Here is a 71,624-nt window from a genome sequence, read left to right on the forward strand (position 1 = left end):
GTAAACACTGCTGTCAAAAAGAAATAAAAAAAAGCTTTAGTGTGTAAGGTATTCAGGTTTTACTGACACCAATCACCCTTGTCCTCTAAACCAAACCTCCTTAAAATCATTCTGCCAGCAGAATGTCCTGGTTTAGTCTACTGAACTCTATCGGTATGTACCATGGAGGCAGGTGTAAGCAGCAGATACGCAGGAATCAAAAGTTTTGGAGATGAGATTCTAGAGTGGGAAATGAGAAAATATAGAATTAATTTTAGAATGGAAAATAAAAGTTTCTACAGTATAAGGATAAATAGAACTTTACATGGCAGAGGGATAGCTCATATATAATTGAATGATGTAGGATTTTTAATTAAAATGTGGTGACGCCTTTCATGCCCGTGATACACAGCACTATAAACAAACTTTGTGGGTGTCCAAAGGTGTTGGTGACATTGTGAATTGCCTTATTTCACACCTTCATGCTTCTATTCATGACCTGTGCAATACTCATATTGTATGTGCTACACAATCGCTTTGTTTGGGGAGCTGTGGAGTGGTTGGCTGAGCAAAAGAAGTGCTCAGGAAGGTTCAGTATCTGGTCCTGCTTTATTTTCTTCTGTGGGTGGTCCTTGTGCAAGATAGTATGCACTAAGGATTACTTTGCCTTTTCATTGGCAAGTTCATGACTTAATTTGGGAGTTACTAGTTGTAGCCCAGCATCTCTCCACTCAGCTTTGGTACCCCTAAGGGGATTGAGAGAGCTCTTGCAGAGTGCCTGTGGGCTAGGCAGAAATTTGCCATTCTTGGTGTTGTTGGTGTGTGATAGAGATTGTGATTGCTTAGGTTAGAAACCTTTTTTCCATGCTTACATATTGCATCCAGTATTATTTCCCATATCGTTATCCAGAATGAGTTCGTGACCTAAGCAGTCAGAGTCTCTACTATGCACCTTCATCAACATCATGCTTCCCACAAAAGTCATGGGGGAGCAAACAGCTGAAGTAAAATAGCGCCACTAAATACCTGCAGATAAAATCACTGTTCTTGGGGCTTGTTTCTCCTGGTGTTTTGTCTTCACATGGCAACATAATGCATTTGACTGATACTGCAAATGCTAGGTGTGAAAAACACTGATGTGCTTCAAGGAAACAAGCACAATGTCCACCAGAAAACCTGCGTTGCTGAGTAGCAGAAGAAGCCCTCCTGAGGAAGACAACTTACCGATGCTCTTGGAATAAAAACATTCACAACTCTGTGAACATTATGCTGCAAGTGAGGCTGTGGACTCGACTTTCTAAGGCACAACTCTCTCTAAGGTGGCTTTTCCTGATGCAAAAAGACAATCAGAAGGAGAAAAAAAGAGCTGCAATGACCAGCTTCAGCTACAGCCAGAAGATAGCCCTCTCAGCCCTCGACTTGCCAAAGTGGCAGCATTACATTTGATAAAAAGGCTCGATGTTCAGAGTCTACAAATACTTGATTCTGGCACAGGGCTGTGTGCACACATGTACATGTAAACAAGAGGGTGAAAAAAAAACAAGAAAATCAAAGGATTTTAGGGCTTTTACATGACAAAAATGTGTGAACGGTAGAACAATGCAGCCGTAATCTTTCCTAATGTATCTAAATTTCATAACATTGACATTGTGCAGCTGAACTAATCTTGCATCTCTTGCTGATTATTACAGCTGCTCTTAGCTTACCATGCCTGACTGATTCTTCAGAGAAGCCTTAAGGGATTAATAAGATTCAGAATTGTATCTTATTAATTATAACCACACTTTAATGTGAAGTGTGTATCTAAATCGAATAAAGTCCTTTGACAATCTGTATCTCACCGCATATGAATTTATCTGATCGCTTGGCTCTCGATAGAGTTCTCAGGGCGTAATTTTGGAGGACCCCACCTGTGCTTGGTGTTGTGTGCTGGGGGGCACACGCAGCAGAGCCCGAGCAGAACAGACGTGGGATACGTGACCCGCTCCTGCGTGTGTCCGGGTCGGCAGTTCGCAGCTCAAGCAGCATCAGGGCTGCGTGCAATCCCGGCGGGATTCGTGGCTGGACGGGGAGAACACTCAGCGTGGATTCTGGACGGGGTGAAGTGTGCTGAGTTCCAGCTGAGACGCGTGTAACTCCCGCGCCGTGACAGGCCGCTCTGCCGGGACGTGACAGGCGCTCGACCCAGCCTGCGACACGGCTCCTCCGGGCACGTCCCCCCATGCCCTGTCCCGCTGGGTTTCCAGCCCCGCTTGCCGGCGGACACCGTCTCTCCGTAACGTGGCATTGCTGTAGTTTTGGTCTCTGTGGAGACTTGGTTGGTTGGTTTGTCTGTTTGCTTAGCAAATCCCGGGCGTGTCGGGTGCTGTGAGCGGAGCTGGGCAGTTCTTTTAACTTTTCGGAAAGCATTTTGAGCTGAGTGCAAGCCGTTCAGTCCGGGGCGGACTGAACAGCGGCAGCGGGATCGTGCTCTGCGGTCGGCTGGTGCAGGGACGGCGTTACCGAAAGCCGGTAACGCCGGGCAAAGACGCGTTTTCGCTTGGAAGCGCGGAATGAAGTTTGTCACGGCACGAAGTCACCGACAGCCCGGGAGGTGCCAGCAATAGGGGAAATAACTCAGGGAACCGTGACTTTATTACACACACGTCTCATAGAACAGCGCACTGCTGGCCCAGGAGACCTGTACCTGCCGCCTAACGAAATGCTTCCGCCAGGTGCTCAAACCGCCACCGCGGAGCGAGACGCGGTGGGAGAGCTCCGGGGCGCGCCGACAGACCCCGCCTGGCCCGGCCCAGGACCCCGAGGCGGGTGCGGGTGCCCCGGCGGGCTGCAGGGCCGACATGCGATGGTACAACTCCTCAATGGCGCTGGCCCCGCCCACCCCGGGGAGGCGGGGCTCGCGGGACCGCAGGCCCCGCCCCCCGAGCGCACGTGTGTAAAACCCCGCCGCATGTTCCCTCCCGCGGGATAGCCACGCCCCCAGGAGCAGCCGATTGGCTGTCCTGGCCGGCTGCGGGCGGGGAGGGGGCGGTGCGTGCTGCGCGGCGCTGTGCCGCTCTGTGCCGCTCTGTGCCGCGCGGGCGGGCTCCACCCACGTGCGGCGGAGCGAGCACACATCCCGCACGTAGCTGGCGTATTAATCAGCGCGGGGCCATCTGCCGACCCGGCTGTGTCGTGGGCGGGGGTCGTCGGCTCAGCTTCCCGCACCTTGTTCGAGCTCCTGCAGCACCGCCGGGACGGGCGCAGCTCAGCCCGCCGCGGCGGAGAAACTTTCCTCTCGCCTTACTTCGCCTGGCCCCGCACCGCGGCGGAGCTCCCGTCTGGCTCGGGCTGGAGTCCGCGGCGGCCCGGAGGGCATCGCCTCCCGACGCGGGCGCCGTCAGGGCAGCGGCGCGCCCGTCCGTCCCCGCCGCGCCATGCCGCTGGGGCACATCATGAGGCTCGACCTGGAGAGAATCGCCCTGGAGTATGTCGTGCCCTGCTTGCACGACATCGGCTTCTGCTACCTGGACAACTTCCTGGGGGAGGTGGTCGGGGACTGTGTGCTGGAGCGGGTGAAGCGGATGCATCGCGACGGGGAGCTCGCTGACGGGCAGCTGGCCGGCCCCAGCCGCGGCGTGGCCAAGCGGCACCTCCGCGGCGACCAGATCAAGTGGATCGGCGGCACGGAGGAGGGTTGCGAGGCCATCAACTTCCTCCTCACGCTGATAGACCGGCTGGTGATGTACTGCGGGAGCCGGCTCGGCAAGTACTACGTGAAGGAGCGATCCAAGGTAAGGGGCCGCGGGGCGCTAGCCCGCAGGCACCGGCGACCGGCCGGATCGACCCGCCTCGCAGCTGCTGGTGAGACCTGACAAAGTTTCCGCGGGCGCCCGTCAGTACGGTGTCCTGGCTGTCCGCGGGTGTCGGCTCAGGCAGCCCGGCTGGGCTGTCCCCGCAGCCCCGCTCCGGATGGCGGAGGCGCTGGCGCTGACCAGCGCGGGACGCCCGCGATAGGTAGCCGCTCGCCAGCCGTTGCCGGTGCGTCCGGGTGAGGAGGTCGAGCCGGGACTGCCTGCGCCGCTCCGGTGTAGCTCGCCGCCCTGCTTGGGTCTGCGCCGGGCTGTTTGGCTGACGGATCCCGGTCGGGCCCTTGGCTGTGACACCGGGATCGCTTCGCACCGTCCCCGTGGCTGCAAGCGGAGCTCCATTTCCCGGCTATGGGACCGGAGACCTGCTGCACCCCTCGCTGTCTGTCGCTCTCCCCAGCTGCGGAGAGAGCGGACCGGCAACACGGGGAGTACCCCACCAAAAAGGTCTAGCCTTGATCATGCCTTCACTCTGGAGCATTGTTTCAGGTGGTGGGAAGAGCTTCGGAAGCACCTGCCTGCTCCTTGCGCCGGCGTTTGCCTCGGATCCCATTATTTGGGTGGTTGTGCTCATGAGATACCCAAAGCAGTTTCGATGGTCTAACTCATGCCAGCGTCTTATAGTTCAAGAGGTTATCGTTGCTGCATTGGGTTTATGGTATAAAACAGGGGATGCTTAGTCTGAGCAGAGCAAACTTTTTTTTTGTTTTGCTTTGGGTTTTTTTTTTCTTATCAGAAATTGAGAGGACACGTGTACTGCAGGTTTACTTCCAGTGAAGTTTATTTGCACTTACGTTGTCTTAACTTCAGTTTGGGATAACTTGGCTTTTCTGTGATTCTGTGAAAACAGACAAGGAAAGAATCATAGAATGATTTGGGTTGACAGTTATCTTGAATATCGTCTAGTTCCAACTCCTGCCTTGGACAGGGCCACCTTCCACTAGGTTGCTCGAAGCCCCATCCAGCTTGGCCTTGAACACTTCCTGGGATGGGTAGTCCACAGCTTCCGTGGGCAACCTGTTCTAGTGCCTCACCACCTGCACAGTAACGAACTTCTTCCTAATGTCTAACATAACTCTACCCTCTTTAAGTTTGAAGCCATTCCCTCTTGTCCTGTTATCACTTGCCCTTGTGAAAAGCCCCCCTTCAGGTTTCTTTTAAGGCCCCCTTTAGGGACTGAAAGGCTGCTCTGAAGTTTCCGTGGAGTCGTCTCCAGGCTGAACAAGCCCAGCTTTGTCAGCCTGTCTCCATAGGAGAGGTGCCCCAGCCCTCTGATCATCTTTGGGGCTCTCCTCTGGCCTCCAACAGCTCCACAGCCACCTTATATTGGGGGACCCAGAGCTGAATGCAGGACTCCAGGTGGGCTCTCACAAGAGGGGAGTAAATGGGGGAGAAGACACCCACTTGACCTGCTGGTCAAACTTCTTTGTATGCAGCCCAGGATAGTTGGCTTTCTGGATATTGCTGTGTCACGCTGAGCTTCTCATCAGCCAACACCCCCAACTGTTTCTCCTCAGCAGTCCTCTCAGTTCTGCTGAGGCAGAAGTGTACTGGCTTGTAACTAAGTTTGCTTCATTTTCCCAAATGCTGAAAATGTCCCTGTTTCTTTGTTTCTGACTTGAACTCTAGAATTTATTGTACATTTTCAGAACACCTGTTTCTTTTAGTGATATGCCAGAAAGAGAAATAATGAAACTTTTAAAATACAGAAGTGAAAAGTCATCATTTCTTTTGGTCCTCATTTGCACTGAATAGGGGGATGCGTGAGTGCTACTGAGATTCTTTTTTTATTTTTTATTTTTTTTTTACAGAAAACAAAGCAGTATGGTGATATCTAGAAGTGCTTGGGAACACCTTAAAACCTGTGTGCGTGCCCTTGCACACTTGCACACAGTGGCGGGAATAATAAAAGGTTGAAACATTGCTCCTGTGCTTAGCTCCACTGAACTACTAATCATCAGTTCAGTTAAACCTTGTGTAGATTTGGTTTAGAATGTGACTAGAGTGAATTTCATTTACTCCTGGTACGAGCCTGGTGTTATGAGGTATAAATAACCATTCTGCTCTGGCATGCCTTTAAGGTCATCCTAGTTCTTTTTCTCTGGGTGACTTTTATTTCTCTGATTACTGCTGGAAGTGCATTGCTGCATTACATTGCTGATTACATGGGTGTGGGGGAAGCAGGGGCTTACATTAAAGTTGGACTGGAATGAAAGGAGGTTGTCCAGCATTTTCACAAGGTATTTGGAAAAAAAAGTCAACTGGATGCATGCAGGCCGTTGGCACTGGGTGGGGGGAAAGGTCTTTTGGGGTTGTAGAGATTATTTTAAACCTGAGTTGCAGTGTTCTTGCAGTCATTTTTGTTCAAATAGCAGTAACAGACAGGACAGAGTGTTTTATAAATAGCTCCTTTCTATAGAGACTTTAGGCCCTTGTGCTTTAGTGTGAAAGATGTCTTCTCTTCCAGTATATGGAAGTGCTACACAACAGTTCAGCTTTGAAAGGGACTCAGTATAATTTGTAAAACTATGAGGAATTTCTGTCAGAAATTAATAGTAACCATTCCCCTTATTATAATAATAAGTGCCATGGATATGTGTGGCCCTGGAATAGCAGCTGCCATCTGTAACTGAGATGTGGGATGCCTTCAGACAGAAGATATTCCTGTGACTAACCAACTGACTACTACAGTGCATGCAGATTCCCACGTCACCTACAGACATTTCCCTTCTACCTTTCAGTCATTCTGCTTGTCTTCTGGTTTTGTGAAAGCATACACAAAAATCCTACATTCAGTGTATTTTTATCTACTAGCTTATACGCATAAATGGATGCCCACAAAACTTCCACAGCTTAACATTTGGAAGGTTGTGGGGTGTTTCTGAGCAACTGGACCAGAACTTCTTAGCTGGACAAGTGCTATTAGAAATTACTGTTTTGAGATATAGGTATTAGATGGAAATAAGAGTCCAGAGCAACTAAACTAAAATTTAAGCCTTTGGCTACGTTTTAACTCCTCTTGTCTTGAAAATGAATCTGTGTAATATCAGCCTCATTATTTAGAGGTTTATGCTTTTAAACCAATAGTATGACTTTAATCTTCAGCTTAAGTGCTAGAAGAGGGGGATAAGTTTGCTTAGTAAATGAACTTTCGTCAGCTTACTATCTGCTTAGTGTGAAGTGCTTTATATTATTTTTGTAGCTACACAAATGTAAGAAGACAAGAAGGACTTTTGTCCAATAAAGGAAACTTTCCTTGTAGCTACATGACAGAAATGAGTCTGAATGAATTTCAACCGCATTACAAGAAAGTTAAGATTGCATCAAAGAGAATGGACAGAAGTAAAACTATGAGGGTACTGGATACTCTTTAAGAGCTGCTGGTTGACATTTGAGGGCTGATAATGAAATGTAACCTTTCATCTTTTCAGACCAGTGATCCAAATCTGTCTTTGGAGTAAGTCATATTTTAAAATATTAGCTAACATGGTTAAATGATCAAAATAACCAGACAACATTCTTCTAAAGCACTCTTTTGTTGACAGACCCAATGTACTGCTTGTTAGCTTTTGCATTCTCCTTGGCTAGAGTTTCTCTTTTATAAAAAATAATGCAGTGGTTCCCTTTTTCTAGTAGGTAAATGATTAAGGATAGCTCAGGCTTTTCTTCAGAGTGAAAAGGTTCATGTGACAGAGGTTGCTCTAGTTTTGAGGACCTGTCTCCATTCTGCTCGAGCTTTGATGCTTGGTAGAGCTTTGGAGCTGGTGGGTAGTTGGGGCCTGGAAGCAAAGCTGCAGCCTGATCTGTGAGGCCAGTCACCTGGAGCACACCTGCGTTAGGTGATGTGCTGGAAACGGCAGCGGAAAGGGTGATGTGCTGCAGCTTCTTGCTCCTCAGGTGCCAGTGCCTGTTCTTGGGGTTAACTGGCATGTGTGGGGGCTTGATGTGCTGCCCTGTAGAAAAGTCCCTGTTATAAAAATATAAATTAAAAGCAACAACATAAAAAGAATTTAGTGAAATATTCCAGAAGAAGCCATCTGAGAAATGTCTCCTTTGAGCCCATAGTTTTGGTGGGGTTTTTTGTTTGTTTTTTTTTTTTTTCTAGGAACCGAGTCAGATGGCTGGTGTGTGGAAATGTTTGTGGCAGGATGGATGGGTAGCTCGTTGCTGCTGAGAGGCTGTGGCTATTCCCCCTTTCACACTCTGCCTCTGTGGGAGAAGGGCAGCTCTCCTTGTGGTCAGGCAGTGTCCCGCAGCGATGCTGGCAGCACCTGCTTTCGTGGCCACTGTGGCTGAGTTGGCGCTTGATGTGCCGCCAGTGGGCTGCCTTGGCCCTCGTGGGCGAGGGGTGGAAGGTACTTTGAACTGGTGTGGCTGTGCCTTGCCTGGACTCTGCACCCTAGTCCTGATGGCAGCGTGTCCTGCTGTGAGTCATTGGTATCCTCTCGGGTGCCATCGTGGGTTGAAATCTATGTCAGGGCTGCCTTTGGGGACCTTGAACTTGTGTTGTCACTTGCTTGATGCTAGTAAGTCCTGCTGGTTAGAAAATAAGGCAGAAAGTCATAATTCTGAGAGCTGACCTGTATTGAAGGAAGCCCATGACTGATTTTATCTCGGAACCCAACGGCTTGCATTCAGTGCAAGTATATGGCCTGAAGAGAAAAAAAACAATGTGTTTTCAATGTAAGATTAGTTTATTTAGTCCCTGTGGGATGTGAACCTTATTGAGAACTTGCTTCAGAGTCTCTGTGTGGGCCTTTCACTTTTTTGTGGGATGTTTTCTGCATCTTCCACCTATAGCTATGACACCTCCCTGCTCACCCTGGTGGCCTCTCTGACTGCCACAGGAGAAGCAGGTCTTTTGTGGTGGTACTTCATGGCCAGTGAGTGCTGGAAACCAAAGCATTGGGTAGGGTTTTCTGGTAGGGTCCTTCTGCCTACCACACACGATGGGGTATTCTTAAGTAGTTTGTGAAACGTGGTCTGTTAAGCAGGTTGTTACCAAGATGTCTAGTCCTGAGGGCTGAAGAAATGCATGACATGTCATGGGCTTGGATTGAGTGGTTTTACCAAGTCCCTTGTAACTAAAGTAATGAGGTGAGAGTTTTTGCATGTATGTATGAAGAAAGAAAATTTTTCTCTTCTATAGCATTCAAATTGTATCCTTTGCAACTAAAACGGAGTGAAATGCTGAATTTTCTCATTTGAAGTACAGGAAAACAAAACTGGTGATAGAGCTGAAGAGCAATACTGCCTATAGAAAATATACTGGTTTATTATATGTTACGAAGTATTTTTGATACGTGTGTAAGCAGCGTGCCTTGCAATTAGTTTACAATGGGAGGTCTGATGAATACCATTATCCAGAAGAAATATGCATAATTTCTCTTTCTTCTAATCAAATGCACATGTTCTGGCGTAAAGGGTAAGTTCAAATCTGTTCTTCTGGCTGGCTGCCGGCAGAGTCCAGAGCCACTGGAACTGCAAATACAACAGACAAGTCATTTTATGATATCAGACTGAGGAATTCAGCACTGGCACAGATCCTAGAGTGGTTGCTTTGGCTCACTGTCAAAGCTGATGTTTATATCTGTGTTTGTCAAGCAAGATTAGTTAGCCTGGTTAATTATACACGGGAATGTATAATTTTTACTTGACAATCGAAACGTTAGATGAGTATAAACCTGGGCATATTAGCTCTTGTTTTTGTTCCTCATCAAATTATTCTTGATGATTTTTTGAAACTTTCAGAAGATACTTCTCTGAAAGTGGCACCCAGAGAATCTTTCAGATTGGTTCTTCACTCAGCAGGGACAGGGCATTGGAGAAACGGGTCAATATTTTACAGACACCGGTGCATATACCTGTAACTTGGTTCAGAATCACGGGCAGCCTCTATGGAATAGTGTTTGAGCTCACAATTGGGTGTTGAAGTTACAATCAACTTGAGTTTGGTACTTGCTATATATTATTACTCTTAAGAAGCTGACTGCAGTGCACTGGTAGACTTACCCCGTGGCAGGCAGGGGGGAAAAAGTGCTGTCTTCAGCGTGTGTGCACTGGAGCCATTGGGAGCAGATGGCTGCTGTTGGGCCTCCTTTCCCTCTGTTGTGGAGAAGTCTGTAACCACTCAGCTACTTTTCTTGCTTTGCATTAGGAGCCTGTCCATGTGCTTTACAGATGTAGTAGTCATGGAGAAAGGCAGAAGGTGGCTAATCCTGCAAGAGAAACAAAATAAATTTGAGCTCTCAGGTGTCATTAATAGCAAAGTGGTTTGTTTATCCCGAGTTTGTCTATCTGTTTGTTGCATCAGGGCAGGTTACCTGACTTTTCTTATATATTGTGTGTAATTTTGCAGTCAAGCAGTGCTTAATGAGTTAGACGATGATGGAAAAGCAGTGAAATTTGTCTATTTTGGTAGTATATTTTCCTCAGTACCTTCTTATCCATTGTTGTGACTGTTCTTTCTCAGCACCACATGGGCTCTTAAAGCCAGAGACTTGCAGTGGTAGCCCTGTTGTTGTGTCTGCCAGTATGCCTGAAGTAAATACGTGCCTCTCAGTTTGTCTTTGTATGAGGGCTCATTGCTTATTAAATGTCAGTGTAAACCTTCCACAGCCGTGTGGGGAGGGACACGGTAATACGGGTGGCATAATGCCTCTGGGTACGGGGAGTGTTTGTCCTTTGGACTAGCAGGGGTGTGCACACCATTGCAAGGCACAGTATCCTTGGGAGAGCCACCAGGGAAAAGGCAAGATTCAGAGGTCAGTGCCCTCCTGCTGAGCTTGCATTTTGGAAGGGAGGGGGGCTGGTCCTGGTTATTAATATTTGTATGCAGCCTTTTCCCAAGGTAATTATTAATGAATAATTCAGTTCATTACAGCTCACTACAGCTCACTACCGCTAACAACAGCATATGTTTAAATGGAGGAGGATTTGTGCTCATAACACTGATGCAGGGCAGCCTGTACACAGTAAAAGTGAACTTCTTTCTTTGCATTAAGGATTCCAGCTGCCTATGTTAATACCAGTGTCTTTATTTGATTTCAGAGTAAACTCTTCTTTCTTTGAGTGTGTTGCAAACTTATTTGGATGGTGTCTCTGTAATACAGCCTTACCTTGCATGTTGCTTCCTGAGCAAGGTCTTTGATTTAATGTGTGGAAGTGTCTCCCCCTTTTTCTTATGTGCTAGACAGATTTTTTTTTTGTATTTTATTATTTTTATTTTTTTTCCCTGAGGTGGTGGGGGTTTTCAAGCATGTCTGTATTCCTTCAGCAATTCCATTCCATATGTGGAAAGGGTTGGATAGAGGGAGAAGATAAAACCACAATGACCCCAAAATGAATGCATTTTTAATCAGATGAAATCTTGATGCTTGCTGGACAGATTTGCCACACTTGGGAGAGATCAATACTTTTATCAAATTTTTCAAGATGATGCTTACAAAGTCAAAGTACTTTTGTGTTGGTTTTTTTTTTATTTATTCACTTTTTAAGAAGTTTTTTCCTGTTTCTGTTTCAATTGGATTGTCTTTTTCCATTGTGTCAGGGGCAAGTGGTCCTTTGGTACCAGCAGGCCACACAGTGCTCATCCATCTTGTGAGGCCTGGCTTGTGAGAATGAGAAGGTCAGCAAGGGAAGCCTGTGAGTAAGTGGTGCTGGTTTTAGATTTATGGAGACGCGGGATGTGTGCGTACCAGCTCGAGGGAATTTGAAGCCCTCTTTGGATTTATCATTACTGTAATCCTTCTGTCACAAAGCTGAAGACTGAAATAACATTGTTAGAAAGCTGCCAGCAACACAAGACTCCATAAGCTTCTGTGAAAAGGTTTTATTGGATTAGTAGAGGAGCTCTAAGGTAGAGGTGTTTTGGAAATTGCTGCTGGTACCTGTGCCTAGGGCAGCAGATGATCTCTGTGGTGGGGTCTGGGGTGAATAACATGCATTGGCACAGAATGTGGCAAAGGGGGGGGGGGTGTGTGTGTGTGTGTGGTAACATTACATAATAATTTGTTTCAGACATTTCATTGCTTTGAAAAGAGATGACGGGGAATTGGTCAGAAAAGCAAAAAAGTCTCTCTAGCTGTTTGGGTAGTGAGGTGGAGGAAGGAAACGGATGAAGGAGGCTCATGCCAAGTAGACTATCTATCTCCTACTGTTTAAACTATTCACAGGCATGTCATCCCGTCAGCGCACCACTCCTGACCGTTCCTGTGAATGATTTGGAGAGAGCTGTAAGCCCTATTTCCCTTCCATCACTCACTCTCACATATGCATCTACTATCTCTCAGTGACAGAAGGAGCTTTTCCCTACAGTCATTTTTCTCTTGTCATTGTGGTTTGATAATATTAGTAGACAAAGAAACTTACACCATACAAAGCACTTAGTAGAAAGCAGCTGATTAAACAAGCTACTTGTTGCTCTGATTTTTTGCAAATAAAAAAATCATGTGACCGTAGTAGTTCCATGGAGGCTTACTACACCATCATACCAAAAGCCACCCTGTTTAAAATGAATAGTGTAAATTGCAGGAGTACAGCATAACACAGTATCTACACAGGCTGGAAACAGTTTGTCCAAAGCCTTGTCAGCTGAAAATGTCAGGGTAGCCACAACTTTTGCCAAACATGAAGTCATTCCATCCTACTTCGAAGCAAAAAGGTAATCATTTTGAGTCTCGTATATATCTAGTTCATATGAATTCTTCGGTCACAGTAGACTCTTTCCTGTGCTTTCTTTTTAGACCTGAAAATCCAGACAAGAAATATGTTTGCATTTTTCTTGTCTGCAAGTCATAATAATAATTAATCATTGCTTATGTCTTCTTGCACTCTAATTTTTTTTAAACAGATTGATGAGGCAAATGTTTTTAAAGTATTGGCCTCAGTTCAGCAATTCACTTAATTAGTTTTTTCTAAAGGGTCTTTTAAATCAGTGGGCCTGAAGCACATACTTTGGTGCTCGGCTTAGGCTATGCTAGAATGTTTAGAAAACTTGAGGAAATACTGTAGTGATTTCTTGTGCTGTGCCCAGTCTTTGTCTACATTTTGTCTGAGATGTGAAATACAGGCCATCTTTTACATGGTGTCTTGTGAGGGAGCAAGGAGCCTTATATGATGGAAGTTATGGATGGCAGGTATGGTTTTTATCTGGCCATTCCAGTTGACTGTCTTGTGGCAAACCTGTTTTATACCATTAACAGTAGTAGTTATTGCTGTAATTCATACAGGGAGATAGGTGCTAGTCAGTGCAGGCTGGGGAACACCATCTTTAGTGGGAAAAGTCTAGGGGACAAGGTACGGTTTGCTGGACAGCAGGCTTCAAGGTGGTAGATGCCAGCATGGAGCTTCCTGACTGCTCTGAGGCTCCAGGGAGTGCTGAAAGTCTCCTACAGTCCCTCACTCACTGGACCATGTGAGTAGTACAAGAAGAAGGAAGGAAAAAAACCCACCCCAAAAGAGGCAGAACAAGAGGGATTTGTGAGAGGAGATATTGGGGGGGGGGGGGGGGGGGAGAGAGGGGGAGGAGGGTAGGCAGAAGTGTCAATCCTCAACTTGCCTGTTCCTAGGCTGTTAACAGTCTTAGGGTGTTGTGCTTCCTGATGAAGACTATGTGTGCACTGCACCTTCCCCTTCTGATTCCCTGTAGGGAATCTGGTAGAAGTGGTTTGAGAAGTGCAAAAAGGAGAAGATTTACTGTAAATGCTGTAATATGTCCTGCTGTTAAGATATATAAACCATGGCACGTGACTAGATGTGCACAAAGAGAACAGTGTCCCCAGGGTGCATTGATAACTCTTTACACTGTTCACCAATGTTTCTGTTAAATTAACTTGTCTTCTCTCTTCCATTGTCTGTGGAGTATGTGTATGGTGCCTCTGAAGCAGGCCAACAGGAAGGGTCACTGCCTGGTTAACTGTTTTACAGACTTCCTCTTCACAGAGAAGCAATGAGAGGGTTTGCAAATGCCAGTCCTTATTGCCAAATTTACTGTAATTCAGCATTAGATGGTGGTCAAAGAATGAAGTGTCAAAGTTATGCATTTTACCATTCTAGGTACATAACCTGATGCCTCACTGGTGACCTGAAGGCTCAGTGCCAGTGTGACACTCACTGCGATAATTTCTTGGCAAGTATAAAAATGTAATTGACTTGTTTGGTCTTTGTTTCTTTACAGTTATCTAAGATGTCTGCAACTGAGATAAATACATATGGTTTATTTTTTTTCTTTTAGTTTACTCTGTCTTTTGCTGGCACATGGTAGAAGGCCTGTTTCCAGCTATAGAAGCTACTGCTACTAATTATGAGCTGTATTAGTACAGCGTCTTGGTTGCAGTTGGAAAAGGCACCAGTTGTGCCAACGATGACCATAGTTAAGGGCATAGATAGTACATACTTCACCCCCACTCCTAAATATGCATATACAGCCTATAGCTCTGATCTGCCACTACGTATCTGTCCTGCCTCCCCCTCTGTGTTTCCCACTGCAGAGCAGCACTTGCACCCCACACCTCTAGCAAAGCCAGCTGCAGGCCCTCACCAGGTTGTTTCTTGCCACAACTGTTACCACAGCCAGTCGTGCCTGTGCAGCTACCATCTCTCATCTCAATCCCAAGGAATAGAAGAGACAGGGATGAAGGTTGCTTTCTTTGGCTGCCCAACCAGCTGGCATCCCGGAAGAGCAGCTCCCATCCAACTGCCAGCTTGGCTCACCTGCAGCTGCCCCTGCGGTGGCTCCGAATACATGCTGCTCTCATCACACGGGCTGCCAGAGAGGAAAGGTTTTGGAGGGGAAAAGGAAAAAGGAGGGAACAGAGCCAGAAAGACTACTCTAGGCTTTCTGCATCCTCAGGAAACATCCTGAACCCATACCAGAGAGAACACTTCCCCTGTTCAACAGTTGCTGTGCTGCTTCCTGCAGAAACTACCTTGAATGCCCAAGAACATTGTTATTTTAAGACCCAATCCTGAAGTGTGTTTTGAGAAACCTCCCAAGGGCCCTTTCTTCAGTGAATTGCAGTGGGAGCGCCTGGGTGAGGTTCTAGAGGCGGAGCGGAGCAGCCGGCAGGAATGGGCTGGGGGGCAGCTGGGCAGGGAGCCCTTGAGGCATGGCTGTGTCCCATGGCTGTGCAGGGCCACTGTCTCGGCCAGCGGGTTGAAGCCTGTGGCAGTAGCCACAGCACAGTCAGCCTGGAGGGTTGGTCTCTTCTGTCAGGTGGTGGCAGCATAAATCCGTGGGAGAGGCTTGACCAGTGGAAAACTGGGAATTCGGCAGCCCGTGTTCAGATCTGGAGTCTGATGTTGCCTGCAGCTGAGTTTGAGACCAGGCTTCTTTGTCTATGAGTTGAGAGCTTTTGTGAATAACTTTAATATGTGCAAATGTAAGGCTGGAACTCTGTTGTGTGCATGCATGTCTGTGTTTATGCATGCTTTCTTTGCTCAGAGTTGCCTAGTTTCTGTCTACAGACATCTAACTGGGGCAAGTACCAACTGTGTAGATGGTGTGGAGGGAGCCATTACAACCCTTGGGATTTTTTTTTTTTCCTCACTAACCAACCTTAAAACAGGTGTATAATTATTACATTATATTATATTATTCGAAATTCCTTGAATCTGGAAAGCCTATTCCCCTTGTGTGGGGAAAAGTGCTGTCACTGTATGCACATTCGCTCCTTTTAATTGCACACACACTAGAGAGATTGTGCTGTTGAAATGTACAGTGTAGTCAAAGCAGTACAACTTAATCTGCAGGCGAAGCCTTAGAGGTAGAGACTACACATGTTGTTCAAACATAGCAGAAATTATCTGATGGTAATCTATTATATCTAATATAGATTGTAGACAAAATTCATTAAAATAATGTAAATATTCATTCACACAAAATCTTGTGCAGGAACAAATGTGCTTGTGCAGGCAAGGTCCTCTGACAACGTGGTGGGGAGGCAAAAATGGGTTGGGGGATGTGAGTGAGTCTGCCTCCTTCCAAAGTTAACATAGGAGATAACTGGTCTCATCAATTAGCCTTAATTTGGTGCAACTGCTGTGATAACAAACACTTGAGAACCATTCATCCCTCTGTGTTTATGTAATGCAATAATGTCATAGCAGCCTCAGAAGCCCAGACAGCTCTGACAGTTTTGGGAGGACCCTTGAGGCGTGATTGGGGTACCCGGCAAGTGTGACCGTGTTAGTCTGAACCTTGTCCTCCTCTGGCTGTGGAGAGAGACTTAACACTGAGCCAAAGGGGACAAAGAAAAAACCTCCCTGGTGTGGTGCTGCCTCCACTGCGGCAGGGGCATGTGAGGCCACGAGAGGTGTCCCGGGAAGTGGCCCGAAGGAGGGACTGTGCTGTGCAGCTGGGGCCTCCCTGTCCCCATGCACATCTGCTTCGAGGTGGTGGCTCGTCACCTCCTCTGCCTGCACCTTGGGTTGCCCTTGTGAGCCTCCAAAGCAAAACCTTCAGGGGAAGGTTTAGGGGTGCTGTGTCAGCTGGTAAGTCTCATGGGTAGCATTGCTCACTTGCCCTGGGCCCACAGGCTAAGAATAAATGAGTAAGAGCTAAAAAAGGGATGTTGTCCAGCTTGGGCAACTCTGACACCAACAAAACAGTTTGCCTGCGTTGTGGCCGTCTTTCCTGACCTTCATTAACTCGCAAGAGCTTCAAAATATATGCAGTTCTTTAAATGCTGGGGGGGCGGGAAGAAATGTGGTGTAATCCTGTGGGTGATTAGTAGCAGAACTGAAAAAGGATATAAGGGCTGACAAAGAATGAAAGGATGGAATATTTAAGGCACTATGAAAATATCTTTCTACCACACAGATGAGGGTATTCTGCAGAGGATGTCTGTGCTGGTTACCATGCCTTTACTCTCCACTGAGAACCTGAATGTACAGCGACGGTCCTTACAGATTTCCTTAATAAGCCTGCACTTACTTACAAATTTGCTTTTCTGCCGGGGTGGTGCTTGTCACCCGTCCCCTGGGACTCATTACAGGAGATGCTGTCTCTGTCTGCATTGATTGCTTGAGATGCGTTTTCCTTAGTGCAGCTCATCCCGGTTTGGCTCCTGGGGGAGAGGAGGGGACTGAAGGGGTTTCCTGGGTGATGAAAGAGGGCTGCAAGAACAGGCAAAAATAATCTTAAAATTTGATTAAAGAGTATTATTTTTTTCTTTTCCCAAGTGTGGGAAATGAGCGTGGGTGCAGCAGGAGGGGGAGGGACACCAGTAAGAACCAGAGCAGAGGAGTCTGCGCTGCAAGCGTGGGTTTCCCCTCTTCCCTCCGCAGCGTGTCTGTGAAGTGTACTCTGGAGTAAAGTTTGTGTTTGATCGCGGATGGCCTCACGCTCTGCACGTAGCACTGTCGTTAAGCCATCATCCCGCTGGCCTCGAGCCAGAGCTCAGCGGCACGGGGGCAGGCGGGCTTTCTGCACTGAAACAGCCTTTATTGATACATTGATGCACTGCGCATGTTTACAGCTGCTAATTGGAGACTTAATCTGAATATCCCTGACTGAACTAATTCACTGGCAATAGCCTTTTAAATTTCAGGTCCCGCGGTGATGGTATGCCTGCTCTTCACAGCACGCTAATCTCTTCTGAGACTGTATTGTCTCTGTGTGCGTGCAAGGCACAACGACCACAACGAGCAGCGGTGCAGCCTGAAGTGTAGTTTTAGGTCAGAGGAGGATGTTAAGTAAAAATGTTACCTAGAATCATAGGCTGATTTGGGTTGGAAAGGACCTTAATTCTAACTCCTCTGCCGTGGGCAGGGATGCCTCACACTTGACCATGTCACCCAAGGCTCTGTCCAGCATGGTCTTGAACACTGCCAGTGATTTTGCCCTTGCAGAAGATGAGAGAACTGGGGAACAGAAGAAAAGTGTTAATTGCCATATCTGCAGAAATATGTATTTTAATTAAACAAACAAGGAGGTTAATCCTTTTAATTATTACAGGAAATAAAGATGCTCTCTGCAAGGACGGTTTGGATCCTATGGTGATTTTAGATTTGTTACCATAAGTTTCATTATTCTGTTTTCTCCTGGCCATGCCTGGGAATTTGGTGGTCTGAAAGCAAGACGTGTTCTTTTATTTTGCTTTTTTAAAGAGGGGAGAAGAAAAAAAAGGGGTAGGGGCAGTGTAGACACTGTGCACTGGAAGATGCCTGTGACTCTTTTGCCCAGCAAACCACAAGTCTGATTTCTCTCCTTGGAAGCCTGGAAAACTTCTCCCTTGGCTGTGTCCTTTCATAGTTTCCTGAACTGCCCCTTCACTTCAGGATCCCAGCTAATATCCAGCAGTGGGGACAGCCACTGTCTCCAAAACTCTGTTTGCAATTGCTCTCTATTCTCTTGACAGTCACAGACAGTTGCTGCTGACACGAAGTGTGGCTGTTCTGTGGCTTTCCACTTCACAGTAGCACTGCCCTGGCAGCCAGCTTGAACTTGAAGGGCATTCAGATTTATTTCTAAGTGGCGGCTCTGCTAAGAAAAGAAATAAAAATAGTCACAAGCTGAAGCTGTCCTTCACATTAATGGGTCATGAAGAACTAAATTTTGTTGTCAATCAGAAGAAAGGCCGCATAAGCCCCGTCACAGATTCATTTAACAGGGAGCTAATTTTTTTAAGCAGCATCAGTCTGTGATCTAGCTTCCTTAAAGACAGATTCTGTAAGATTTGAAAGCTTAGTGGGTGCTCCTTAAGCTACTACTAGATAACATGCCCAACATCAACAGCTGAGTGTCATGGAGATAATCCATGAACAGAGCTTTCATGGGTAGTTTTTTGTTTCTACACTTAGTTCTAGAAGAAGATTAATAAGTAGAAGCAGTCTTCCATTTTATGGTAATTAGAATAATGTCAGATAATAATAGCATTCTGGTTGGTAAGCAAAGATAAATCGGTATTTTTGCATGTCTTTCCTGCAGATGAGAGCAGTAGTTTTTCCGACAGTTCCCGCTCTCAGGCTGTTCCTCAGAAAATTCTCCAAAATGTGCCTCTGCACCTGGAAACAATAATCAACCTATAACAGTGCATATAAAAAGACCAAATAGAATAAAAAGTAAGAGGTGAGGTTTCCAGTTCTTGGAAGACTTAAAGTGAATGTATTCTCATTTGTGTGACTGCTTCCCTGGCCATAGAAATGTCTCCTCCTTTTCCCTAAAATTTTCAGGGTTGCTGATATACTACAGGATCAAGGAGCAAAAGTAGGTGTGATCATATCGATCTCTCTAAGATATAATGCTCCAGAGATGAGTCACCTGCTGGTACAAGGTCCTATCAGTCTTTCGTGTCTGTTTGCCATGGCTTGTTTGGCCCTTCAGTAGATACTTGTCACTTGCATCCAAGGTACCTTTGTTGTGTAGGACTCTGGCAAGCTAATGAAGGAGATATATTCAGGAAACTGTGCTTATAGCTGAGTTTGTAGTTCAATCTGCTTTGCATTTCATGAAAGAAGGTAACTGCCCTAGGGGTTTTATTGTTGTTTGTGTTGGCTTTTTGTGCTATTTAGATGTTATCCAAGTGGCCTTGGTTTAGGCCTCTGTATGAAGATGAAAGTTGAAGTGAAACATTGCAGGTGTGTTGGCCTGCCAAATTCTATCACTTTCCCCAGTGTTTCTCAATTTCTGAAAATAGGCTCCTTCCTCACACAGCTTTTTCTCTCTCTTGCTTCCACCTCTGAGCAAGAAGCTGATCAAAGAGGAGGTTTAGCTCCATAACAGTTGTTTGACTGAAGGCTGATACTCAAGGTATGGGTGAGGGAATGAGGTACTGGTTTCTCGTGTAATACTGTTAATGAAGCCCATTTCATGTTTTGACTGAAGCAAGCAGGGTTTCACAGTCACTCCCTGCTTGAAATTAGTGATTCGCCTTCTAATGAATCTAATGTCTCTGATTATTTTTTATTTTTAATGTTTTAATGTGATTTTCTTCTCTCTGTTCCCTCCCATCTCTAGAAAGTATTAAAATAGACCAATTTTGCTAGTTCATGTATAGCAGTTGATTGTGTTAACTTCCATAAATTCAAACAAACTAGTATTTAATAATTTTCGCAAATAATTCCATTATAAGCTACATAGTAGAAAACACTTGGGTGTAATTGAGTGCAACAAGAAAGTACTAAAGAAACACCTCATTGTGCCTGTGTGTCAGACAAGCCTCAATGGAGAATCTCTTGTCTTTGATCATGAAATGTCAGACTACTCATGTTCTTTTAATGTAGAACATGCTGTGTGCCTTTCCCTTTCTGGCTGCACAGACTGTGCGTGTCTACAGACTAAAATCAGGTGGAGTACAATATGCAGTCAGACCCAAGTCAATCAAGTGAATCCTGGTAGTCTTCATTTCCTAAAGTCTGATAGAGTAATTTTTGCTTGTGCTAAGGTTGGGACTGAAAACCACATATTGGACTGAAATTTGGGGAACTTGGAAGTGTGCAACCAAATAAAAATGCATCTGAAAGCTGCAGTGGCTATAGCATCATTAATTCTTATTAATACCTTGGTTTTCCAGATAACTATAATATTGGTATCGTAGGTCAGTATTGCTTTGTGTCTGTATAGTACCTGTCATCTAAGAGACTTTACAAGTAATTTCTGAATTTAACTATTTGATGTACAAGCTGTATGCAGAGATAATCTATACCAGGGATCAAAACTAGTACCTGTTCAGCACTATACAGGACAAATCTGGTACAGGAAATGGCAAAACATTATGGAGTCTTTAGCTTAGTCTGTAAGGGTGGTTGGTGTTGGTAGGATAGTTATGCGGGTCAGAATTTTCTCTGCTGGTTACAAAGGTCGTACTAGTTCTGAGAAGAAAATACAGGATCGGTATAGGTTACAATACCACCTATACAGTCTGCGCTAGGAGTGCATGGGGGCCCTTGCTTAGCGCTAGCAGGCGAAGGTAGCATCTCCTTCTGGCCTGTCATCACTGCTTCCTATTAAGCAGTGTTTGTTTCTACTTATGAGCCTCTTCTAGCTGAGGTATTCTCTGCGGCATTTTGTTCCAAGTATCAGTCCATTCCAGCTCTGCTTATTTTATGAAATGTAGCCGAATGGTGCCTCACAGCATGGTCCTGGCTATCAGCTAAGGGAACTTGTTTTTTTCCCCTTTCTAGAAGCACTGGGAGGCAGGGAAAGCCCTCTCTATGGAGCTGTTTTTTTTTTATCTGCCTTCAAACTTTGCTGGTGTCTTGCCGTTTGACTTTCAGAGTTCTCTGGCTGACTTGAGTGTGAACTGAATGATGAATAACTTATTTTTGCAAGCTTCTGTGCAATGTGGAATTTACTGATGATTCCTGACTCCTTACTAAAGCTGGTAATTACTGCTTGTTTAACTGGTGGTTGATTTGCACCCTCTTGGGAAACCTAATATCTAAAAATGACAGTGCAGAAACTGCAGTCTTAGTGATTTGCTTTTCATTTTCCAAGTTTTGTAGGCTTTAATTTATGACAGTCAACTAGACCACCAGAGCACTGGACTTCAAGCTATGGCATGTGTGTGTGCAACAGCAAAGGCGTGCATCTGTGTGTCAATCTTAAACAACGGCTGAACAGTTAAAGACAAACTCATGTATTTTAACTTTAAGTATTGGGGGGTGAGGAGGGGCAGTGTTGCTGAAACTTGCTTTGAGTTGTCACACGGAGGATTTAAGCCAACTAACAGCCATTGTAATGGGTAATAATGGATTGTATTGGAAATAAAGAAGTAGGGTACATTCCTGGTTATCACTGCTGGCTATTGTTAGTTTAGGTTTGGAGATGGTTAATCAAGGGAGATTCTTCCAAAGCCAGAGTGTGCTCTTCTGGATACAATAGGAAACTATAGGAAATAATTTTTACTGACACTCCACTTTCTCACCTGGTAAATGGTTTGCTTATTATGATCCAGCCTCTGGCTTTTGTAGCTGGCCCGTGCACTAAGCTGGCAAATACCAGTGTTCACCAGTTAACTAAATTAAGTCCGGGTCACATATCCTGTCTCCTGTTTCTTGTTTGCTTTGAATGAATCCGAAAGTAGTGCTAACAGCTGGAATCCCTGCTGAGGCCAGTTTGATCTGCTGTGGAGCTGCTCCAGCCAGTGCTCTGATAAAGCTTGATATCATTTCAACAGGCTCTAGGAGGACCAGAATGATTTCCCTTAATTGTTTAAGGTTTCATTCAAATATTCGCCATGCCAGGAAAAAGGATATTTCACTTCTGCTGTTCTCCCTTAGCTGCTGCTACTAGAAAACTTTTTTTTTCCCTTCTTTTCTTAAAGTTAATCTAGAGCATGGCCAGTGCTTTTGAATTCTGTGGGAATTGTTCTACTTCTTCATCCCCAGGGACTCTGTGCACTACAGATGCAAAAGGTACACACTGTAAATAAATAAATAAATAAATAATGCATCAATGTCTCAGAGTCAAAGCACATGTTCTGCTAAGAGAACATATTACATGATGGAGGCTAGGGAAAACTCTGGCATTCTGCCCAGATTTCGATAGTAAGTAAAGCACCTAAATCCCTTTAAGGACCTGGCCTGCAGTCTGTTATTCTTCAGCAGCTTTTTGATTGTCACATTAAAAAATAGTAATATTGGACTGATTTTTAGGCAGCTCAGTGGTCTTGGAGTAATGTCTAACTTCACAGAGAGACTCCTCTAAGGTGTCCATGATTTTGTGTTGTACATCAACTTAAATGGAGGTATTGTCAGTTGACAAAGTTTTATTCCCACCATGCACCATCCCTCTGGTATGATTAGCAGAGCCTTGCTGAGCCAGGCCTTGTGCTGGTGGTGTAGGTGTGCAGCATCCTGGCAGCAGCTGTGCTTGCTGCAGAGAAGAGTGCCCCTATTCCCTGTCCCCTGTGCTGGTGTGCAGGGGGATGTAGCAGAAATTGGGAGTAAAGTTTAGTCTGGGAAGAGGGGAGGGGGAGGTGGTTTTAGGATTTCGTTTATTTCTCGTTACCATACTCTGGTATTATATTAATATTTTTCCCCAGGTTGAATCTGTTGTGCCATTCTGCATTGCAGGTGCAGTTGACTTGCAGTTTCCATCCAGTTTATGCCCCTAACAAACCTGTTTCAGCACTAGGCTGTAGGCTGGCCCTTACCGCTGTTATCAGGCTGATATTGAAATATAAATAAAGCTGCAGAACAGTTTGTAACAGAAGAATGACAGCAGAGCAGACAGGCCTATGACAAGGCACCTAGCCAACTGCCAGGCATGATTGAAGAGGGCTTATTACTTAGAATTAAAGGTATTTACTCTTGTTCAGCATAATCTCCTGCCCCTGCAGGCCACCAGCCCTCAAACAGCTGTGGCCTCAGGTGTTGGAGTGAGGAGCAGGCTCTTGTGACTTAGTGCTGCCTGCAGGTACTGTTCTGCTGGTGCTTGTGGGGAGGGCAGAAAGTCAATTCATGCATGACTTGAAATGTAGAGCAGTATTTTTGTAGCAGTACCGATACACCTGTCCTAACTGGCCAACTCCTGTGAATAGATTTTGGTTTTGGTAACAGAGAGTCGAAGGGATGCACTGCTGGCTGGCAGTAACTTCTGTGCTGGTGTTTGTTGGCACAGTAAAATTACCTCTGGGATTTAATCAATGTGTGCTATACTCTGGCTGGTCCAGTGTCCTGTGAGAGCAGCATGGCTTTAGCGTGTGCTTGAAAGCAAAAAACAAGACCTGGGGTCCCTAAATAAAAATATTAGTTGCTCTTGCCTATGCAGTCAGTCTTTGGTGTTATCAGCTGTGCTTGGCAGGTTGTGCCAAGGGAGGGCAGGTCATGCAAGTGCTGCACAGTTGCATCTTCATTCCTTGGAAAGGCACGTACAATACTCTCGTATCCAAAGTTAGGATGTGATGGTCTGGGTGGATGGCAAACTAGATGGGTAAAAAAAAATATGGTTGGATGGTTGGGCTTGGAGGGTGTTGGCTGATCAGTTGTGCTGTACCCAGAGGCTGGTAACAAATGGAGGGACACAGGGATTTCTCATGGGACCACTATTATCTGTGGATGGTAGTGTGCTCTCTTATCAAGTGGGGAGATGACACCAAACAGGTGGGACCAGTTGATGCACTGAAGGGCAGGGCTGCTACCAAAAGGACCAAGGTGGGCTGGGGAGAACAGGGCAACAGGTACCTTAGGAAATTCAAGGACAAAGGCAAAGTCCTGCCCCTGGGAAGGAAATAGCCCCTTGCAGCAGTACAGGCTGCAGGGGGGGGGCTACCAGGCTGGGGAGCAGCTCTGCTTCCCAGGGGAGCTGGTGGTCTTGGTGGGCAGTGAGCTGAACATGAGCCTGCAGTGTGTCCCTGCAGAGCAGCTTCCAAGACAACAGGTACAGGAGCCAGACTGAGGGGAGTGATTATTGCCCTCAGCCCTGGGGAAACCACATCTGGATACTGGGTCCAGTTTTTCAACTGAACTTAGACAATATCTCATCACTCTTTCTGCTAATACTGGAAAGCAATCAAAGGAGATGTCAGAGGAGTGGGAACAAGATTTCTGTTATCACAGCTTTAGTAGAGTAAACTCCATGGCAGGTGACTTGTACCACTACTAAGTAGTTCCAGTAGTGAAGAAATGATTCTGAGACAAGGATCTGGATCCCTACCAGTTTCACCTGCTCTTGCATTGCATCCTGCTTAGGTTGCTAATGGTGTCAACTAGAGTTTAATATGTTTTTGCTGTAGAAACTCCCTTAAGACCTGTTGAGCATCATGTGGTTTGAAGTAATTAATGTTAGGCTTATCTCATTATTCAAGGTGAAATTTAAACAACCCGTGAATTAAGTGATTGTATCAGCAAGCCTGAAGATGATCAAAGAGAGAAGTATGTGTCTGAAAGCTGTTTGGTTAGTTCTGTGGCTCAGTCTGTGAAAGCAAACACGCACTGCCCTGTGCAAACATAGTTCAAAGGAGCTGCAGGTTTTTGCAGACTTTGCTCTATGGACTTTTACCCACACCTTCTGGGGACCCTCATTTTGTGTTGTACCATAGAGATGTATTAGATGGGGACTGAAAACATGTATAGAGAAGTATGGTGGTAGTAAGGCATGACATCTTGAGATTGCTTGCTATTTTCATTAAGACTTGCAAATCAGTTTTGCAATGACTGCTCATTGTTAGAAACCCAAGCAAACTTTAGCTGAGACTGCCTCAGTCACATAGTTCGTAAAGAATAAGCTTGTACCATACATACTAGTGTTTTAGTGCTTTTCTTTTTCTTTTCCTCCAACTTTAATGATACATATAGTGAAATATGAAGTATATTTATTTCCAGTTTGGAGTTTCACACTGGCTTACTCATCCAGTGAAAGAAGCTTGTGCAAAGATACTTTCTGGTGGTGTCTGCTGTAGGTTTTGGGTTCATTGTTGAAAAATACCAAACCAGATTGGTGGTGGAAGGATACTTGGCAAAGTGGAGGTAGGCATCTTGCAGAACTTATTTTTTTTTACAATCTGTATCTTTTATTCAGGCTATGGTTGCTTGCTATCCTGGAAATGGAACTGGGTATGTTCGTCATGTGGACAATCCAAATGGCGATGGTCGCTGCATCACCTGTATTTATTACCTGAATAAGAACTGGGACTCCAAGGTGAGTAAACCACAGGCAGAAGGAAAAACTGCAGAGCTTTGGTGCTGCCAGTTGCTTCTGTGAACTCTGAACTTTTGAATAGCTGGTCCATTCTCCATCTCTACATTTATTTTCTTGGTGTTTATGGCAACCCTTTGGAAGTAAGAATCTGAACTGTTGCCTTATCATTCTCTCTCCCATCCCACACAGTGTTGTTGCTATAGAATAAAGATTCTAAGCATTGGGCTGCTGGCTCTTTTGCTTTGTTTAGAGGAAAAAGCAATGAAGCACTGGAAAGAAAAACATAATTTGCTAAAGAATAAGTGGATAATGGGAGCAGAATAAAATGACAGCCTAAATTTGGGACTTCAGCATTTTTGGTACCATTCCTTCAGGTTGACCTGCAGAAGATCTTCAGGCAGTTGCCTTTGTGGTTTTCTTACTTAGAAGTGATGGAGCTTAGTAAAAGGAGCAAGCATATGGTTTGTCCTCTTCATCTTTGACTCCACCAGCGGGTCTCCTGACAGGGTGGTGCTCTTAATTCTACCTTAATTACTAAAAGCAGAAAAATCAGCCTTGAATTTACTATACCTTTATGTTAGAAGCAAAATACGGGTTTGTGGAATCACAGGATGTCTCTTTACGCTTCTGTTGTCATAATGTGGCACAAACCATTCACATGGGTTATCTATTGAAATTTGCCAAATGTTTTTTTTCTCTCTAACCTGTCTTGGCCACTTTAGCCTCCACATCAAGGCTCTTTAAGCATATGTAAATACTGTGAAACCCCAAAAGTGAGTTCAGATTCAGAGGCAATGCCACTAAAAATACATTGTTTGAAAAACACGTTCCTTTACTGAGAGTATGACAATTAAACATCTCAATGTAATAAAATGAAAAAGGAGATGTGGGAGGAAATGTAAATATCCAGTTTATTTTGTGTAGTGCTCTTATTCTAACATTGAGAAAGCACACAAGTGGATACTAAGAAGTCCAGACTGAAATCCAGGATGCTGGTGAAGAGTATTTTATGGGTATGAGGGCAATTTTATGCAAATGTATGCTGAAGGAGATGCATACTGGCCTTTGAAAGTAACCATGTTGCCTTATATAGAGAAGGGCAACAAAGACTATTGGTGGGCTGAAGCAGCTCTCCTATGAAGACAGGCTGAGAGAGTGGGCTTGATCAAATCATCCTGGAGAAGAGAAGACTCTAGAAGACCTTGTAGCAGCCTTCCAGTAGCTAAAGGGGGCCTACAAGAAATCAGAAGAGAGACTTTTTGGAGGGACATGTAGTGACAGGACAAGGAGTAATTAATGGCTTTAAGCTGATAGGGGGTAGATTTAGATTAGACATTAGGAAAAAAATCTTCACTGTGAGCGGGGTGAGACATTTTAAAGATTGCGCAGAGGAGTTGTGGATCCAATCCCTGTAAGTGTTCAAGGCCAGGTTGGATGGGGCTTTTGACAGCCTGTTCTAGTGAAAGGTGTCCCTGCCCATGACAGGGGGTTGGAACAAGATGATTTTTAAAGTCCCTTCCAACCCAAACCATTCTGTGATTCTATGAAACCTGATCTAATAGTTTCTTGCTGAGGTTTGCATGCCATATGGAGGTACGAAGTTAGTTTGGTACTGTGTGACAGCATCTTCCCTGCACTATGTGGTGCAGCATAAAAGCCTACAAAGAGCCCTCTCACAGCAGCAGGAAGAAGGCAGAGTTCATCTGCATCTTTTGAAGTTTCTGCAGAGTGTGCAAATCACCGGACTTCTCTGAAAACTCATGGCACATCGAAAAAGAAATTAGATGGTAGAGAAACTAGGCTATGTCACAAGTGGGGAAAACACTGTCTGGCAGATATAATACATTTATGAGAAATTTATTACAAATCCAGCAATAGAACAGACTTCACTCTTCCCAGGGTGTTAAAGTTAACTCCTACATGGTCAGATGCAGGCACTGAAATATCCTAAACAGTATCTAGCAGTAGCTGGGAGGAGAGTCTGATCTCAGTCTGGTCAGGTGGAGCAGCCTTACCTGCCTTGTGGTATTCACTGGTTCTGGAGATGTGACTTGGAGCTCCAAGGTTTCCCAGTGCTTGTTACAGAGCCAGTGTTGTCTTTTATCTTGGTTCATTTACTTTAGCCAGATGTTTCTGCTGAAACATTACAAACTGACTGGGAAAATCAAGGTGGCCAAGAGATTCAGTGTACGGTTTTCCAGTGTTGTCGCGTAGCTGTCTGGGTTATCATTAGATGTTTATTCCCCATTTGTTGGATGCTGATGAAGAAGAAGTAAGTCATTGTTCACATGAATATGTGTAAAAAGCAACCTTTCCTTTTCTTTCAGCTTCATGGTGGAATTCTCCGGATATTCCCAGAAGGAAAGTCCTATGTAGCAGATGTTGAGCCGATTTTTGACAGATTACTTTTTTTTTGGTCAGATCGAAGGAACCCACATGAAGTTCAGCCTTCTTATGCAACCAGGTAAGTAGTATATTTAGTATTGACATTTGGCCAGGGAAAAACAAAGCATCTGTTCTATCAGTATCTGTATCTAAAATTATGGCCAGGGTTGTGTTGTTTTGTTTTGTTTTGTTTTTTCCATGCATGTGTGTAAGAAATAGTTGGATAGATTTTGAGTGGATTTTCTGGTTTTGAGTCACTGGAAGTTCTCTCTTCAAATGAGGAAGAGCAAGCTTGAATGATAAGTTTCCTTGTGTGGTGGGAAAAAAAGCCGTTTTACTGTTGACAGGAGAAATCTTCCAAGCCAGGCATAGCTATTTAGCTGGGAGATGCTGGGTTATACTTTTGCCCTTGTAATGCTTATAGGGATTCTTAAGGCTACCCTCTGTCAACAGGCTATGAAAAGCCAATGTGATGCAGGGCAGCCCCCAAGTTGCTTACAGGCATCCCAGAACAGAAAACCAGGCAAAGGTCTGTAAGCTACTTTTGTCCTCTGTTACCAGGAGTTGTGCAATCTTTTGTGCCTCTAAGCAGAAATTCTCACCTATATTTCTATCTTACTTGATGATAAAATCCACATTTAAAATGCTTTCTGTATTTATCTATAAAGATGTGCTATTTGAATCCTATTTTTTATCTACTAATACAGGTTTGTTGTTTGCTTTCTCCATAAGCATAAAACTATTTTAATAGCAAAAGTTGAAACAAACACAAGATTTCTTTCTTTTATAGATATGCCATGACTGTGTGGTATTTTGATGCCGAAGAAAGAGCAGAAGCCAAAAAGAAGTTCAGGAACTTAACCGGTATGGTTGTTTTATAAGTGTTCACCAGCGAGAATTTAATGCATTTTGATATTTTTGAAGTCGGAGACAGACTAGGAATAACTCTGTAGTTAGATGGGTTATGACATTCGTTTTTAGAAAGCTTTTTCATCTCTAACCACTAGTCAGTTATTTTATGCAAACTGGAGAAGTTGTGACAGGAAGAGTCAGCCCTAACCTCAGTATTCCTCATGAGTGTGATGGGGGGAGAAAACAGGAGAGGCAGTTTCCAATTTGTGTTGCAAATGGCTGCTGAGCTTTCTCCCACCCTATGTGGCTCTTGCAGTCACTTGAGGAGACCTAAGCAAATCTTGTTGTTTGGGAAGCATATTTTGTCTCCTCCAAAATTAGTTTAGCAACAAAGTCATGAGACTTACACAAACAGTTTCAGCATCATGTTCTCAAAATATTCTGGCTGAGTAGGGCCTATTTGCAATATGCTTACTGAACGGCATTTGGGGCCTGCAGTAATGCGAAAGTGATTTGTCTTTAATTTACAAGTAGTTTTCTGAGTGGGGATATTCATAATGACCTGGGAATGTATAGATTATGAATTGGGAAGAAAATAAGTTTAGAAATAAATGCATCTTTTGGCAGGCAATTGCTAGAGTAGCTGTGATTATGTTGCACTTCAGAACGTACATACATTCAACTAGGTCTCACAGGTGACTGAAAGTCAGCCCAGAGGCACTTCTGCAGAAGCCCTGGAAAGAGGTGACCCCAGCTTTCCTGATGGCAGCCATACTGCCTGCTGTTGTAGTAATGGCATATGAGTAATGGACTAAGTTGTCCATATGTGTTTCAACACCCTAGTTGGGGCCATGCTCAAAGGTTTGATGTTTGAAGCAGACTAAGATCAGGGACTGCTTCAAGTAGTTCCAGAAATACAGTGTGGAGTGCACTGGTCTTTTTTAAGGTACGTGCTGTGCAGCTGGGGACCAGCAAAGTTGCGATTAGTCGTATGCTTTTCAGAGCTGGCTGTTGTCATCTCTGTAGCTGCTATGCAAAGCAAATACTGGCTTCACCCTTTTACAAGGGGATCATGAGCAAGGGGCCATGAGTGTGTGTGTGTGTGTAAATATAGCAGATCTGGAATCTGAATGTTTCTTAGTCTACTTAAATACTGCATGAATTGTCTTCAGTTTCAACAGGGCAAATATACAAAACTTTGATATATATGACTGTCTCCTTAACATGCTGTGGATTCATACAGCATTGCACTCCATGTAATGAATTTATATCATGAGTGTGAGATGGAGAGTGCTGTCCACTGAAAACAAGCTAACTTTATTCTGTTTCTGACTTTTCAGATGAATGCTGTCAGAACCCTTGGCTTAACAGCCTCTCCTTTTTGTCTTTTCAATGCAGATGCAAGGAAGAGAGAAGCACCTCTTAATGAAGACTAATAACTGTTCCTGAGCTCTTTGTGAGGAAATAAGATCCCAAAGATGACTTCCATTTCCAGCGAACAAGGGCAAATTCTTGTTATGCACGAGAACACACTGGTTGTGTCTAGCATGTGCATCTTACACTGATGGTACTTACGGCAGCCTTCTGTCATGTGTGTATCTGGCAGAAGGAGCACTTGTTTTCTATTTGCCTTTTGCTGGAAAAAGTAACCAGGGTTAAAGAGTAAGAAAAAAGAGTATCAATAAGTAGTGGCTCAGCCAACTGGCTTTTGATCGCTCTTGTAGCCAAGGTAACAATCTTTGGAACTAGTGATAAAATACTGAGTCTTATTTGCACTTTATGTTGGGGGGGAATCTAGCTCAATGGAAAGGAGCTTTACAAGTTTAAAATCTGTGGCAGACTGCTAATGGGCAAGGAAAGATAGTGGAAATCTGAAATTAAATTGGATCTTTGTAGAGTGTCATCTTATGGTCTGTTCCCTGTGGGCCTGTTCATGTACTGCTCATCACTTTGCTGTGCAGAGCATTGGCTCAGCTTTTTGATAGCATGACTTTCCAAACAAATTTTTGTCTGCACAGTCATTGCATTTCCTGGAATTTGTTTGCTTTTCAAGAGTCAAGTTCTAGCTGTGCAGTTGCACTGTCCTTTCTGTCCCAGGATGGAGGGGGACTTAGTTATGCATCTGTCCACAACTTTGTAAAACCATTTCCTTCCTGTTCTGAGTGGGATGGGTTGTATTTTCATGGTTTGGTAAAGGAGCTGTTTTCTCCCAAAAGTTTGGTGAACTTGGAAGACTGATGGCACACAACGTGTTAGCACTAAAGGCCAATGATAAATAGAGTTAAGTGTTATTTTCATGACTTCTCCATCTACTATGTTTTGTACGACACAGGCATGAACCTGAAAGGAAAAGTATGTCTGGCTGTCTGACAAGTGTATGATAAATAATGGGTAACTTAGACTTTATTTCTGTGCTGCTTATCCTTAGTTAACACACTTGTTTAACTTCGCATGTGTATGTAATTTACATGAAACAGCAATTCAGATCTGTCACACCAGATAACTACTTCTGCTGTGCCCAAGCTGTGAGATCAGTTATTCAAATGGCAAAGCACAGGTTTTGTTTTTTTTTTTGTCTCATTTTTTTTTAACTTACTAGACTCAAAGAGTAACTGGTGAGCTATCTTCAGTCTGCCTAAGCTTCTGTGACCAGCACTTACTATGCAGTTCAGAATAGCTGTTAATGAAGCTGGGAGCTGGCAGTGGATGTATTTATGACTCACATAATTGTTCTCAACCTAATGCACAAGACAAAAATGAATGCGAGTTGAGTGTGTGTCAGACCCTACTAAATGTTCCAGACAGACGCCCTCTTCAGTGCCCTGTGTTGCTGTGCCACCAGCCTGCAGTGGGAAAAGTGGTCTGTCTGAACCGCCAGCCCCTGCACCACTTCACCATACAAAGCCAGGCTGTTGTGGTAGTGATGGGTCTGCAGGCTAGCTCTGTTGCACTTGAGCTGGGGAATGAAAAGGTAGTGTGCAATGGCAGCTATTAAACATCAGTAACAGAAGGGTAATGGCTGCTTAGGACAGAAAAAAGACCCCAAAACTTTCATGACATAACAAATATTAATAGAAGTGGAGGTTTTTTTAGCAGTTCTCTCTCAGAGAGAGAGAGAGAAAAAAAAAAAAAAAAGAGCTGGGCATCCTTCAGCCTGTCCTTGAATTTTGAATGTAAGTACAGTAGTGCTAAGAAACCCCTCATTCTCTCTGGCTTCTCCCAGAGATCCAGCTATGGTCTTATGGGCTGGACTTCTACCTGACCATTATGCACCTTAAGAGAGCAATATGAGGGAACATGTGACATATATTCTTACAATTCAAGACTAGAAAAAGGTGAATAATCTGATAAATGTCCTTTAACGTTAGGAAAAATATTATTCTACTACAGTTGCTTCTAAGTAACACAACATAGACTTGAACAAAACTTGACAATAACTTGAAATTCTCATTCTGCAATGTTCATGTGGGAGGAGAAAGAGTTGAGGCTCTTCCCTGAGAGTGAGGTAACCCTCTGAAAGATGGGAGGTGTTGAAATGGGGGGCTCACAGGATTATTATTTAAAAAATGGGGTGCGTGGGGAAAGCTGACCTTTTCTATTGCTATGCAAAGTTGAAAATGGCATGTAAATTTAACTCTTCTACACGATTTTAAAAGGGGCAAAGACAGCTAAACCAGAGCAGAGCAAGGCTTGCTTTGCTGTTAGAAACTGTAACCTTAAAAACATGCACTAGAAAGAGATGCTGGTACACATCTCCCTGGAGCCTAGAACAGCAGAAGAGCAAAGCGGTGGGTTTGAAAGGTTGAAAAAGAAAGGTACTTCAGTTACCACTGGTGCTACCACCTGGCTTCAGCAGTGGTCAGCAACATGTGTGTGGTGGGTAAAGCATGGAGCAGTATAGATTCATTTATTGTAAATAAAGTACACATTTTCATTTTTAGCCAATATATGTCTGATCTAGGTAGAGCAGAAAGCAATTATTCTGTGGCAGAGAGCAGCCTTTCTTTATTAACACATATAATTAAGTAAAAAAAGTTGAGGGCACAGGAGTTTGCAAACAGTTCTCAGTTCTCTATTCTAGCCCTTTACCCTGTTTCCAGATCAGTGGGATGATCTCCTTGAAGATGCTGTAGTTTAATGGGGGTGAAGGGGTGTTGGTCATGTAGGAATCCACAAGCTTGATGTTTTCTACACAGGTTTCTCTTGTCTGTCTCTGGAATTGTTGCAAGCTGTTCTGCAAGAATGATTTTTTTCTGAAGAACTCTGGGAGAAGCAGGTTGCTGCTGTAGGGAGGGCATTTCAAGGAGACTTTCCCTTCCTTGTGTTTTGTCTTTGTGGCAAACTGTTTGAAACATCTGGCTAAACAGCACTTGTCACCAAGTTGTGAAGAAGAGTGGTTTCTCTAAGGCATTTTAGACCTCTGAAAGTTTTGCTGTTTGTTTTTTTTTCCCTCAACCTTTAGATAATGTGCCTTCATCATTCATATCTATGAAGATGTTACTTGCCACACGTGTGTGTCATTTAAGATTTTCATGGCTCTATGAGAAATATGGTTGCCTTTCCAAGTGTAATTGCATTGGAAAAATATGCAGAGCCACCAGGCCACAGTTTCTTACAGGTGGATTTTGTTGTGCAGGGAATAAAAGGCCAGGAGACAGTGCTGAAAATCTAGAGACTATTTTTATTCTTAAACTTATAACCACTGGCCTTTTGAGCAAAGTAGCCTCTAATAAATCTTCCTTTCTCTAGATTACTTCTGCTTCTATGAGGAATGGTCTCTGCAAAGTAGTATCTAAAATGACCCACTCTTTTTTTTTCCTTCTCTTTTTAAAAGTTTTAATCCTTTCCTATTTTTTAAAATGTTGGAATGTATTATATATATTTGTTGTTGTTGCAAAATAGCTGGCTCTAACACCACTTGCATATAGAAGAAAATGTATCTATTTGCAGGCAAATAACTAGTTTTACTTTGACTGTGATGTACTCCCAGCAGATATCTGAGAGTGAGTTATGACTACATCTTCTCTTGTCAGGTTGTATGCTGGTCAACAATGCTGGCACTTTGCATCAGATCGATATAGAACCCCCAGTAATATTTTACAATGCATCACATTTTGTGTTCCTGTTACTATTAAAATCAAACACAAAAACAAAACTGTGGCAGCAGTCAATAAACACTGGGTCGTGTTAAATGTCCTGTGCACCTCTATTCAGTCTTTTGTCATTCCGTGGCTAGGGCTGTGGTGGGTGGGAGCAGGACCACACAGTTGGGTGAAGGGTGGTGGCGCTGCACAGAGGTGACACTGAAATCTGCTGTTTGGGAGAGTTCTGTTTGCTGCCATCAGCCTGGTACATTTCTTTGGTCATTTCCTGCTATTTTGTAGTTATTTACCTTGCTAGCAATCCTCCTCTTGAAATGCCTATTTGTTTTCACACTCCTGTTGAACCAGATAACATTCTCATGATTCATTTGTTGTCCGATAAGTTTTATTTATAACAACGTTCACATCCTCCCTCTGCTACTTTTCCAGCCTGAATCCCACAGTTTTCTTTTGCAGCTGTGGGGGAGGGTTCTGCCCACTCCCATTAACATTGCAGCTGAATGAAAGCCAGGACATTTTCAGTTGTCTGTTAAAGTGCTGTGGACTTTCTTGATTCTTTTGCAATATTGTGAACAGTGGGAATTCTCCCCCCCCCCCCCCCCCCATGTAAAAGACGCTTTCTGTTATGGAGAGCTTGGATATGACTTTTTTGTTAAAGAGGGGAGAGAATTCTGGATTGTTTGCCACTTCTTTAAGCATTTCTTTTCCACTGAGGAGTGCTTAGAGCATGTGGTGAAGACCTAAGTAAAGCAGAAAAGTTTCTCTTCTAAGCAGGCTACTCCTCGAGTAAAGGTTTGTAGGGACAGCTCAAGAAGCAGTTGGCCATTGGCTATCCAGCTGCCAAGAGCTTGTCTTTTCTCTGAACTCTGACTAAACTTTCTCTAAGCAAATATGTTTGCAGTAATTGTTATCTTACAGCTATTTAGGGGTCTCTTTCCTCCCCCACCTACCCAAAGGGATATGGCTAAATATACTTGCCCTGACAATTCCCATGACTTTTGAGAATGCATCTGATATTAGAGGTTGCAGTGAAAATTACGAAGTAGCATGACAGTGAAAGAGAAGTTAGTAAAAATTGATTCCCCTTTCCCACATAATTTTGTCTCTATGGAGTACTTCTGACATTTGGTGAAACTCCCATCCTCTTTCACAAAGCATAGAAATGTGTGTTTTTAAATGTGTCTTTTGGAAAGAGAGGATAATTTCATTTGCATGTGTGCTTATTTTAAATAATGCTGGACATGGTAAATAAACTACATTAGCCCAGCCACAGTCAACAGCAGTTCTCATGTGGTGGCAAACCCACTCAGTGTTAAGAGTGGAGGTCTGCTGCTTTGCTGGAGACTCACAGTGGTAAATAGTCCTACTAGAGGTGAGAGAGGAGGCAGTTTGCAGTCCCTGATTTTAGCCAACACCTTGGAGACTGATTTAGCAGGAGTGGAGTCAGTGTGGCTGCCTAGTCCCAAGGTTTGGGAAAGTTGTTAATCTGGCTGGCTCTTAAAAGTGTTGTATTGGGTGGCTGGTGAGAAACAGGGAAAGAAGGACCTTGTGGTCTAAGCTAATAAGGTCTCTGAAGATCACTTGTGATTACATACAGCTGTTCTTGGTTCCTGTAATTTTGACACTTTCTCAGCTCGTACCTGCTGAGTGTCTTGTGCTTAAATGCCTCAGAGTAGCAAAATCAGAATGGAGGTTTAAGCTACAGCACTTAGGGGGGAAAGAGATCTCTAAACAGTAGAGCCAGCACATTTAAACATGTTTCTATATCTTAATGTGTCCCTTTTTTTCTCAGCTGTGTCAGTCTGTTAATAAAAAATACTACCTCTCCTTACAAGCCTTGCCTCTCTCATACAGTTATTATTTCAGTGACTTCCAGAACTGTGGACTTAAAGCATTTTCCTCCTCCCTGTTGCCTCATGAGCTATGAAGCATTGTTGCTGCTTGATCTTTCAGACGCTATAATGCTGTGTGCAGTACAGAAGATTTCTCAATTGAGAAATTGTCCAGTTTAGCAAAGAAGCAATGGGAAGGGATGGCAGTACTCAGAAGAGATCTCCTTTGCCCTGTAGAGCTGGTGCTGTGGTAAGTGTCCTGTTAACAGGACACGACAGCAATAGCTGAGAGCTGACCTGGCTGGCACAAGAGCTGGCCACATGGCAGTGATAATGGGCTCCAAAGTGTGGTGGAAGAGTTTGTCCTGCACCCTGGGAACAGCAGCCCAGAACTGGTGCTAAGCTGACCTCTGCCAGTGTGTGCTGTGACCAGGCATGTCACCCTGCAGATGGGAGAAAGACCAGGAACTGGCTGGGGAGTCTGTTGCAGAAAGCTGAGAGTGGGAGCCCGAGCACTTATGCATTTAGGGATTACAACATGAACTCATGACCACGCAGGCCTTGCCTTTACTCCTGGATTGAATTCACACCTCCTGTTGGAGCAGAGGGAGCAGAGCAATCCTCCATCCAAGCTTCTCTTTCCGAGCAGAACATTGCACAGGTAGGTGTGAGAGCTGTGTGACGCAAGAGCCAGCAGCACAGCAGTAAAACCCCTGCCCTGGAAAGTAATAATCTCCGCTTTTAAGAAGCACCTGTCCAAGAACTGTGTATTGAGCTGGAATTGTGTAAAAATGGGACATTTCACCCCATATTCAGCATTAGTGGTGGTCCAGCTGAGGTGTTTGCATGCCTAGGCTGCTGGCCAATGTAGCAGTCAGAAGTGCCTGTGTCTCATTTGTGGGTGTTAGGGACAGAGCTTCTCTGGGAACTGGGCTTCCTTTCTGCAGACTGTCCCCTCAGGTCCACTGCCATGGAGGCTTTCATGCTACTTTTTTTTCAGCTACTTTTGAAGTCAAGCCCCAGTTATCCCTATAGGAGAGTTCCCAGAGCCAAGTACACTTGGAAGCCTTTGTAGAGGCTGGCTGTCCCTGCTCTTCAGGCTGGATTGTCCCTTCCCTGGCAGTGGACATCGAACTATTAAAGTTTATGAAAGATAACACATTACTGTTGCCATCTCCTCTCACTCCCTATGATACCAGTCCAAGAAACCAGCTACATCTCTGCAGCGCCATGGCAGAGACTGGGCAGTCGCTGCCTGTAAGAAGATAAAAGCATCTGAGGCTCTGCTGGTCTTGGCAGGCATGTGTGAGTGCATTTGTGTGTGTGTGTATGTCTGTTCCCCAGTGCAGCTAGAGGGAAGCCTAATTTCCCAGGGGAATTGAGAAAACTGTAAGTCGCTCCTCTGCTGCCAACTAATGTTGGTAATATAAACCAGTGCTTTTTCCTAAAATGGCTGCAAAATGAAACCACGCACTGCAGAATAATTTAGACAGCAGTAATTTTACCATCAAGCCTTTGTAAAGACTCGGCTAACCTCCAGGTTCTTTTGCTACTACTGTTACTGGAGAAAAGATATGTTGCATTTTCCAGTGTACAGAAGGGACTTATTCTCTTTGCCAGGATTGACATAAGAAAGGATCTATAGTTAAAATATTTATTCTTTCTGAAAGGTGCATCTTTGAAGTTGTCTTTTTTTTTTAGCTTTGTGCTCCTAAGTAAACTGGAGGAGAGACAATTAGAAAAACATAGAAGTATAGCATCCACTTGTGATATAACTAAAACCTGCTAGCGCTGGTCTCATGACGGAGCAGGCTTAGGCACTGTAGTAAATAAACCACAAACCACAGCAGTCACTAGCTCTCCTGCCTAATCCCCTGCGAGCTGTTTTGCAACATGGCATTGCTCCATGTCAGTCAGCAGAACGGAAAGTGGGAAATAAAACTGGTGCTATGGCATTATTGCTGTCTTTTGATTTGTTTAACTCAGCTGCGTCTTGTCTCTCATCAAATGCATCCGTAGGGTAAAGCTAAGCCCCTGTCTGGAGCACTAGGAGAAGCACAGATCCAGTGGCTGAAGTAAATATTGAGAAAATGAAGTTTCTCACAGTGTTAGGCTAGGGGACAATTGGACCGGGTATCCCCTATAGCACCCAGAGGTTGTCTCTGTCAGGGATAGAGTGCTGATACAGGCAGGCTAGGCAAGGTGGATGTGCCTGGTAAAGGTCTGGTCAGAACGTAACCTAGGAGTGACATGCAGCAACAGTGGGTTGTTTTTATTTACTAAATACTGTACTTCGTGACATCTCTGACACCTGTCCACCTTTATAGTGGTTCAGTGGATGCCCTGTGCTGATCACTGTGATGCATGTTAGCACACCACCCCATACTCCAAGCAAGGGAGAAAATGCCTGTTGTTAAGAGGTACCCGGGGCTTCTTTCACAACAACATAAAAGAAAGGAAGAAAAAAAATAAAGATGTCTGAACAGACATTTAATAGTTGAAGGAAGAGGCTTAACAGACTTAAGCTCAGCTGTCTTCAGAGAGTTTTCAGAAGCTCATTGCAAACACTTCTGTTTCGAAGCTTATGGTCCTTTATCTGAGAAGCTAAACACTGACTAATTCTTTAATTAGTTCCTAACAAGATGCTTTTCTCTGTAGTCAAGGCTTGCAACAGGGTAATTATGTCTTTAGTTTAAAAAGTGTCAATAGAGAAAGTTGTTTTCATTTCTCTTTTCTCAAATGTTTTATTTCCCCTTCTACTTAACTCCCACTCTGTTGGTCCTCACCTGCAATATCTTTCCTCAGTTTGGGAAAGATTGATTATTTTTAGCTCACTGTGCTGCAAACCCAATGCACGGACATGGCAGGACTAGAGCCAATCTGGTGCTGTTATCTGCTGTGCAATTGTACTAATGCAGTGCTTGGGGTGTGAATTCCTCCCAGGGCCAGGGATGTGGAGGACTCAGCCACCATCAGTTGAGCAGCTCAGCTTAGGAAACTGTAATAACTACTTGGTGTACACATGGTCTTGGGTGCTGAAGGGCTACACTGCATGCCAGACATTTGGAACTTCCCAACCTCCTCCCTGTCACCACAGTCATGTACATTTATTTTAGCAAAGTTCGTAGAGCACCAGCAGATCTCCTCGTTGGTCTAGAGCTGCCTCAGTCTTAACAGTGCCGAGCAGACATGAATCTTTGGGGTCTGAGTTCCATGTGGACCATAGCAGAAGGGAGAAGAGCTACTCCTTTGCCCTTGTCTCATACCCAGCTGACCAGAGTAGATGACATGTCTGGTGTCAGGGTAATGTAATTGTGATTTTGGAGCTAAAGTTATGGAGGTACGCAATGGAAAGAAAGAGATTTAGGGGTGTCCTATTCCAGTGAATAGTTGTGGGGACCACTAACCCTTACTGATGCAGGACTAGCCCAGGGCTGCCCTTACCAAGGAGTGAAATTCAGCCTGACACTGCTGTGAACAATTGTTCTCCCTTGCCCTCTTCTCTCTGGCCTGATGCACTTGTACGTTCCCGTGGTGTATGTACAGCAGGTCAGGCATGGTGAGTAGGAAGCTCAGGAGGACCCTGCAGCCTGGCACTGCTCTGTGCTGAGCATCATCTCTTATCTTTCTGCACAGCAAAGAGCTGAACCCAGGTTTTCCACAGCTGTGAAGTGTTGGTAGCAACTTGTGTACTGTTCCATATCAGTTCATGCTGGTTACACTTACCCTACCATTTAATGCTCAAACCTTTTGATCTAGTGCGTAAGGCTGTGGATTCTCATCCTCTTTTTCCTGTCTCAAGTTTAGGAATCTAATTTCTAAGCCTGATGCCCCTTTGGATCTAGCTTTAAGGTACAGCAGAGAACTGATTAAGAGCAGGGAGCACATCCTGCTCTACCTCCCATCCAGAGCAGCTGTGCAGCTGGTTGGGCTCTCTGTTTTCTAGGAAATGTTGAGTTATAGGTCATCTGCAATCATTTATTAAAAATGGAAATAATTTAGAAGGTGAGCAAATGATGAAGAAATACACAGTGAGGTATCAGAAGTTAGCATTTGGGAGCATATAGGGTTTTGAAGTCAGGAACCTCTGCACCCTCCCCAGTTCATGTCCTGATTAAAGAGAATGTGCGTATGTCCATCCAAAAGTCAGCATTTGCTACCTCTGTTGAACAGTTTCCCCCCTTTACAAAGATGTGTTGATTTCCAAGTATATTGTAAGTAAATTCTCAGTTGAGTCATTAATTCTTTCAACACATCTGAAAGAACTTGGCTAATGTGATCATAAATTCAAACACTTGGAATATAAGTTCTTGAGCCTAGATGAATTTAATATTAATATTAAATACCCTTGGTAATAATTTTAAACTTTTCTTTCACTTTTAAAACTGGCATTCCATCAAAATTTTATATAAGGTTGAGACCTATAGTATTCTTGTTGCTATAAATATGTTAATATCAGAAGCCAAACATTTTCCCCTTATTGTTAGTGTATTTCCTTTGCTTAGTCTCTGTGTGTGTGCCCAGGAGCAGATGAAAATTGTTGCGAGTCTCAGCTTCCTTTCATTCCCCTTGTCAGCAAATCATGGTCAGATGTAGATGAGGCCATTTTGGAGGAGGTGGGGGTTTCCTCAGCCCATGCAGATGGCATGTCCTCTCCAAGATGGCTCAACACTTTGGAGGGGATAGACCCCACTGCCACCTCCTCTGGAGAGAGCACCTGTGACAACATCCTGGCCGGCATCACCCCATTCAGCAGTCATAAAGGGCATGGGAATGTCTAGAAGACTTCTTCCTTGTGGCCTTAAGACTCAAAAAATGTCTCCATTTGCTGTGTCAGCTGCTGCTCTTAAGGACTTTGTGTTATTATGTTTGTGCTCTGTCTCCTGAGAGGTGAGGAATAGGTAAATGCAGGTGCCTTTTGCATTGTCCCTTTTGCATTGTTCTGCCTAAAGCTACAGTGGTCAGGGCTATATAGCACTCCTGAAGGCTACTGCAGCACACGAACCTCATCTGGTTGTCTGTGGACAGTTTTGCTACCCAGAATTTGCCCATGCCAGTGAACAGAGATGCAGGAGTATCCCCATTGTCAGTATCACCCCTGGGCTGCTGTGAGACTTTGGGCTGTTTTTCCTAGAGATAGCCCCTTGATAGCTTTGGAGTGACATATGCCAAAGACAGGGCATCACAAACTGCAGGTATGGGCCCAATGCCAGTGAGTTTGCGCATCCTGCAATTCGGAAAATTGTTGACATTAATGACATTATTTGTCAGGTTTAGCAGGGGGCCCAGGCTGAGCAAGTGAAAACATTGAGTGATCTTTCCTTGAAGAATGAGTCTTGCAGCTCAAACTCAAACTGCAAGAAAGAGCCATGGCATGGCTGTTGTTTGGGCACTATGCAAGACTACAGCTTGAATGGCTTTCGGATGTGTACCTGCAGTCTTAAAACACTTGAAATGGAGAACCTTGCACAGTCATAGCCATCTACACTGTCTTTCCAGAGCACCTGGTGCTCTGCAGGCAGCTAGTCAATGCTTTCTTTTGTGGTTCTGGTTGGCCATTGGAAGAAATTGTTTTCTGACAGTATTTAAGATGAGATTGCTGTACAAGGCTGCTCAGTGATGTCTGTGGCATGTGAGTTTCCTGTTAGAAATGTCTCAGCACTTGAAGCAACATGTTCTTGTAAGCTATTTAGTTGGTTCCTGGACAGAAAGCAGCAGTAAAGCCATTCAAAACTTCAGTTTTTATTCTCTGCAGTAATTAATTGCACGTATCAGGGCCTACACTTGTCCTTTCAAGCATCAGAAGAAAGATTACAAGAAAGGTTCAATAAATCAAACATGGAAGTGTTGCCACCAAGTGGTACAAACTGTGTTAGGCAATGGCTCATAATTTATAGAACTCTTATGTATCTGAGGTGCCCTAATGTATTTATAAGAGGATTCTTTTCTGCTTTGTTTACCTATCTTTTTCTTTTTGTGATACATTTTACTTCCCATGGTGTTAAACGATCATACTAGCACCCATCTCCATGCAGCCACGGTGTGTATTCCGCACCCCTTTCATCTTCTTATGGAGCCTCAGGCAAGTGGACAGGCAAATATGAAGAGTCTTTTAGGTGTATGGGATTGTTCAGCCTGTCTTCAACTCAGTCTTCTGTCTTGTTGGGATGTGGCATATCCCTCCCTTGTAACCTCACATGTGAGCAGAGAGAGTGGCCCTGTAAGGGAATGTGCCCCCCAGGCCCCGACGACTGGCTGATGAATGTCCCAGCACACCTATGTCATTTCCAGCACAAGCCCTCCTGAGCGACTTGGAATCATCTTCAAATTTATAAGTTTTTTGATGGCACTTATGTGTGTGCTAAGTAAGGTGTTCTGTTTTTCAGCCAAAATGCTAAGTATGCTCCACTTTAGCCACAAGTTTTTCTTTAATGTGAAGGAGCTGAATAATGCCCTTTGCTTCCCTGTAGTTTAGAAAGCCTAGGTTAAACAAAACAAAACAAAAGGAGGACTTTTGTGTAGAGAAGACTGAGGAGCTTCTTTATTATTTATATTGTGAGGCACACAATATCACTCTTGAGAGATGCCTCTCACATGGGGACTGGGCCAGAGCAGCTTAGGGTATGAGGCAGCAGCAGGCAAAGTGAGGGATATAGAGACCTGTGCACATGGAATTATAGAATCACAGAATGCCAGGTTGGAAGGGACCTCAAGGATCATCTGGTCCAACCTTTCTCGGCAAAGCATGACCTGGACTAGATGTCCCAGTGCCCCAGCCAGCTGAATCTTAGAAATGTCCACCACTGGGGAGTCCACCACTTCCCTGGGGAGATTGTTCCAATGCACATGTGTGCACAAACACACACACAGATGCTACCTCTGATCATGCACGTTTGAATCCCATCACATGCTGGAGATGCAGAGGGTCCGCAGGTCTTGTATCCCTGTGTCTCCCATGTTGTGTGGCCGCGGCACTGTGAAACCCACCAGCTGAAGGGTCTTGTTCCTGTGGTGGGTGGGAAGGTGTAGATGCTGCAGGGGCCTAGAGAACTGAAAGTTACTGTGGGCCCTCCCATAGCAGTGGCAATGCAGTGCTGCCCTGGCCGCATGGGTGAGTTGAACACATGGAATAAGAGCTCAACAGGAAAGATTTAGGTCAAACAGCTGCTTATTCAAAGCTGACATCTTGTCTCAGCAGACACCACTTCTTAGCAATCTTTCAACAGCCTCTCCCTTTCTCTCCATCTTTAGATAATTGCCTTTTGTTTCTTGGGGTGAAAGCCTGAAGTACTCATTTCTTTTATTTCCTTTTTTTTTTTTTTAACATTGTCAGCGCTGCCACTATTATCTTCAGACCAAGCAAATGATGGCAAAAGGCAGAAGTGGTCACCAGGCTCCTTTTATCCCAGGTTTAGTCTCTGTTAACTACAAATCACAGTAGAGAAATGATCTCCTGAAAGGAACCACTAGGATGGAACTGGCAAATATATGCGTTAATGAAACCTGGTGGGAGAAAAGGTCTCCAAAAATCTCGCCATATAATTCTGAGGCTCTTACAAGTGTGAGCGTGAATACATTTCAATTTGGGGGGCTTTTCGGTTGTGGTTTTAGTTTTTTGTTTGTGGATTTTTGGTTTTGCTTTTTTTTTTTTCACATTATAAAAAGAAAGAAAATAAATGTAAAGTGAGATGTTAACCTGACTAGCACTTAACATTGTTACCCAGAGGGAAGAGATTACAATTAAGATATCAGATCTGTTTAAAATATGTCTTATCAGGAGCAAGGGAACTTGCCTGAAATGGCTTGTTTTAGTCTATTATGCAGAGCAAGTTTAACTTGACTGTTTATGAACAGCCAATTCTTTTCCAACAGTATGACTGCTCTTTAGAAATAACATTCCTCTTACTTCTTATTTTTACTACTACTCCTTTGAAAAATAATTAACACAGATAAATCAAGCAGATGATTTGATTTAATAAATTCACTAGCAGATGAAGTAATTATTTTGGAAATTATTATAGCAAAATTAGGCTTTCTTTATTTTCCGGTGAGATTTTGCAGGTGGAAGAGGCCAAATTTTTATGACGCAGTTGTTTGTACACAGCTATATTTGGTGCATATCTGTATATCTGTCACACCTACATTTGTAAGCAGAATGTATACTTTTTTCTTCTCTATTAAGCTCTTTCTCTTACTGAAGAGGTAGAAACATAAATAGAAAATGTCATATAAAACCGAATTAAAATGAAACACAAAGAAGTCACTGGACATCTTTCTATGACTTGAACTAAAACTTTGTCCATTGACAAAGAACAGCTTTAAGAAAGGTATTTGGCAGCTATGTAGAAACATATGTATTGAAACTTTACAAGGCCCAGGAAGCATTCAGTCCATTGGGGATGATGTGGTGGATTTGCCTCTGCTGACTTATGTGGTAACTGAATTAGCTAAATAGTCTTCCAGTCTGGAGATCGACACCTCTAGAGCACAACCCAGGTCTTGCCTGGCATGAATTACCTCTGGTGGTGCCAGCTAGGGAGGGTGCCCACCTACAGTGCTAACACGCAGCCCATAGCCCTATTCTATCACTGCCTGTGGTTTGCTTGTCTTACAGAACTGCAAGTTAGGATTAAACCCTGGTAATGACTTCTAGGGAGCAAAGAGAAACAGTTTCTGGCCCTTTCATTTCACTTTATTTACTTGTTTGCTTTGCAGCCTTTTTTGAAGGTAGGGGAAAAATTATCATGAGGCATTAAAGCTGAAATACCTAAATTCTCCTCTTTTTCTGTACGTTAGGAAGGGGTTAAACATTTAAATAATTGAGCTATATGGCTAATCTACTGCCAGCCCTGAACTTTAAATTAGTTAAAAATATATTAAAGGATTATAAAATAATTGTCATATCAGCATTACATGGCATGAACATCAGCACATAGAGACCTTTTCATATGCTACTCATGCACACTCAGTGGACATGTGCATTGGGGAACCTCCTTTCCACACACTCATTTTCACTGCTGTGGCACCTTCCTGTCTCATTCATGTCCCCAGGACAGCATGTATAAGGAAAGGACGCAGCCACACAGAGCAGCTGGTAGTTTTTGAAGCTATAAAATGCACTTGTATCTGGAGGAGGAAATGGCTGACATTCATACATTCCTGAGCTTTTTTCTTCCCCTGTATTAAATGCTTTAGGAAATGCCCTGGCTTGATGTCCTCTATCCAGAAATCTTTCTTACTTTCTCCGCTGTCTCTCTGTGTTGTGATCTAAGAAACACCTTCACGGTGTTTCTTAAGCTGTGGCAGTGTCCTGGTTAATGGTGTCACAGGGCTGCTTCTCCAGCAACAGCTGCTGGCATGAGCTGACCTTGTAATTTTCCAGATACATTTCCTTGGTTTGTTCAGAAAAAAACCAGGAAAACAAAACGGCACCGCAAAGAGCAGATGTAACTGCAGTGCACTGTAGCCTTTCCATACAGAGCTGCAAAACCCTTCCTAAACCATGTGTAACACTCCACTACAAACTTAGGCCTTTCTCTTGCCATTTGTCACTGCTGCCGTCACCATCTTTCACCCTCCCTGTACACCTTGCCTGTGCCAACACAGCCTGGGGCTGGTAGGCACCCAGGAAGGCCGGGGCTCTCATTTAAGCACATTTCAGCTGCTCATCTATCACAGGAAGAAGGGAGCTTGTAATGGACTCCAGGTGTATCCGCTGCAGCTGGGTCAGGCTTTGAAACACTTGTTCTGCAGTCCAGGGACTCGCTGGAGGATTGATTTCTGTGTGATTGCTTCTGGGAATAACTGCTCTGCAAGGAATAGAGGCATTTTGTATTCCTCCAGGACAATATGGGTCTTTTTCTAAACAAAAAAGAAAGGCTGGGTGCAGACCCACTTTGGTGTACTTGGGGAGCAGGGGATGGAGGTGGCAGGGCGTGACCGGGTGGTACTTTTTCCTCCTTGCCCCATCCCCAAGGAGCAACAAAATCTCACTGGCTTCAACCAGGCACTGTGGTCAAGGAGGCAGGAGAAGGACAATGGTTGTGCAGTGAAGATGCTGTTTCCCTGCACTTTCTGCCCAGCTTCTGGGGCAGTGAGGCCTGGTGCCTCTCATGGTTCATGTATCCAACCTTTCATTTTGTCTCTGGGACACAGCTCTAGGTTGTAACCAGGACACATAGGTTGTAACCAGGATACGGCACTCACCTGTACACAGGTGCAACATACGTGGCAGCCCAACAAGGAATGCAGTGGGAGACCAGGTCTATGCAACATGTGCAGAGAGACAAGAGCTGCAGTATGGGGATAAATTAGATGCAGATAAAATGATTAAATGTGGATTAAATGTAGACAAATCAGTATGTAAATAAATTAGAAGAAATGTTTCCTCTGTTTAAAGGACAAATGAGGTGCAAAGATGCTGGACTGGGCAATGGAACTGGACCATTTATGCTGCCTTATGTATATGAGTGAGTCTCTGGTTTTCCTCAGAGATAATTTTGATATTACAAAGACTATAAATAGAGCATCCAGATCAGAAAAGTACAGGAAGGAAGAGGGAAGCTCTAAATTATATATCTTAAGAGGGAGGAAAGATGTAGCTTCAACAACAGGAAAGTTTAAAAGAAGCTTGTACTGCATATTATAAATTCACAAGAGGAAAAAGGTTTTCACTTCTCTCAGCGTTGGAAGACACAAAGGTTTCAGTACTTTATGCTTAAGTGGGGAAAAGGTTGAGACTGCTTTTGCTGTATCATGATTAAAAAATCGTGCCGTTAAAATTGTATTAAATGGGACTCCTGCTTTCTTGCAGCCAGGGATTACAGAGCAATCGCTTCTCATTCAGCTTGCCAAAAGGTTTGTCTACCAAGAACCTGGCACTAAGCTAAACAAAAAATATTATTTAACTTGTAACAAAATGCAGAAGTCTTGTCCCCAGTGCCTACTGCTGTGAGTTGCAGACAAATCAGGGACAGCAGCTCCAATTTTGTATGTAGGAGGCTGGGGGATGTTTTAGCTATCAATCAGCATGATTTGGCTTGCGGTGAGTTGTTGTGGCAATTCAGATTACACACACACGATGCCAGATATGACAAATGCACCCCAAGAGAGCTAATTTCTTGGGCTGTCACTTGCCGGGACCAGGGGGTGCCCTGCATGGAGCTCCCACAGGGTCCTCCCCAGGCAGCCACTGTTGGAAAAGGGACCTGTGACTACCTAATGGCTTTGCACATGGGCTGTGAGAGAAAGCTGCTTGCCCTGTAGTTTTGCTGGTGGACTGTGGAGAAAGGGACCCAAATTTGAATGGAAGGTGCAGTAGCATGAAGACGAAGTTGAGTTTTCCAGCCTGAATTGCAGTGTTTCAGTATTCTCCTGCTTTCCTTTTTAGTAAACACAAAGAAAAAAAGACATGCAATATAAATTCACGTGCACACAGAGTGAAGGATCATGCAGTTTTTGCAGTCAAATTTGAAGATGAATTAGTCTTTGAGATACCGTCTGTTTAAGGATTATGTTGTTAATAACCCAAATTTGACACACATTTTTTCCCCCTTCAGTCACTACCTGCAAAGCCTCTCTGAAATTTATCTCTTATGAAGCTGTGTCATTAACGGCTTCCTGCGAGGTTTCTTTTGGAAGCGGCAGAAAGGTAAATAAAAATGAATTAATACAGCATTTTGGGTTTGTAGGCAAAATATGCAAATACCTTACTGACAAAGCCTTAGTAGCATTAAAGGCTTTCAGATCCTATCCTCAGAGGCTCTGCTTGTGGAATCAGAAGCCTTTAGGCAACCTGTAACTTATGTGTAATGTACATACACACATGCGTTTTCTCTCTCTCTCTCTTTCCCCCAGTGTCCTCTTGAACCAATTCCCTATGGTGCAGTTTTCAGCTTCACAGTTCATAAATTTTATTTTCAATCAATAAATAAACATATTATCAAGTTCTGTATTCTCATCATATATTGTCATTTCTCATAAACTATTTCACTATATGGGTCAGCTTCACTGAGCACATGCCCCTCACATTTATGTCTCAGCAGAGTGCTGTCAGGTATACAGGTGAGATATGTATGAAGACCTAATCAGATTTCAGTTCTAACTAATAATTGTGAAGAAGCCAGTGTAACTAGTATTATTATTATTCACATTTTGGCAGACTGTGAGTCCTTGTCTGTGACATCTTCTTATAGTATGAAGCAGAGGATTATTTCCAATGCCCCAGCCCCCTTCCATGTTGCTAAGGAAAATGTTATTTCTAACACATAACATCATATAGCATTTATCAGTCATTATAGATAACTAAAGAAAAGCTTCTTGCATGCCCCTTACAAAGATGTCAAGTTCCCCTGTGGCAAATTATAAAGGGAATAATTTTAAGAACTAGTGGCCCACCTTAATGAACCTCTCCTATTTGTTCGTGCAGATTACTTTAAGCAGTGTTACTTTGAGCATGACGTGGAAAGGCAGGCCACCTTCCTGGTGATCAGATCCTTAGACAGTTACTGATTTCTGCCTTGAATTTTATCTGCCAGCCCACACAGAGTATTAAATGCTGGTGTCATATGCAGTTGTGAAATGATAGTATTACAAGGTCAGCTGACAAATAATATTCCAAAACGAAGCCTCCAAATTGCCTACTTTGCTAACCTCTGACAGTGTCTAATCTTGTACACAAATGAAAAAATGAGTCTATCAATGACCAGAAAGGGCAGAAGCAAGCACACGGTCAAGGAAGCTGGAAGTAAACATTCCCAGTTAAGTACACTTCCATAAGCAGAGGAAAATCCTGCAGTACTTTGAATTTATCCTGATAATGCCTCAACTATTTGACCTTCACTACTATCATTGCTGTGGGACAGTAGATGTGATACTGGTGCTACAATACACCATTACTGATGGCAATACAACTACTTCTGCTAATAGTAGCAGTATAATTGCAAAGTAGTACTACTTAGTAGTATCACCACACACTTCTTGTTAATTAGAAATGATGGTTTTCTTTTAGATCCATTTACTTATCACTCTTTGCATGGTTTTTAATTCTTTTGGACCTGGCCAAAAGAGTAGGGGGGAAGGTATTTTGAGCCAAAGCAAGAATCTCTCCAAGGAGGTATTTAGGATTTCCCACTTTTAAGGGGGACATGTGGACTTCAGGGAGATACCTCTTCCATCTGCAGCAGTGGCTTAGTTGCAGAGAATCCCTAAGAGGAAGAAAGGTTTGTGTTCATGGTCTAAGCAAGGATCTGGAACACTGTAGTGACTTAATTTATTTTGGGAAAGGACACTTGTGTGAATTGGAAGATGAATTTAAGTAACAGGAATAAACACATATCTAGGTGACAGAGCCCGCGTCTCGTTGAAGCACCTTAAAGCCAACTTGGAGCATGTTTGGGATGACATACACCTCAGCACCATGCCATTAAAGCAATGGAAGGGTTTATGAGCTTTGTATTTCTCAAGTCTTATACTAAGCCACTGGTGAAGTGAATATTTGTGGTTTGGGAAAATTGCTGTCACAGTTGATTTCCAGTCACATGAATTCTAATTTTCTAAGCAACTTGATTTTAACTTAGACAGCTCCTAGTATCTAGAAGTTCTATGCTGTGCCCACACCCACTTGAGCCAGTATGCCCCTGAAACTGTTGACCAGGAATGATGAACAGAAGGGACAATGAGCAGAGCTGATGGCTGTCAGGAAGGCAGGCCTGCGGTGGAGTGCTGCACCTCAAGATGCCCTACTGTGACTCTGCCACACAGTGCTCGAGCTGTCTGGCTGGTGTGAGTCCCTGCACACACTTAATGCTGAAAATAAAGGATATCTCCTATCATCTCAAATGTCAGTTCCATCCTTTCTCTGAAGTGTGCTGCTGAGTCCTGTCAGAACAACTCACCTGCTGCAGGAGAACATGGAGCCAAAATAATAATAAGAAGATACTTTTGATCCTTCACAAAACTTCACCATTTGCTCACAAAAATAAGATGGAAATCAAAGGCAGAAACTTATAGTCATGATAAATAATTTTGCTGCTAGTTTTGTTTCACATTTTCTGTTCACTTTTTTTTCCTAATTTGTCTAATCCTTAACTCTACAAATTTCACACTTATAGAGTAGATTTCTTACTAGTATCAGCAAGGTCACTGTTTCAACAGGGTCTTATGGTGAGAAGGGATGTTTACCATCATGTGATCTGTCACCTATGATCAGATTTGTTCAGAAAACTACCTATACAGTTTCTGCTTGAAGGACACTGTATATAACTTGCTGTCTGATGGAACTTTCTAGCGTGGTGCCTATCCAATAGCTGATTCCTTAAAGATGTTTGGTAACTTGGATTGTATGTCTAGCTTTATATCATGCACATGATATTAAACCATGTTTGTAGAATCTTTGAATAGTTAGGGTAGGAAAGGACCTTAAGATCATCTAGTTCCAACCCCTCTGCTTCTTTGACTGTGGGATTCTATACAGCTGTGATGTATCTTTACACCAATGAAAAGACTACATGCTTTAGCTGCAGATACTAGAGATGCAGTAATTGTAGTATCTTGTTTTGTTTTTTTGTTGTGGGTTTGTTTTTTTTTTTCTCCCTACTTTTCTGGTTTTTATTTACCTAAGAAATAAATGATGCCTTTACTTCCTTTTCAGAACTCTTTTATCATTAAGTATGTGAGCAATCTTTTAATCCAAACAGGGAAGACATACTTCAGCTATTTTTTAATACCCTTATAACCCTTATCTCTAAGTTATGCTTCTCTGTATTGACCTACTGTTTTTGCAAGTTATTTTTCTGAGCATGCCTGTACTGGCTGTTACAGGGTCAAGGCCTTGAAAGCAAGCCAAACTGATCTGGGGGGCCTATTTCCTTTGTTTTGGTGGATGTTTGCCGGAATATCAAGTCCTACAGCAGCACTGACTGTGCTGAACCCTCACAGAACAACATCACTCCCACCATACGTGGATTACAGCATTTCTGATTTGAAGGCACAAGGGAACCGTACATGCGTATATATATAGGATAGAAGCAATAAGCAGGATGTAGAAGGCTCCCCATGTGCACCTTAGATGTCCTATGAGGCAGGAGGCCAAAGGTTAGTTTTCCAAGGGATGTCTCTGAACTCCTCTGGATCTCAGCATACTTGCTGTGTGTGTTGTCAAAACAAATTCAAGACAGATTGTTGGGATCAGTTTTTGTACCCCACCCAAACTAAAGAGACCTTAGTTACGCTTATGGCATTGAGAGAGTTATTTCCAGTCATGGCGCTATAAAAGCTAGCAAAATATACCTTATACCTAGACTGCTGCCAGCTTTCACTGCTGAGAGGCTCGCTCTTCTCCCGACTTGTGAAGGCTGCCATCTTCATACGTGATTCACTCAGCTGTATCTTGCAGTCCCTGAGCCCACACAGCTCACTGTTGTTAATCTTCATGGAAAAAGTTGCTTTTCTGGCATCAGTCAGTCATGACACACACTCAGAGGAGGCACCTGCTTCAGGGAAGCAAGATCCCAAATGCCTTAATGGGATATTGGAAAAATTGTTGCAGTTGACATAGCACCCATTCTCTCCAGCACCTTGGCCAAGGTGGGAGACTTTCTTGGTTATTCTTTGGCTGTGCTTGTATAAGAAGCAAATGCCCGTGCTGCCTTTTGACATGCGCCTTAGGCAATGCAGATACAGATCTTCTCAGAAGCTGTGTGACAACGTTCTTTGAAAATTAGTTTTTTTGCAATGTCTTTGTGATTTTGACTTAAATGAATAAAAGCAGAACTTAGTTCTCATCATCAGTGATCACGTTCACTGCTGCAATAGAGACAAGCTAGGCAAATACAGATAAAAGCTTTTGTTTTCTCTTGGGGAGTTCTGGTTGCAACCCTGGGGAGGGATGTGGCTACTAAAAGGTTATTGGCAAACCATCAGAGCTGGTACTGTCAATTTCAGTGTATCGGCAATTCCCATCTCTCATCTCCATATGAAGCAACCTTAGGTTGCATTTATATAACAAGCCCCTTTTGAGTCTGTGTCCTGATTTAATATCAATCTAATATAGATTGGTTAGAGATAGTCAGCATGGATTTACAAAAGGGAGGTCATGCTTAACAATCTTGATTCATTTCTCTGAGGAAGTGGCAATGAGAGTGGACAGGGGTGAAGAAGGAGACATAATTTACTTGGACTTGAAAAGGCTCTCAATGCAGTGCCACATAGCAGATTAATTTATAAGGTTAGCAAGTATGGGACTGATGATAAAATACTCGATTGGATATAAAATTGGCTTGGTAACAAGGGCCAGGGAGTGGCAGTAATGGTTATAGAATGCCCTGGGGAAGTGCTATATACCCATGGGTGTGTGTTTGAAGACATTGTGAAGCGGAAAAGGACGGGCAAAGCCAAAACCAAAGGTGGTATTAAAAAAGAGTAAAAATATCATACAGAAAACATGAAGGGTATGGCCTCATGGGGAGCAAATGGTCCTGTCCACATGCAATTGGTAAATTCAGATAATGTTCAGTGAAGAAAATCATCTAGGAACTGAAGGGGGCCAGGCCCATCAGCTGCAGGTCTTGCAGCAGAGGTGGAATTATACAGAGTAGCAAGGACCTTTCCTTTTAAGTGGGAAAAAGAGCAAAAATCAGCACTTGTTCAAAATGCCAATGAGCAGTAAGTGGGAGGCATGTTCTCAGAAGCCTGAGAAGTCTAAGATCCGTGTGTCCTTGCTAGAGGGGTGAATCACAGCATTTAGGGTGTGTTTTCAGCTCAGAGTAAATCTTTGGAGAATCTTGAGGGATTTGCATTTGCTATAACCTAAGGGGACTGTACTTTCTGAGCCAAAATCAGCTTTTGTCACTACCCTGCAAGACATTATCTTACATGCTGTAATAAAGCAGATAACTGGCTAGAAGAAAGAAAGGAATTTTTAACTGAGATACAGGAGAGATCGCAGAGGATGCTAAGAGGCCTCAGAGATTCACAGTAAGGAAAAGAAACTGGAAACTGGTTTCAGTGAATACTCATCTCATTACAATGTGCTGAACTTTCCCATCTCCTGGATGGGATTCGAAGAGAATCTGGGAAAGATGTACTGGTGATATTGGTGCTGCTATCAGGTAGCACTGCTGGTAGTTCAAGAAAATACAAGCTTTGATGTCCACCAGAATTTCCACTTCAGAGTCCTTTGATTTCATATTAAAGACCCAGGCAGCCAAGCCGACTCCCAGGGAGCATGCGTGTGAAGGCAGAGTCCCCCCAGTCCTATCTGCGCCTCTGTCTTACACCCCACCTGTTTCAAAGGCAGGATTCTCTGGAAGGATGAGGCCATGCAGTTTGGTAAGACTGGGAAAGACCTTTTTAATTAAACAAAAAAGAGCTGCTCTCTTAGCGTGTGAGTGGTGTCGTACAGGACTAGAAAGGAAACTTGATGCACTGTACCAATTAGCCTGGCACCATGTGTCTGCAGTTCTTGCTATAGGCTGTTTTGTTATTCACCTGTAAGTATTGGCTTAAAACTTTGGTCCTATTCCTGAAGCTATTAAAGTCATTAGTCAAGCTCTCATTGATGTGAGCAGGACCAAGACTTGACCCTTTGTGGCTATTCAGAGGACACAGATAAACTTTTAAATCAATCAAGAGAGTAGACCCATTCTGCAGGGGTCATATGGTTAATACATCCTGTTCCTGTCATTTCTGCTATAAATCTGTGAATGCTTTTAAAGCAAGAGGAAAACCTGATTCCCTTCCTTTTGTAAGAAAATATTACATTCCTTTTTATTACAAACAAGACAGGGGTCCTTTTACTCGGGAAAACTTGTAATGGAAAAGGTAATCTCAATACTTTCCATGTCTCTAGAACCAGTGAAAGGTAATCTGAGACAAAGTACTCAGTAATAAAGTCTCCTATCTGCAAACCAATGTAAACCTTCTTCCACTGACTTCCCATAAGCCTTTATTGGATCCCGATGATTTTTTTTTGCCTGGGCTTTAAGTCAGTACTCCTTGTACTTTGGTGTCTGTTAAAAGATCCCTTATTTTTCTGCATTGCATAGTCTACACAACTCCTACAAGATGGGAAAGATTTTTAACTTCCTACAAAGATAATCAAACTCAGAATTATTTACTTCATTTGCATGGCTTTGGACCTGAGTCACTAAGCTCTCTGGTTTTACTTCTAGAGTAAAATGCTTCTAGAAATATGGTTATTTATATGAAGTAATTCTGAAGTACTCTGGGCTTTTGTTTTGCTCAAAGACCCAGCTAATGATAATTATGGAAATAAAAGCTGTTCTTTCACTCTCCCTTGCTGAACTTAGGATTCTGAACAAAACCCATCCTGATTTGGGTCAATTAAAAGCAGAACTCTGCATCCTTGGCTTATCTTATCTGGAATACTATTCTTTCAGGAAGATCCTGTTTGATTTGGTAAAAAGAAGTGTGGATGTAACTGGTTGTGTTTTACAGTTTCCAGTACTCACTCTTTCTGAAGAAAAGATGAAGGAATAGGTGGAAGAGGGGAAGAAAGGACCTTTATTAGGCATATTAGGCATATAGGTACTACCCTGCCCAGTCTGAAAGCCCAGCTGTCTTTCAGAGGTAGCAGACCTGTATCTCTGTATGCATGCATGTGTATGTTTTATAAATGGTTCGATCTTACCTGAGCATCTGTGGCTCTGGGGACATCCCATTTGTTCACATTTCTGGAGGCTCCTCAGTAAACTTGCTGGATAGGTGACAATTCATTAAATTAGTTGACAATGCACATACAAGCTTTCCACCCTCCTCCCCAGCCCTCAAATGAAAATAAGGAGATTACAATGGCAAGAAGGAAAAATACCATGCAAATAGCTCTTAAAGCATGGACACATTTAAACTAATGCAGTTCCTGGAATCATAACAATAAATGTCCTGTCAGAGGCACCACAGCTGCTCCTGTGACATGACCACCTTACAATATCACCAGTAAAGTGCAAGCTGCCAGAGCTGGTTATCTAAGCAATCACAAAGCATTTTTTATCACTGTAACTTTTCTGAGTCATGATGCTTCAAAAGAGCCCTTTTTTCCCTTGCAGCTCTTCAGGTGGCTTTTAGATACCTGCATATATGATCTTGCAAAACAAGTGGTCCTGGAACAAACTTTCCAGAGATGGCAGTTGCTGAGATCAGTTGTTTTAGGAAATGTTCTTTGATGAAATTACTTGACAAACTAGTTGCCCAACTTTTACATGGCAAACAATTTTCCCTCAAATATTATAATAGCAACTAGCTCAACCCCAAAGAACCCTTTTCAAAGGGTTCAAACTTTTCAAGCAGTTGTTTTTGTTTCCTAAAGTTATTACAAATAGTATTTAAGACATCCATTCCCAAGAGCTAAACCAGTGCAACAGCATAGCTATAACAAAAACCCCATGAAACAGCCTTTCCATCATTTTCTTTAGTACACAAACTTCCTTCTTCAACTGCGAGTCTTAGAGCAACCTATGCATTTTGACCATTACCTCTGTGCTCTGATGCACTGTACAGGTAGTACGGCTGAGATTGAAAAACCCTTTATAACAACTCAGAAATGCTCCCCCTTCAAGCTCCTTCTTGGAATTAGTGGCTTTAGTTAATATTGGTTAACACTTATTTGGAACAGGCATGTTATTCTTCCATTATGCTTTATTCTGGTCATTCTTCCAGTCTCCATTTGAATTCTGTTTTCCTCTCAGTTGGCATCCGTACCCTTAGCTACCTCATAAACAAGATGTATTGCCAACTGGAACATGCGAGCAGAGCTGAAAGCAGCACCGCTAACCTCTGCTCCTTTCTACCCCCTGCAAGTTGGAGATGTATCAAACTCAATGCTTGAAGCCTGGGAAGTGGGAATCCTGAACTGCTCGGAAACTCAGAGAGCCAGACTTCAGGCTATTAAGCTATTGGGCTGGCTCACTGAGCTACAACTATGCATACATTTTTAATGATTTTTTTTTTTGCTGTTTTATCAGTCCAGCAAGCCAGATGATTCACATGCTTCTACTTCAGCCAAGTGTCTCTTTCGCTGCAAAGAGAAGCGCTGAAAACTGTGCAACCGATTAGGCAGTTTTAATCAGTGTTAATAAGGCAACCAAAATCTGATCCAGAATTGACTAGCCCAGTAGTTTTAACTTCTAAGTCACCATAGAGGGGAAAAGATCTGGGCACTCAAAGTTGCTTACGGATTTTGGCTGTCGGGAGCCCTGTCTTGATTTTACATGCCCCAGATTTGTGTTCTTAGAGACTGCATGCTCAGCAATAACAAAATAAGGTATGTAATCTGGAAATCACTGCCACAGGTGGGAGAGGCACTGTACAGAACCAACGAACGAAGGAGAAACGCAGAGACCTTGTCAACGGCGGGTGAGAAAGATCCTATGACAGGACCCGTCCCCGCAGAGTCAGCACACCCTGGTGGGGTGTCACCTCCTTCAGTGTGGCTTCTCCCTGCTTTTCACAGCACAGACCAAGCTCTCTTGCTCTGGGCCTTTGTTCAGAACTTACACAGGTGTAACCACTGATGGCTGTTCCCTGTCAGGGTCAGCCACTGTGTGTGGATGTTTGCGTGATCAAAACTGTGTTTGACATATTTTTCCCCTTCAGTTGTGAGGTCAAGGCTTTCTACCTCTTCCTTCTTACATTGGTGAATGTTTCTGTCCTCAGTTTGTAAGTCTAACCACACAACACCAACAACTTGCATGTTGCCAGTCTGGGGAAAGAAAGTACACATTCAAGAGAATCAGCAGCTTAGGTAGGATATAACGTGACTGAAGAGTTTCGCTGTAACATTGTAGAGTACAAAAATGAAAAATATAAAGTGCATTTTAAATGATTAATGTACCAAAGCTGACCTCTTCCAGTGTGCATTAATCAAGAAAAAATGCACACTTTCTATAGTGGTTAATGTTGCATATCCATTATTCAGCTTTGATAATGTGCATAAAAATGCTCAATATGACAATGAGTTGGGGTAGCTGAAAATTTAGGATGGTGGCAAGTTTGTTGTAGTATTTGGATTAGCATTCTTAACCTACATCTTGACAGCTTCTTTTCTTCATTTTGCAATAAAATAATATCTAGCTTTATCCTCTTTGATTTTTGGTTATTTTTTCTTGGTTTTTTTTTTTCTTTTTTCTTTTTTTTTTTTTTTCAAACCAAAACAGTTAAAAAATACCTGCTCAAACAAATACTACCAGCACTCATTAGTCAGGATGGTTATATGTAAAAGAAATGATGCCAGATAGTAACAAATCCAAGAGAAGTTTATTATGAAAATGGCACCTGCAGGATGAAAAAAAATTAAGTTACATAAAGACAACCATGTATGACATGTATGAGAATCTACAAAAGTATAAAAAGAACCCTGTTGTAAATGAAGTATGTACATTTCTGATTTGCAGCATTATCAATGATCAATGAAAAAAATGTTTCAAATAAGCCAGGCACTCAAGAAGTTAGATTCGGTTAGCTTAACACAAAATAAATGTACCATAGCTGTCACTTTTTAACATTTTAATTTTTTTTTATATTGTATAGTTGGTAACACTGCTAAGATTTATACGAACAGAATCCCTTTCCCCGTTATTCAGCTACTTGGCACCAGTCTCCTCATAAAAGATTTCATATATTTGTACAAGAAATAGTTAAAAACACAGACACAGTCTTCACAGGTAATGAAATTTTTTTTTCATTTTGTAATTTTAAACACTATGGATTTAGACAGCAGCTGTGATTATCTGTTAGTTTAGATCACCAGAAATCATTTTGACACAACACAGAAACATTTATAAAAAAAACCCAAAACAACAACAGCTGTCTAGCTGTTCTTTGTAGCTGATAGGTGCACTCCTTTGATTGTTCCATAGCTAGAGTAGAGCTTCCAAAATTAAACTTTGAATTTCCCAATCAACTTTCTTGCCTTTTTTTGACCTACTTAAATCCTTCCAATGGAACCTTTAATAGTTCATTAATTAAATTTGTGGTGTCCAATTCCTTTTTCGCTATTACTCTGATGTGGCTTGGACCTGCTTTTCAGATTCAAAGCTATCGCAGGAATTGACTCAACACAGTGAGTGATCAAAAATTCAAAGGACAGCTGAGTTAATAGATTAGCATTGCACACACAAGCAAATATATATGACAGTTCTAAGCTCAGTTTCCTTTTTAAACAATGCTGGTCAACCTTTGAAAGCATTTCCTGTCTCACTGGTAATTGCTCTACATATTACTCTGCCAGCCCACCTGGGAGAAAACCAAAGAAATGCACCCTCTGCTTACAGTTCGAGCACAAGGGACTCTGGGAATGTTAACAACTGAGGCTATATGGCATCAATTTACTTAATATATCTGAGCATTACTCTGTAGTGCATTGTGGGGTACACTGGAAGAGTAAGTCATACCCAGAATTCCTCTGTGGGAAAAATGGCTCCATTAACCTTGAGCTAGTTAAGAGTCTTTTATCTCTGAGAGCGAAGAAGAGAGAACGAGAGAGCGAGAGAAAGAGATAGGGGAGAAGTGTGGAGGGTAGGGCAGAAAGGAAGGGGCAAGAGAGGTTTGAGAATACACAACAGCAAAGCAACAGCAGAAATGAAAAAGTATACAGACAGTGGAAGCAGCATAAGGTGACATTACAGAGGAAGGCCACCACACAAAAACCACTAACCCCCAAGAATCACTGGTTCACTAGGACTGCAGGAATGGGACTTTACCACTCCAGACTAGAGATAAAGCACAGAGAAGACAAAGGACAAAACAACTACATTAGCTTAGTATATACTGCATATAGTAACACACATTGAAACTGCAATGGGACTGACAGCCAAGGACACTTACACATTGTACACATTACAGTTCTCACATCTGTTATTAGATGCCTTAACAAACAGCTGCCAAAGATGGAGTGGAAGAAGAATTTATATTTGACAGTCATTTGGAGTGTTTGACACTACACTGTGATTTCTGGCAACAAAGACAAAATAGGAGATTTCTTTCCTTTTACTTAATGTGCAGTTTTCAGTTGTAGTTATCTATTTCAAGCTTATTAACCCATTCTTTAGTTTTAGAACATATTGGTTTCAATACTAGAAATAAGGAAAAAACAACAGAAAAAAATACCCAAATCACAGAACAAAAATAAATTTACAACCTTCCCTCTATAATATTAAATGAAAACCAAAACAAAACATGTTAAATAGGTCTTCTGGTTGGTTTTTTTTTTCCTTTTTACTCTGAAGTGTTACTTGATGTTGTAAAATTAGCCTCAGTTACACTGAGAAAAAAATAAAGCAAAACAATATGCACCTAAGAAACTGCTCCTCGCGTCAATTAAATTGAGTTTTTTGTTTTAAAGCACTTTTTGAAAAAGGCTTCCTGACCCATTTAAATTTGATGTGAGGCTATGTTTGTTAGTTTGGAGGTAAAAAATTTTAAGTCCTGCAGCAAATGTTAATGAGGGCTTTTGTCTTAACTAACCAAGGAGACTGCAGCACCCGACTATAAGCCAGTACGGAACACATTCTTTCCAAAAAACCCAGCCCACAAGCTGCATATTGTATGAAGACATTGCAGATTAATAAATGATAGCACCATGGTTTTAGAAATTAAGTTAAAGTTTCAGTAATTAACATTTAGTCCAACTTTTTAACATTCTAGTCACAGGCCAGAAATTAACTTTTTAAGAACCCAAATTATTTTATGTGCAAGTAAGAAAATCTTAACCATAAAAAGAGAATTAAACTCTGCATAAAATTCTAAAATACTATCCCCTATTTTTAAAGGAATTAGGAACAAAAACCCCCTTTCATTTGACTTAGTCAAACAGGGCACATTGTTTATGCTTGTCTCTTTTAATCTTGATCATATCAAGATCATTTTGAAGTAAAACCAATGGTTGTCACTTTAAAATCTCTTTACCACAACACTGAGTATTCTATGGCAGAGGCATACACATATTAAAGGCATCTTAATAAAGATGCAAAGGAAAAACACACACCTTAGAAGAAGACAAAATGGCAGGCAACTGGTACTTCGACTCTCTGAAGGCAAAAATAAAAAAATATCTTTACATTAAAGAATAAGTCAAGTTAAAGAGAAAGGGAAGGAAACGGGGACCATCATATTGAGAGAATAAGCTGACCTGCTCAAATTCAAAGTGCTAGAATTAAAGGTCTAAATTAAAACATAGTCTATGCCTCAGAGTATAACACTGAACACAGTATGTGGTCATATTTCAATCCTCTTTCCGTTCCAGAGTCTGTGTAGTGTGAATGCCATTGCTGTACACAGGAAATGGAAGAGTGGAAAAAAGTCCTTCGGCAGTTGTGAACACATTCCCTGCAGGCATTTGGGTCAGACTGGCCCCGCTCACAGCACTTCCAAACGGTCCCGACATATTGAGTCGGTGAACATGGTGGTAGAGCATTTCCATCGGTGTTTTAGGATCCAGCCCAAAGCTGGGGCTGTTAACATCAACAAAGTTAACAGCATGGGTGTTGGGGAGGAGGTTGCCCTGCATGGCTAAAGTAACTTCAGCTGGAGCATACCGAATAGTGCCAGTGGTGTAGACCCTCTGAGCAGCAGTGCTGGTCGCGGCAAGGGTTCCCGTTACCCTGTGAACCAAAGGAAGCACCACATTGCCTGCTTGTAACCTCTGAAGGGCTTCCAGATCCCCAGCGTACAACAAAGAGTTGGAAGCTGTGGGACCTCCTGGATGTTTGTCCCGTGGAGATGCTGAAAGTGGGGGTGACAAAGGGTCAGAGGACACAGGAGCCAAGGCTGAGTTGGATGAGGTGCTGAACTGAGTTTTACGGCTGGCAGTATTTTCAGTCCCTGGCGGGGTGAGAACGGAGTCTGGAATGGAGACATGTAAACTACTGCTGGCTTGGGGGGAAGGGAAGTGCTCGGAGCTGGGGGGCTTGGTCATACTGTAGGGTGATTCATTCCTTGAGATTTCCCTGTTAGGTGGGTAATTCCAAATACTGCTATCGTTATCAAAATTGATAGGTTCTGAGATTTCTGTTTTAATTTTGAGCACTGAGGCACTGTTTGGTGACGAGAGCAGCTGGGGCTGGTCCACCAAAGCTGGGTCAAGTCCATTTGGACTTGAGGTGCTTGACAGCCTTCTCCGGGTCATGCTGCCTCCCTTTTGCTTTTTTCTCCTTTTCTTCCTCTTTTGGTGTTTGCTGGAAGACTGGGCATTTACTTCCCCTGCACTGTCTGAGTCCTTGGCACTGTCCGAGGTCAGTGACTCACAGTTCTGCAACCGCAAGTCTGACTCACTCTCAACGTAGCGCTCCACCTTGATCTGCATAGAGCCAAGGGTGCCAAAACTGTCCTCAGGGGCCTTCTGATTTTCGAAGTCAGAGTTTTCAAAGCTGTCATCACTGTCCCTGCTGTCCTGGTTGCTGGAGCTGTTCCCATCATCATTACAGTTCATTTCATTATCTGACTGATTTCCTGACTTTTTCCTGTCAGATTCAGGGTCTTCACTGTTTTCTGACTGGTTTCCTTTCTCATCTGACTTTGAGTTCTCATTGTCCTCTGGAGCAAAAGAAAAGTGAAACAAACCGTTAGCAACCGGAACAGAATATTATAACACAAGTCCAGATTTCTACCTACCCATGAGATATGATTGCTGTATTTTTTTTTTTTTTTTTTTGGCAAAAAGCATGATTTCTTGCAGAGCCGCAGTTTTTTGCAATGTTGTGTTGGGAGAGTTCTGATCACCATAAATCTCTCTGACTCAGAACTGTTAATGCACCGAAAGCCTATGGTATATGTCCTGTGCCTTGACTGAAGAGGGCCTTTTTATCTGTTTGTGGGACAAGAATCATTTTGACAACTGTGAGCACAATGGCATTGTAGCTGTGTCAGCCAAAGAGGAGGCAGTGAACAATCCCGTTATGATTGTTATGTTCTGGTGATTGTTCTTCTACATCCATGTTCTCCTACTGTGGGCAGGCATCCAGGTGTAGCACTATTCACTAATGAAGATTCTAGTCCTCTCATCTTGTTTTCCCTTCATTATTGCCACTTTTGAAGTGGCATAGGGTCTCTGACTTGAGCAGAATTACCGCTGATTTCCTCGCATGTGAGAGAAGCAGGTCATATGTGTATAAATCTGAATGAATAAACCAGTTAAAACTATTCTGTTACCTTGTTAGGCTGTCTTCTCATATTCCCCTGAAGGGAATCAAATATATTAAAAAAAAAACACCTCCCCCCCCCCCCCCCCCCCCCCCAAGCAGGAAAAGAGAAAATCAGGCAGTGATTTAAATTCTTGATTGATCCAAATCTAAGGGCCATTGAAAATAGCCCAGCTACAGCACTGAGAAGCTGTCACTCTTCTTGCCTGAATTCATTTAGTTGTGTTTTAGATTTTCACCTCATTCTAATATGGATGAGATAAACACTCTAGCCCACTGGACTCAGACAGCCAAAGCAGTCTTAAAACTGAATACGCTCCATTATCATACTGTGTTTGAAAGGGTCATGAAAGGCTTCAGGAGACCCTGTGTTTTACAGGCCAGCTAGAAATCTTTTGTTGGGAAATAAAAGATGTTTTTTTCACTCATCAGAGCCAAGTACTACCCTTTTCAATATACTTGTTTTAGGGGGAGAGGGGAAGGGCCAGTTTTCCTCTAAAGATCGGTTATTCCTGGAGCCTTGTCAATACCAAACAGTTTCGCAGTGCTGGAGAAGGTTGGCTTGGCAGGGAAGCTGCCTGAGGATCCAGGGCAGTGAACTTCACAAGTCACTTTGTGTGACTTTTAGTTGAGTTGCCAGCAGCAGAGAGACCCTCCGTTTTGAAAAATAAAACCCACAGAAGCAAAGTAACAGCCATAAATCCCTACATCTCATCCAGATTTTTGTTCCACCTAGGGCTCAATTTCTCCTACATTTTGTTTTCTGTTTTTTGAAGACACTTTCTTTTAAGGCCGTGGTTTCTAGCTGGTCAATAGTGGGCTTAAAGGGATGTAGTCTAAAGCAGCACAAAATTTGCCTGGGATTTTATCAGAGCTTGAACTGAACTTGTCAGTTTCATGCAGGACCTACTGTTTCAGGTCCTTTGGCATTTCTAGTTAATTCTTCTGTAAGAAACAACCCACTGCCTTTGCTGTCTGCCAAGACTCACACACATCTTCTGATATGTAGACATCTGTGCACCTTTAAAGAATGCTTTCTTGCTCTGTATCAGCCTTAGGAATCATGAATGCATGTGCACGTCTCACCTGGAGAAACTTACAGTGCATACAGAAAATGCAAACCATTCTCCATATGTGTGTTATCTGGCTATTTAGGAACAGCACTGGAAATAGGTGAAGAGATTCCCAACAATGGTGGGCAACAAGCCCGTATGTGTGCCTAATGTTGACTTAAACCATCAAACCAAGCTGTGAAAGGAGAACAAACAAAGGCAAAAGATGAAAGAGGACAGCCACATGACATAACATTAAGGCCTGATCCTCTTCTTGCTTTTGCTTGATTTGTGTCATTGTGATTCATTTTCTCCAGATTTTTTTTTTTTGGGTGTTATTTTAGCCATGAGAGACAAATCAGATCTACATATATTGCATACTACAGCAGAGTAACCCCCTTAGTTCTTGGATCACAGGAAACCACGCTTCTTTCAAAGCCAAATCTGTACCTGTGCCTAGGTAACCACTTTCAAAACTAATGAGGAATGTGTGCACTGGACCATCTGTAGAACTAATTTACACATTGAGTTTGACAAGTACAATTAGCTTTTAAAAAGCAGTCGAAGTCCCAGACTTAAGGAGCTTAGAAACAAGTGCTTGAACCCATACCTTCCAATAAAATACAATTCTTTCAACTCAAGAAACCCCTCAACTTTTGCAATCTTCACTGCCCCCTAGTGAGACTCTTCAAAAACGTATTTATACTGGAAGGCATCATAAAGATTGATAGCAGACACTTATCTTCCAAACGTGGAAAAATAAGAACTAGAATTATATTGAACAGTTACAATTCCAGGTCCCCTGTATGAGGCACAATACCTGTTCATGAAGCTTAGCTGGGAAATCAAATATTTAGTTTAGTGCAATGTAGGCAAGGATGCATTCACAGACTGAAGAGAAATGCTGAGGAAATGGAGATACTGTAGAAGTGATGAGGTCATTAAAAGGTTTTGCCAGTGTTTTTCAATTTAATTTTACAGGATTTTTTTGTTTGCTTGCTTTTGTTATAATGCAACAATCTTTGAGAAGTAAAAGCAACGGGAAACCTGACCGTGGCTCACATGGTATGAAACTTTGTGGGCGTGAAGGCAAAGCACGTGTGTTACCTGAGTTGTCCTTTGAGTCCGATTCAGAGTCAGAGGTCTCCGAGGATTCTGAGGTTTTCTCTGGCAGGTGAGGGAGTTGTGCAATATCCATTGGAGTGTCCTTGTACTCTGGGTTACTGAAGAGAAAACAGCAAATACGAGCACAATTGGATGATTTGCAGTTTCATGCTTTTTCCCTCTTTTCATATCAAAGTTCAGGAACAAAGAACATAAATAGGAAGAATAGCAGAGCAAACAGAGACACATCCATTTTTTGGCTTCTCAGAGCTTCACAGCAGGGATTTTATGAAGGTTTATTTTAATACTGCTGTCAAATACTTATATTGACCAGGTACTAAAACTTATTTGATTCTAGTGAAGTTTTAGAGCTATCAAAGCATTCTTACTGAAGTGGAGCACCACAGCTTGTGTGATATCTAACAGTAAAGCTACACTGTGTAATCATCCAACAAGAAAATATCTCGATTTCGATCCCATTACTGTGCCTGGAAGGACAGAGAGGGTGTTTTAACTTTTCCAATCTGTTTCTCTCCCACCGGCAATGTCTATTAGAGTTATCTCTGTAACAGTGCTCTCTATCAACCTTGCCAGAGCCCTTTTAATACCTGTTTTTCTGAATGTTCCTGTTTTCCACACTTTAATCAAGCAGACCATACATACAGTTAGTAAGAAGATGCTCAGTATGGGCTAAAGAAAATGTCCACTGCTTAAAAGAATTTGGCCAAAAAATAGATAAAAAAGGTTAAATATTTCTTAAACACTGCACGCATGCATCCACATCACCAAGAAACCAAAAGCAACTACTCTAACTATATGACAGATGCACATGTGCATGTTAAGATGCATATGTTAGGAATAAAGAACTGTCAACACACCCATTATAATCATATCTTCATCTGCTCATGTGGTGCTCACCTGTGACTTGTTAGCAATGAACATGACTGCAATGTAAAAAAGCTACACTACCAGAGAAACTAAAAAAAAACCCAACCCAACCCTATGCTTTTTCTTGTTTTGCACCCTTTAAAATGTGTTCCTTTCCCAAATCCATGCAAAGGCAGGGGAACAGACACAGCCAGACACAAGTGGCACAGGAATGTTGAAAATAAACAAAGTCTTTAATCATTTTTGAATAGGTGAACATTTCTATGCAGTTCAAATTCCAGCCTGGTGATAGAGCAGAAAATCCGCAGTCCTGAGCAGGACAATACGAGGCAGCACTGGGGGTGACTGACACACTATCACAATGACAGTCTGCCCATATTCAGCCTGTTACAGTGTACTGTGAAAATTCAGAGTTCACACAGTTCACACTGAAATGCCATTCTTACAATTATCATCTTTATGGTTTTGTCCTGACAAAGTGACTTTATTCTGTTGCATCTCAGGGCAGTCTCCAAATTTGCCCCCTCCCAGCAAAAGATGTTTGAGGGCTTTCACACTGTGAATAACAAGTTGCTAGAACAAGAACAGCATTAATCCTCCCTGTCACTATAATTAGTCTATCCTTTTACAGACAGCTGAATCATACTTTCTAATGCATGGAAATGTATACAGACCAGTACTCCTGCTAAGAGTAGACCTAATTATGCCTTGATCTGTCATTAAAATATTATTTGGACATTTGGATCTTTCACAGATTCCAGTACTAGGAGAAATCTAAATTAAAAATACAAATTCAGTGGAGGAGTTAATCTTGCTTTAACAGATCAGTGGAGGGAACGCAGCAGAAAAATCAAGTTCTGGGAGAGGACCAGGGGAAGACCACACTGCTTTTTTTTTTTTTTAGGAATATTCTGTTGGTAGAAAAAACAATTTTGTGGGATGTTTGTGGAACAGGTTCACTGGGAAGCAGCAAAGGGGATAGAAACAACTCTTCATATTTCTTATGTACCACTTTTCCAGCTGAATATGAGAACATTTCTGGGCATTTTAAAGCCCTGCTAGGACTGGGGCAGTGAAGCTGTACTTCCAACTTGGAACTGGCAGGCTTAAGCTCTCTTGAAATGCTGCATTCTGCCTCATTCTTGAAAAAAGAGACCAAAAAGTAGCAGGATAAGGATGTATGAAATAATGCCCATGATCAATCATAGCAAGACAGAAACGTGCAAGCCCCAATGAACACTCCACTGCTGCAGAATATTTCCTACAATATCTCCCAATGCTCTCCTTCCAGGGGTCACTTCCTCCTCTTCCCCAAAAGGGGAATCGAAAGTACTTCAACATGCAAGTTTAGGCAGGCGCAGTCTCTTCAGGGCTTGCTGGACTTGGCATAATAAGTCACAATCCAACCTCTAGACATCACTTTGAACTCTCATGGCATCAAAGGGAATGTAACAAACCATGACGAGCAACTTAAGAGGAGAACAGGCCAGAAAATGACAATTGCATTTCATGACAATCTCAAGGTTTCAAATTTTATTTGTTTGTTTGTTCTGCTCTGGAATGAAACAGAAAATCCCCTGATCTTATTGAACATTTTCACAAAACAGAATGTGTTGAAAGGCATTTTCAGATGAAAAAGGTCAGGTTTACAATTCACTGTCTCTCAGTGACTGTTGGTCTTCTGAGCTCAGAAAATACTTAAGCCTCAGTAAAATGGAATTTCTTGGGGAATTACATTCAAGATATTACCACTATTTCTGTCTAAAATAGTTCCAAAAGTTTAAAATAGCTTTAATTTCTACTTCTATTTTTAAATCCTACTTTGCATTTTTCAGTGTGAATGCTGTCTGATGGTTACAGGAGCAATATATTGATTCAAGACTTCCCTCCTGAGAAAATTCCTCTCTCTGGAGTGAACTGGCAAACACCTTTCAGAAAGACCTTTTCGTATAATTCCAGAAGTTTGCTTCCATGCTTTTCCAATAACCAAATAAATAAGTCCCCAACACTTCACACCAGATTTTATAACACAGCTTCTGAAAGTTGGGGTGGATCATTTTTATCTTTGAGCTCAGGCTGAGTAGATTTCAGGGCAGCAGAGTCATGCAATAAAAGGGTGGAGAGTTTATTTGAAGACTAAAGCAGCATAATAATTCAAGAATATTCCAGTGTACTGAGACATGACAGATGTCTCAAAGATAACCAAATGGCATTGGTTTTGAGGTGGACCATATTAAAAGTTCTTCTTAGCTTTCTCCAGTAGGCAATTGTTCCTTAAAACTCTCACCAACAGAGATAAGCAACAGAGGCAGCAGTTCAAGTGAGAGAAGTGACTGGAAGACCTACCTGAGAAGGTAATTGACCCAGATGATGTTCTTCTCACTTGCGTTCTTGGCATTGACAGCTATGGTTGCGCTAGACTGTATCCAGATGTAACCTCCGTTCTTCTGCATCCAGCGGTAATACTTTGTTACACATTGACCTTTATTCAGCACTGCCAAAAAAAGCACAAACCAGAAGCAAGATATAGTGCACATTAGTACTACAGTAAAAATGGTCATTGTACAACATGCCACAAGTATAAGCAGAAGATCTTCGGCTTCCTTTAGGTTTGATGCAGCATGCCAGTGAGATGACAGACAGGATCTTAAGTTCAGTATAACTAGCTGTATGTTTTACAAGTTTGTAAATTATAATTTTAATCTGTTTTTGGAAACTCTGGTGAAAGTAGAAAAGTAAAAAGCACTACAAATCTTGGTTCACAGAATACTTATTGCTGTGTGGACATTTTCAATGCACTCAATGTCAAACTGCAAAAAAGAAAAGGAAAAAAAAAAAGAGGCAAATTTATATGTGATTTATTCATAGCTCCTAGGTAGACCTCTTTGAGATTCTGGATATTTGAAAGGTTTGGGAAGATACGCTACCCCTGCTGCTTTGATCATTTCTCCTTATCGCAGGCGATATCAACCACTGAACTTATACATCTGTTTCTTTGATCTTGTCAAACAGAATTTACAGTTCTCAGATGAACCAAATCTCCACTGGTCAGTGGGGGGAAAGTCTTGGGAGAATTTACTTTCTACCAGAGCAAAGTAAATCCACCAGCAGACTGAGACAGAGGCCTAAGGGAGGCACAGAATGGCTTGGTTAGAGCCAAAGAGTAATAGCTCTCTCCAATGTTTGAAATATGCTAGGAAACAGAGAAACAACTAAAAGCGGTCAGTAATGCCAAACAGCATTATTAAATGCTCACAGCAAGAAGGCTTAAAAATACAGATATTTAAAGTGATATTTCAGCCAAAATATTGCTAAGTTGAAACAGAGTTGGTTTGTATCTGATGCTTCAGTGTCAGGAAAAGGGGATGAAATGCAAATCTTCAGTGGAAAAGAGCAGCAGGGTTTTACAGAAAACCTAAACTATACAAAATCTGGGTATTATTGTTACTGGAGCACTTCCTCTTTTCTGCGTTTCTCACTAATCCCATCAAGCTGTGTGCACTAGAGGGCAGTGTGCATTCATATACACCTTCTGCTTTTGTCATGTCCTTGTCTCCGTCTGCTAAAATGAAAAACCTCTAACTGCTGTAATAAATTTGGCTAAATTAGCTGCTAAATGGTTATCTCAAGTAATATGTATTTGCATTAATCATCTTGCTCTAAACCAGAACAAGCCAGAGTCCTAAAGACGTAGTAAATTCATATTGTCCATTTAATTATGGCTAATAAGTGCTTCATATACAATAGTTTCATGAAGTACATTTTCTTTTTTTCTTTTTTTTTTTTTTTTTTTTTAGAGGGAAAGAAAAAAGTCACTTTAGAAAAGAATAAGTATTTAAGTTCCCACCATAAATGTGACAAACGACACTTTGGAGCTTTCAAGTTAACCAAATGTCTATACCCCTAATTACATATATGAATGTATCTGTATCTAAATCCATGTACAATAGATATCTACAGAAAAAGATATTTACAAAGGCAGCCATACAAACACAGATACTTTCTTACCTTGGACAGATCCCCCAGTCCCCACTCCAATTTTTCAACTACTGAATAAAAAATGCATGTGAAAAAATTCAATGCGAAGTGAATGTAAAGCACAAGTTAAGTTCAGCTGTAACAGGAAAAATTAGTTTTGATCTGGATCCTGTTGTTTTTCAGCTACCTCTAGCTAAGTAGGTTTGTTTCTAGCAGAGATCCATAAGTTTCCTTAAATTTTTAGTTCTGTATTCCAAGCTCTAAACACCCTGCTATGATAATTCACTGGCTTCAAAACCTCATTATACAGCAGAATAAAGATAAAATATGAACCACAGACTACCCAGCAATTTTGTGAAGCCAATGTTGTACGCCACTTTAGAAAACAATCTCACATAAATTAGCCCAACTTCATCAGTTATGAAAAGTACTGCTGTAAGTTTTGATTGTGGTAGACATCTCCATTTCAGTAAAATAAGACATTCAAAATACTCTGCTTACAGTAAAACATCTGCCTGGAAGTCTGGAGTGATATTGTCTCCTTTCTGGAAATGTGGACACCCACAGGCGTGTCCAGGAACTAGTAAAATCTATCTGCACCTTTGTCTACTACTTATACTGTTGTCTTCTTTATAGCAGTTTTTATCTGAGGAGTTTACCATGCTGTATAAATACCAAAGAATGAATCCTCACAACTGCCCTCATGTACATTAGAAAGTCAAGGTGCCAGGTGAGTCACTGGCCAGTGACTCAAGAGCACATTGCAATTCTGCATAGTGATAGCTATGAGGATGCAGATCCTCCAGCTCTTTCAGTCCATTTCATCCTAGAAAAGTCCTTCCTCCTTCAGTACCTTTTATATTGGTTGTTGCACCACTGAAAAGTCTGTATCATAAGCTGAACAGAACATTCATTTCAGAACTATGGAAAAAAAAAGGGGAAAATTAAAACCTTGTAAGTTATTTCTGAAGGAAAAGAGGTTTGTTTATCCAAGAAAGAGAATTCAGTGCATCAGAGTTGTATATAAACCACCTGCAGTCAGAGTTCAGGCTCCCAAATTACTATACATCCAAAGAATATCTGAAATACTGTCTTGAAAATGAGTTTTCCATGAAGTTCACATACCTGCAAATTCCCACTCTCTATTTGGCCAGCTCAGATATACTACCACATACACTGGATTTTCGTTCCTGCATCTGTCTGAAGCACATTTCATAAGAGAGATTTGTGGACCACGCTCTGAAGGAAGTCCCACGATTCAATATAAAAATTCTCTCTGTAAAGAGATTCTCTGGCAGGCCAGCTGTGCCGTGCTGCTAAATCTGGTGCTTAAATCCTTTGAGAGTACACTAGGCACCCCCAAGCCAGTTCTGAAAGCTCATACTATAGCTTGGGAAGAAATTTCTCAATGTGATAAAAGGGAAGGAGTGAAAAATACTGTAATGTTTTCGAATTTATGGTATTTTTTAACTGTTAGCATTGCCCACCTGAAACTTAGAAATTGGATGAGAACTTTGAGAAAACACGCTTAGAAGGACGCTTAAGAAGGACACTGTTAAGTCCCTTAATAAAGTTACTGATTTTGAGAAGAGAAGAAATGAAAGTGAGGAATTAGTCCACCCTAAGGACTGCTTGTGAAGTTGTTCTCTTACTAGCAACAGAGCACGGATTTCAGCCTAGCATAAATTTCTGAAGAAGTAATGCCATGTGGACCATATCCTGAACTTAATTCAGACTGCACTTTGTAAGGCAAATTCCTTACAGAGAATCAGGGTTCAGCTTTTAAATTTCAGACTTTTAAATTTCTATTTTTATTACACATGGAGAACCCAGTCTGGCAGACAATGTGGGATGGGGTAAGATGGAACTTAGGACCAGAGTGGTGGGATGGCTCATATGACTGAAGTTTCATGGGTTTATGCAGGATTGGGTTATATAATTGTATGCATACACTTTTATATAAACACTCTTTAATCAAAGGGAATAACTGAGGGTTAGTGTTTTTAAACTCGTGACCTTTATGTTAGCTGCACAGCTATATTCCCTAAAATGGTTGATGATGAACTTGACTAAAATTTGCTCAAATGTTACCTAGTTACTTAATTTGAATTCAGTGTTTAACATCACGAAATACACAGTATGTCATGTTAAGACCTAAAAAAAAATCTCACTTATTTCTTGAAGCATGAATATATTGCTATATACACAGTTCCCAACAGAGGGATTTCAGTTTTCCTTGATAGCTTTGCACACAGCAATATTCTTGTAGCAGAGGAGTGAAGGAGGGGAGGAAAGAAGAAACAGTCAGTGTTCTTTGCAGGAACCTATTTCTGTTAGAAAATCAAAATAAATCAGTGCAAGTTTGTCTTCAGAAATATGGTTACAAAAAGAAAAAGAACATAGTTTCTTCCTGTAAGGCTGTTCTGAGAAATCAAAGCCAAAGCTTCTAAATAGTGAGTTGTGTTTTAAAAGAAGGAAGTAGCTTAATTCAGTTTGAAGAGGAGATGAAGAAATTCTGTATCAAAAGCAGTCTTTTAGCGAAGCCTCTTACAAAAGGACATTTTACTCATGTGCATATGCATTTAAAAGCTACACTATATTGCGCATTCAGGTAAGTATTGAGTAAATAGGAAATGATGAGATCATCTTACATATTCACACAGCTTCACAAAGAGGCTCTTTATAATTGGTGAAAATATTGAGGTTACATCTGCTGTGCTATTCACCCTTCTCCTTGAAATTCCTTTATCAATGACTGGATGGTATTGATACTGAATTTCTCTTGTGGTAAACTTATAAGGATATTTTTAATTTGCTGCATGAGGATGAAAATGCCATACTTAATATCATAGTCGGATACTTAGCTGCAGC

The 71,624-nt window shown here is 42.6% G+C and overlaps 2 protein-coding genes across 5 annotated transcripts in view; one reads left to right on the top strand and one right to left on the bottom strand.

Annotated features, from left to right (window-relative positions):
- The first annotated feature begins 3,049 nt into the window (after positions 1-3,049).
- On the top strand, positions 3,050-30,309 carry EGLN3 (egl-9 family hypoxia inducible factor 3). Its single transcript, XM_057428648.1, has 5 exons — positions 3,050-3,752; positions 25,291-25,410; positions 27,738-27,874; positions 28,586-28,659; positions 30,046-30,309. Exons 1-5 carry the CDS (start codon positions 3,396-3,398, stop codon positions 30,081-30,083), a joined length of 726 nt encoding a protein of 241 aa, XP_057284631.1. The 5' UTR covers positions 3,050-3,395; the 3' UTR covers positions 30,084-30,309.
- A 26,523-nt stretch (positions 30,310-56,832) lies between these two features.
- Positions 56,833-71,624, bottom strand: part of NPAS3 (neuronal PAS domain protein 3) — a 607,513-nt gene continuing 592,721 nt past the window's right edge. For all 4 annotated transcript variants that reach the window (XM_057428644.1, XM_057428645.1, XM_057428647.1 and 1 more), the window contains 3 exons: positions 67,122-67,269; positions 63,891-64,006; positions 56,833-61,126 (listed from right to left, as the gene is read on the bottom strand). In XM_057428644.1, the coding sequence (XP_057284627.1) occupies positions 59,817-61,126; positions 63,891-64,006; positions 67,122-67,269 (1,574 nt within the window). In that variant the 3' untranslated portion in view covers positions 56,833-59,816. The remainder of the gene's footprint in view (positions 61,127-63,890; positions 64,007-67,121; positions 67,270-71,624) is intronic.

This window comes from Pezoporus wallicus, unplaced genomic scaffold, assembly GCF_028554395.1.
Source record: "Pezoporus wallicus isolate ANWC-B61680 ecotype Strahan unplaced genomic scaffold, APGP_CSIRO_Pwel_v1 contig_3486, whole genome shotgun sequence".
NCBI lineage: Eukaryota > Metazoa > Chordata > Aves > Psittaciformes > Psittacidae > Pezoporus > Pezoporus wallicus.

Bases quoted from the DNA above. Each gene is read 5' to 3' on its own strand.
- EGLN3 (XM_057428648.1), top strand. From the start codon at position 3,396: ATGCCGCTGGGGCACATCATGAGGCTCGACCTGGAGAGAATCGCCCTG. The intron at 25,411-27,737 runs GTGAGTAAACCA...CTTTTCTTTCAG, and splicing joins ATAAGAACTGGGACTCCAAG to CTTCATGGTGGAATTCTCCG. The intron at 27,875-28,585 runs GTAAGTAGTATA...TTTCTTTTATAG, and splicing joins CAGCCTTCTTATGCAACCAG to ATATGCCATGACTGTGTGGT.